Below are 71,399 nucleotides of genomic sequence, written 5' to 3'. Positions count from 1 at the left end.
CCTACTTGGCAAAATGTTTAGAAAGTGGGTATACAAAACAGTATTAATTCACTTCAAACTCATGTTGAACCCACCCTTTAGTGGCAGTAGCTACTTAAGAGATTAAAATCCGTAAGGAGGGATATAAATTTGTATTTCTTACACATCACAAAAATTGCTCTTCTAATACAGCTTTTCTGAGGCTACTTTTTCATTTATTTACTTGAGCCCTCATTAAAAAAAATAAAAATCCATTCCTCACCATTCCTACCTCATCATCTTTTGAAATAAGGGGTGAGTGTCCTCTGTTTCCAGGATATTAATAATTCTGCACCTTAAGATTATTTTTCATGTCTCTGAATTTTCTCTTTTCTGTCTCAGTGCATATTCCTGAGAAACATTGTTTTAAAAGACAAGAACTGGTTCCTAAGCAATCAGAGGACAGGATTTGATGATACACTGATCTTGCACATTTTCTGAGAATATTATGCTTTGAATAGTTTTTTCTGAAAGATAAGAAAAGTAGCATGGAAAGCTAAGGGAAAGTAACAGAAAAAACAAAACACCTTCCAGTTTTGTACCTACAGCATCTTGGTCAGCAATCCCCAAACTTACCTCAGTAATGTTCTTCTAATGCTGCTGCACTGACCTCAGTACCTGGAGCAGGGGCTGCCTGGAAATCCACTTTCCTGCCATAAAGCAGCAGGGAGGAGGGGTGTGAATGGATCCTGTCTGCATTATTTATAGTATTAATTTGATAAATAATTCCCTTCTCTGTGTCTCATTGTAGTAGATTTATTTCCCACTGTTTGACATATCTTTCTGCAGGTGGTGTTAGCTAGTAAATCCTCAGAAGAGAGCATGAAACATATTGGTTTTCATAAAACTGAAGGGTGAAGCAATGGACATAGAATAATGAGATGTTATCATAAATTTACTTTTTCTATTATTACCCAGTAAGACTCTTGCCAAACAGAGGAGTTTGGTAGGTGCCAATACTGTGTTAAACCTACAGGCTGGTAGATGGCGGAGCTGGGATAAAATGTTAGGAATGAGGCTTCTACCACAGTTTCCTTCAAAACGGTAGTACTAAGTGAGCAAGCGGAGTGCAGTTTTCACAATGTAATGACACTGCAATAAACCCTGAGTTTTATTTGTATGAGGAGGAAGAATACAATGGGGATTATTATATTTTGTTACTGCCTGGTTCTACTGCAGAATAACTGCTATTGTGAAATGGGAGAGTGGAAATAGGTGAGAACATTTACAAAAGCAGTTGTCAGCAGGAATGGCAATGAAGAAATATGGTCATACCTGAGAACCTCTGAGCAACAGTTACTGATTAGACTCCAGTCAATTAACTCAATGGGAAGAAACTGAGATGGGAGTGTGCACAGTGGGCAGGGAAAGCTGCAAACCAGCCAAACAAACTCTTCACGAAAGCATTGTCTCAAATTCTACTCCAAGGGTATTGCGTATACTGAGGAGAGTTGTTCAGCCTAAGTCTGTTCATCTAAAGCCCTTACTGTAAGCTGCTTTGTGTCCTCTTTAAGATTACACAAATTATGCATCTGGGCAGGGTAAGACTAGAAGGATGCAAGGAGCTTCCTGGTGAAATACAACCTGTACATTGGCTGCTATTACTTGCATGAGGTATGCTATGGAAAGACCATTTCAAGTAAAGGAGGTCCATCCAGTACCCCTCACCTGGGATCCATGTACATCCAGTGTTACCTTTATGGGTAAATTATAGATAGGGTATTGTTAATACCATATAATGAGCTGTGTAAGGGGAGGGGAAGCAGCTTCTAGAGCTTTGCTCTTTGGCTTTTATTTTGGCCACAGCTGATGTTTATCTTAGATAAAATGTGCTAGTGGTACTGACAACGTGGGCTCAGGGAAGGATCTCTGGCATAGTTGTGACTAAAACTCCTTTTAGTGAGCTGCCTCACACAATGGCTGCTCTCAAGGCCCTTTGCATGCCCTTTAGAGGTGAACAAAGAATCATGTAAAGTAAAGAAAGTCTGACCAGTATCTCCCTGTGTTGATATCTAAATAATTCTGGCAGCAACTGAAGATCTCAGGCTGCAGGTGAAGACTGTGACTGAGTGGCTGCTTGTGCTGTCTGAAGAGGTGATCTGGATGCTGTCAGCAGTTGCATAGCTGCTTCCTGATTTCCTCAGCCCCTAGCACAGACTGTGGCAATCACTCTGAAATTACTGCCTGAGCATTTCACAGTATCACCTTGTTTTTCCCCGTGCTTAGGCAAGGGGTAGCTGAGTGATCATACCCTGAGCCAGTATAGCCAGCTACACTTCTGCAGAAACACCAACCAGAAAGCGAAAAAAAGCCTAAAGGTGCTTTGTGGTGTCTCCTTCCCTCCCTGAATAAGGAGAGGTAAATTCCCACTTGAGAGCTATAGAGGAAGCAAAAAGGCTAAACAGCTTCATGAGATCCTGGAAAGCAAATACGAGTCCAATATGTGCATGAACTAAGCACAGATGTTTCAGAAACTTGTCAATCTAGTAAGGCAATTGATCCCAATTTCAGAACTACTGGCTGCTAGTATTATGGCCATACAGCAGTATGACTGAGCTTTCTAACTGGAAATACTGCATATGAGTACTGTAGCTAATAAAAAATGCTGCATTGAGTTTCCTCAGACAAAAAATCCAGCTGGGGCAAGGCCAGTTCTGCACTACAGTTAATGGGCAATAATACTGTTCTCTAGGATAGCTTTTTTCCAGCCTTATTGGTTAGCTAGACTGAGCTGCACTGTGCACCTAAGGACCTATTCCAGCCTTTCCTGTCAAACACTTGAACATTACACAAAATGACAGCTACCTTCATAGAAAGCCTGAGATTATCCAGTATTTCAAGTCTTTCACACTCTGTAGTTACCATGGGACTTCTCACATCTCACACTGTGATGAGATAGCTGAAACCTTCCAAACCTCTCAGGGGTGGGGTATAGAGTTAGCTGTCACCGCCATCCACATCACCCTCTGACTATGCTCTATGGATTTAGATAACTGTTTCTTAAAAAAAAAAAAAAAAAAAAAAATTGCTTGTATTTAATTGTTTTTACATCTCAACAGATCTTACCTAAGGTCAAGATTCCCTTCATGCTGCTATCATTTTTTACAACACCAGGCTTTTATTAAATCCAGAGCAGTGCTGACCTGCAGAGCCCAGCTTCCCTTTAAGCAATAAGGTAGTGACAGTCTTTTCAGCGGAACTGCACAAGCATATTTTAGAAAGTTTTGCATCTTTAGCTTCAAAATCTTGGATATGTACCCTTGTTGCCTCTACATTTTTTGCATGTTTTCCCAAAAGTAACTATCCAATCACAAGTCTGAAATTTAGAACTGCTTCTGCATCTTGCTTCTGATGCCACATTTCTTTTTCTCTGTCCTTGTTCAGTTAGTGCTATGCTGGCCTCCCTATGATCTGGGTTATTCTGGGAGGGTTTTTTTTAACTCTTTTTTTTTCACAACCCCATCTATGTGATTCACCCCCTTTCATTTCTCCTAGAAACCTCTGAAAAGACACACAGACCAAGAGAGCAATTTTTTCTACGGTTTGGTATTAGCACGTACCAGACTGCATATATGATGATGTTCACTTCTCATTCACACATTCACGTTATCTGTTGGCAGATGAGTAGTGAATAATCTAATTTAAGGAGAAAAAAAAAACCCAAACAAACAACCTACTGCTGCAGTTAGGTATTTTTCTGCAGTTTTATTTATTTATCTTTAAAAACAAAAGTCCTGTTCTTGAACCTCAGCAGTTATTTCCTTGTGCTTCTTATCTAAGCCTCTTTCAGTTAGAATTCTGTCTGAAAGCTTTCTCCTCTTCTCAACCCTGTGTTACCCCTGTGCTTGAATAATGGGGCATTCTTCTAATATCAACTTCTTCACTTTTTCTTTCAAATACAGCTCCATTTAACAAAAGCTTCCCTTTGCCACACAGCTCTGGTTTTGGTTTAGCTGCATGAAGAAACTGGGTTGTTTGTTTCTTCTTCTTTTCTTTCCCAACACATGCAGAGATGAAAGGTGACTCTTTATCTCCAAATACTTCAAGGATTGACACACAGCCTGTAACAACTCTTGCTCTTTCCTGGGTTCTCATTACCTGAAACAGATGGTAGAGGAGAGCTGGAGAGCTGAAGGATGCTTTCCCTAGGGAAAGCAATTGCCTTTAGTGACAGCTGGGTAAATGCTGATTTCTGACTCATAAGACATTTATTTCATTTAAAATAAAAAAAAATATTTGGAGGAAACACAACTTCTCACTTTCCTGCAGAATAAAAAAGGCTGAAACTTCTGGCCAGAATTCTAAATTCAGCTTCAGAGTTTCACAAGTCCACTTGGAATCTTCACAGAAACATTTATTTGTATATTCTCCTATATATCCTGACATAGGGGAAAAAAATAAATTACAGAAGGCCTGTGAAAATTTCTTTTATGTAAGGAACTCAAAAAATGCCACTCTGATAGCATTAGAAACATATCAAATATAGAAAGTATGCTTGAGTTAAGATGAGTTCTGCTCTCTACTTCAGAACTTGCAGGTATTCTGGACCACAATTGCTGCTCATCCTACTGTGCATAGTACTTTTGGAATATTTAAAAGAAACTGGACAGTTCCAAAACAATGTGAAACTTCCTCAGACAACTTTTTGAAAGCTGGGATATGGTCTATCTCTTACTATTACAAAACTGTGATCCTTCTCTAAAAATGAGGCCAAATGTACTTCCTACTGTATGTATCCTAGTGTACAAATACATTTAAAATGGCTTAAGTCTTTTCCAGTACACATAGCTCAGCACATCAAGTGTTTGCAATGATGTCTGTATGATTTGAACACGGAGTCTGGCTGAACTTCTCACTCCTTAGTTGAAAGAAACATTACTAAACTCATTTAAGTAATTTTGGCTTTATACTTGAGAAGGTGGGGGCAGAAGTTATCCTGAAGTGTGATTTGCTGCTGAGGCAATCTGATAATGAACATGACTCTTCATCAGTGTCCTTATACCTGAAAAAGTAGATTGAGTTCTGAAACATACGTCATTCACTTCATTCACCTGTGCTTTGTCTGGAACATGGTGTGCAGTGCAAACTTGGTCCAGGAAAAGCATCTTGTTCTTATGAGCTGTTTTATTATTATTTGAGGTTGCTACAGTAATCTATTACATAATCAGTGCATTTTATATAAATGCATTACTAGTAATATATTAATAGAATTAATGCACTTACTGTTATTAAATTTAAAGTATAAATATTGTTATAATATTTGACCCTGCTCCACTGAGGGAAGAGCTTTGTTACCAAAGTCAGAAGTAGAATCAAATACTTCAATGAGCTGCAGTGGTGGGGGAAACAACTTGAATTAGAAAGAGTAAATTATTTTGATTCTTACATAAGTCAAGGTTTTAAACAATCTTAAACCAAAGTGATGACCAAAATCAGTTTATAAGCTCAGATTTCTCCGACTGTCATAAAGTCTTAAGTTTATTTTTTCCTTACTGACTTCAGAAAGGAAAGAAATCCCAAGAAGCTAGAAGAGCTTTCAAATAGACAATAAATTAACTACTGAAGTGGAACAAGGACTAGCTGTATATCAACAGAAATGACCTCAGCATGGATAGAGTCTCCATCTGGATTAGAGAAGAGCTCAACTGATAAAGCCAAGAGAATAAAAGAAAGAAAAGATGAGCAAAGATCAATCAGCTCCTGAAATAAACCTTAATCAGGCACATTTGTTATGTTATGTTAGAAATATAGGACAGATCTTTATGTGGTATAATTGGCATAGCAACACTGCACCTAATTGTGCTGCATGACTGCATGCAGCAGTAGATGTTGGTCCGTGTGAACTTACTCATACTCTTATATTCACATTGGAAGTGTAACATTCTTTCAGTGCCATAGTTGCTGAGCAAAGGCAACATTAAATTTCACAAAGTACTTTATTTTCAGACAATCCAGTAAATTAACATTTAATGGACATATGTTCTTTTATAATGAAGAGTATTTCTAAGCAATAGATGTTCTTTGATCCAGCTTCTTATGAAATGGTTTATTTTTATAATAACAAAGTGGAAAGCAATGAATTATACTGAACTTTTCACCATTCTCAGGTCTTTATTACAACAAAAAATCTCTAGGATACAAAATGCATCCAATATTCAGACCTTCTAAATTTGTCTGGGGCTAAGGGCCAAACAAATGATTTAAACAAACTTTGTTCTTTCCTCACTAGCAACTCAAACATCCTGCACCCTCCCCTTTCTGGTATTCCTCTTACACCCAAATTCTTGTTTCTCCAGGCTTGCTAGGACTGGCAGGCTGTACAAGAACTAACCTTGCTGCCTTCCAGTTTCTTGATGACTGCCTTAAAGTGCTCAATAAGCCTGGTTCTTCCCACAACTCTTCTTTCAAATCTGTGGGGAAAAGCTAATGTGATAAAACAATAAATTATCATAATAAAGGATGAATGACCTTACAGAACAAATTCTGGCTTTTCTGCAAGCTTCAGAGCCTCATGCATCCCTGCAGCTGATAGCTTCCGGTTGATATTCCTGTATCTGCATTGCAGGAGATTGCGATAAGTTGTTCTCAGGTCCCGATTGAAGAAGGCATATATAAAAGGGTTAATGAGAGAGTTTGCATAACCCAACCATAGAAATGTTCTCTCAACCCACAGTGGGATACAGCTGCATGTTGTACCACAGATGAAGGGCCTGGCGGTTGAGAGGAGGAAGAAGGGCAGCCAGCAGACAGTGAAAGCCCCAACAATAATTCCAAGCGTAGTGGCAGCTTTCTGTTCTCTTTTAAAGATGGAAATGTTTTTCTTGTCAGGCTTTAGGAGTCGTGAAAAATTAGCACATTCTTCAGATTCCTTGTGCAGTTTTACAACTCCATTCATAGAAATCCCTTCTATTTTTTCCAGACGGGGAAAACCAGCAAACTTGTGTTTAGCAGCACTCCTCTTGGCAGCTTTGTAAATCTGATAGTACATGAAAAGCATCACTGACATTGGAATATAAAATGCAACTGCTGTGGAGTAAATGGTGTAGCCAAAGTCTTGACTGATCAAACAAACCTTTTCATCATTCACATTTTGAGCCCAACCGAAGAGTGGTGGTATAGTGATAGAGGCCGATAAGAGCCATACACACAGGATCATTTTTGCCATACACTTCCCATTCTGCCTTACAGGATACGTAAGAGGTCTTGTTATTCCCAAGTACCTAGAATGATAATGTAGAGTTACTACATAGTGCAGTGGTTAACTGATAAGTTATTTCACGTAGACTGCCCTAAAATAAAACATCTTTGGCTAAGGTTTCTATTTTACATTTTTCAATCCTCTGTTTGCATGCATTTCAAACTAGTAAAATCATGTGGCTTTCATATTAAGATTTATAATGCTATTTTGTATAGTGATATCCTGCATATAAGGTCTTTTATTCTAGGAGGAAATCTCCCGTTGGCCATAACATACTGTGATTTTAATGAATTTGTACAATCTTCATGCACATAACTCATTTTTTTTTGGCTTTTAAAGAAATTCTGAAACCTAAATTTTATTTGGCTAACCTATGAAATCTTGGTAGTATAGACAAATGCTTCCTCCACAAAGCCTACTGCTTTTTTGTATTGAATACATGGTTAAGTTAAAACAAGCATGCATTCATCTTCATTTTTCTTCCTATTCTACAGTTATGAAGATCCCTGCCACTAAACTGAGATGATGAGTTGTCTTTCTTACCTTTATGTTTCAGATGGGAACATCAAACGGCAAACTTGTGAAAAGAGTAGATTATTTCAATACTACAATAATTCTTTTTATCATATTATTAGAAAGGAATTATATTTATTCAGTGTTCAAACTTTTACTGAAAAAATAGTAATCTACTACACTGTCTGTTCAAGAAGTCCTTGGACATGGGGAAAATACATCATTTTCCCAGGAGCTAACTTTCGGGTGGTAAATTGTAAAAAGCCAAGAAATATGTTTATAAGGTGTCAAGTTTTAATAGGGGAAAAAATAAATCAGTTCAGAACTTCTACTTTTCCCAAGCTGTGATAGCTTAAACTATGTGGGGTTTCTAATTAAAAACTAAAAAGTGCTATGGCCCTATACAGCTGGACAGCAATATCCTAAGTTTGTGCTTACTCTCGACTATAGATAATGTATTTAATGCTTCCCTAGCTATGGGAGGTTTCTCTTATATTGAATTAGAGATGCTTTTTTTTCTTACACCTAACATTTTTACTTTGAAATTTGGTGTCTGCTCAGCTGGAACTTACGTACCAATTAGTGTTAACTTCTCAAATTGTTCCTTCTTTCCTCTCCCCAAAAGAAAGAATTCTGAGAAAAATCAGGGCAATTCCCTCTGTTACTTGTAAAAGAAATGGTTTCAAATTATGTTTCAGGACAAAATTTTGCTTTCAAGAGCTACCAGTGTTTAGTTACGCAGTGAAGGTTTAGGAGGGTTACAAACAAGATATATAGTAACATGTTTAAATTTTTTTTTTGACTATTTTTTCCCTATTCACCCAGCAAATCAAATCAGAGTATTTGCCTGGCTCTGCAGAATGCTGCATTGTTGATTTTACTGCAATGCAGTAAATTATGGCCAGTGCTGCTGCTTTATACAAGCCTCCAGGTATGCTACAGTTCTGGAAGTAGGAAGAAGCATCGTTTCATGATCTCTTCTGATGGGTAACAGCAATCTGTCTCAAAAACATCATTGATTTTATATTAGTGCTGTGGCAAGTGTTACACAAAGGACAGAACTGGTTTATTATAGAATCATAGAATAGTTACGGTCGGAAAGAACCTTAAGATCATCAAGTTCCAACCCCCCTGCCATGGGCAGGGACACCTCACACTAAACCATGCCACCCAAGGCTCTGTCCAACCTGGCCTTGTACACAGTCAGGGATGGAGCATTCACAAGTTCCCTGGGCAACCCATTCTAGTGCCTCACCACCCTTACAGTAAAGAACATCTTCCTTATAGACAGGGTGCCCTATTCTCGACAGCATGCACAAGCACATTACAGCAGGCCAGAATTTTACCAGTGAAGCTGTGCCTAGTGGGGCCATAAACTAAAAACAACTATTAAAATCATTTCACTTTAGAGCAGTGCAATACATGGACCACTCTATTATAAAAGGCTGCTTCTTGTGCCCCTCACCATCAGCATTAGAATATAGTCACTGGAACAGCTCTGCAGACTGTGGGCACCCTGTAGGGTCCATGGAAATTTCTGGTTTACAGCATCGCAGCTGAAACCATTTGTGCTCCTAAGGAGCTGAGTTTTCCAAGGCACTCCAATATGTAGAAGAGCAGTTTCAGAGTCTGACTACCTAAGGGCTACATTGTACTGCTTTAAGCAATGTAACTATAGCAAGGGTAAGTTATTAGCTGCAGTCCTTCTGGGACAAGAGTTGCACGCATTTGTCTGAGAACACCACAATTTAGGTATAAAACAATTGAACATCCTTTGTGCAGGAAGATTACTTGTAACTTACAATGTGTTATTTTCAAAAAAATCTTTAAAAAGTTGCCTGCCTTCCTGAAGTATGTATTTTTCTAGCAATTACCCAATTAGTCATTAAAAATAACATGAGTTAAGCTTTATTGTGTAGCTAAAAAAAGTTAAACTGGATTTCTGTGGAAATCAGATCTGTGCACACTCTGAATATCTGCTGATGCATTCTAATGCATCAGAATATAACAAAAAATTCATGAAATCAGAAGTATACTGAAAAGAATTGAAATTCATTAGTTTTGCCCTGGCACCACTTTTTTGGAAGCTATCTGAGCTTCAAAAATGCTATTTGAAATTAAAATACATTAATTAACATAAAAATACACCAGCATCCTTTCTGCTTTATCCACTTTGCTAAATGTAGTATGGTAGAGCAAAGAAGTCAGCAGACATAAAAGAAGGAGCGGTATATTTTTATCTCTACACACAAAACCCATTACCCTTGAAAACTTACTTGCAACTTCAAAATAATGTAAATCACTACTGTTGTCTAATACACTAGAGTGTCCAAGATTTAATAGATTAATGAACTTCAAAAGTATTATGTCAAATTCATTGCAAAAAGTATGCTTTGTAATGCTTAATCTGTAATTACTGCCTTCTGAAAAAATTACTAAAGGTAAATCTGTCTCAGCTTCAGATATCATTCAAAACTATGTAACACCTTAAGACCTTACTGCTGCGAACAAATGAGGTCAAATTCCCTAAAAAGACTTCCTGATGTATCTCAGCTATCCCCCGCAAGAAAGAAGTGTCTCAGACTTGTTATTCTGAGATTTGTTTCTTTTATATGCCACAGATGTTCATTTTCATCTTGGTGGGAAAGAAACTGTGCCTCAGTTCTCACTTGCAAAAGAAGGGCAATGCTATTTCCTATTCCTCCTCCTCCGAGTTTCTTGAGTATATGGCTCTGCTAGACAAGCCATCTATCCATATTACACCCACCACAGCAAGGACCACATCTAGGTTACTCCCCGAAAGCACAATATTGTATATGCATAGGCCTATTTTCTTATAAACTGGTAATGACATTCCTCATTCAGCATTGCCTAACGGTGTAGGCCAAACACCAAAGTGCAGGATCCTACAGCATGTCAGGCAACACTATGGGAAGCAAAACGCATACTCCAGTCATGGTCCTGATGCCATTCCAAGACAAAAGGCTGTGGGGTGACTGGAGCAAAATGAGAAGGGAGAACCTGGCACAGGTATCTAGTGGTACTACAACAACAAAAAGGTGATGGGAAATTTTTTGTACTACGTCACTGAAATCTGGAAAACAGCCCCCTGCTCAAAGAGCTCAAAACGAGAGCCAACAACACAAATCAAAAGAGCTAGCAAATGGCAAGGGACAGACTAAATTTCTTTTTAAACACGTGTTTATACACACAAGTATGCCCCCATTCTGCACTGGTTTCTTATGATTTTTTCACTGTCTCCTCTGCTGGGGGATCAGAAACTCCCCCTTTGCCTCAGTCCCATTCAGGTGTGAGGTGCATAAAGGACGTTCAGCTCGAGGAAGGAAAAATTATCTCTTGCCATCCTCTTTCTGGAGCTCTCTTCACATGTAGGTGGTAGGTAAAGAGCTCCCTCCTTGGCAGGGTGCTATAATCAGCTATTGTACACAATTGCCATTTGCCACATTCACCCAGCAAACCCCAACAATGGAAAAGATAAAAGAACAAGTCCTTTTTTTCTTTTTGCTTGATAAAAATCTGGCTCTCCTGTGATCCAGTATTCTTTCCCAGTACCTCTAAATTCTCACCATTTAATGACAAGCAATTGTACATGCAATTTAATATAAACCCATTATAGCTGTATAGGACTGCTCCTGAGATCATTCAGTTTGTAGGTTTTTTTCATTCTGACTTTTTTTATACTGATGCTTTGGCTTTAGAGCAACCACACAGAATAGATTTTATTCAAAAGGGCTAAAAAAAGTCTCTGTTGTCACTTGAACTGTAGATCACAGAGGCATTTCTTAATACAGTGTGCTTAATACATTAAATGATACAGCAAGTGTTAAGATGTAATGTATATGGAAAGTAGAATGGTGTATGGCAGAATGAACCAGCATCCACTGACCCTGGTATCTGTTTCTGGCACAGCATTTTATCTTTGTGACTCTTTGTATTCCCTGTCCCCATTTATGTTTGTCTTAACTATCTGCTTGTTGTGATAGCTGTTACTGCTTGCACAGTGATTATCAAAGTAGAAACTGGACCACCACTGTGTCCCCCTAGATGTTACTGTATTTAAAGAATATGAAAGGTTCAATACTGTTTCTTTTCTTCTAAATATATTCACTTGATTCTCTAAGCTAGGAAATTGTGAACAGTTTATTTTGTCTGCACTAGAGTGAAGAGTGTTCAGATGATAGCCAGTTATTTAACATCTACTAGAGGAATTTTTCAGGAAGATTTTCCATGTTGCTGAATTGATTAGTGATTCTATAGATGTAGAAGAAGATACCAAAAAGGAAAAAAAAAAATATCGGCAGTGCCAGGCATGGTTGCGTTTCAGGCTAGCTAGGCATGACTTTTCTCTGTGCGTGTGCCATGAACCTGACTTTTTTTCAGCAGTAGAACAGTTTGTTTCTTTTTCTTTGTGGTTTGTTTTTTGTTTTTTTTTTTCCTGAAGAAGCTAAACATAGCTGCAATATTTAAGCTGTAAAAATGATGAATTGCTCATAGCTACATTGGAAACTTTGACACAGGTCTAGTCCTTGCACCTTTTGAAATATCCAGAAAGTTAACTGAGACTTAACAGGAGAAACTTCAACAATAGAAAGCAAATAGCAATAGGATGGTCAAATTTGGGATCCTCTGTCCAAAATCTTTCTTTATAATCTCTGTTATATGGCTGAAAGATAAAGAAGTGAAAGGCCTTGCAGCTCACTGTGATCAAAGTCACAAATAGAAAACCTAACAGCTAAAAGCATTAAAACTGTTTTGAGGCCTCTTGCCCCACCCAGTAACAAATTGAAGGCACCATGACATCAGCATTACTCGTGCCACTTTTGAAGCACACACATGTAATTCCTTTGTCTCTGGTCTCCATGTGCTTAATAGGCAGATAGAATTCAGTTCTAATTAGTCCACTTTGGTTTCTCAGAATTCACTGACCTGATTTAACAATTATTTCAGAATCAGATTAGAATCTTTCACTGTCTGCTTTTATGAAACAGATTATGGAACAGAACCAGAAACATTGTACTGGAAATGATACGGATGTGTATTATAGCTAATTCTACCAGGAACTTCAACATGCTGTCGTTACCACTTACCGTCTGTTTAGAAGTTGCTCTTAACCTCAGGTTCTTTCAGTTCTATTTTTTGTATTTTAAAATAGTCATAAAGCTGTTTTATTTCAAAGATACAAAAATGTTTACTTCTTTGCTTTTGTGCTCTTTTTTCTAATAGAGCAGCTTTCTGGATTCAATATGTATCGCCTTGTATTAGTTTCTTTGCCGACCCACATATATAGAATCCTATCTAATGATTCACCTACAATAATAACTTACTCTGAAGAAAAAGATATTCCTTCTGTGGCTATGATTCTCTCATGATCTTTCAGAATTTTTCTGTTTAACTCAGTGCAACATTAAGAGACACTCCACAAGAATAGGAGCACAATGACATTCCTAAAAGCTATCCAGCATTCAGGAATATGCTCCCTAGTACAGTGATTGACCCGAGCTGATTTTATTTCTTATACTCTGATATATTAAACAATAGATTTAATGTAACTGTAACAAGTTGAAACAGTGATTACATCTGTTATTTCTGTTACAACTACATGAAACCACCTAACAGAAATTTAGAGAACAGAATTGTTCCCTTCTTTACAAAGATACTGTGTTTACACTAAGCAAAAGATGCTGTGTCCTACAGACGTGCTTTTAAATAGAATAAGGTATACAAGCTGATCAGAGAAATACTATTCCCATTACATATATAAGTAATTGACATGGAAGTAAAGGGATAGAAACATTAAAAAAAAACCCCAAAGATTTAAGTGCTGAGACATGAGCATTACAGCATACGACTGTGGTGCTGTGATGCGAAAAGTAATCTTGTTAATCATTGTGTGACAGTACTGACACTTGCCTTTCTACAATACAGACTGGCCTCATAATTACATTGTGATAACTGCCAGTTTATCATCTGGGAAGAGGAGGATATTTGAGAAGCAGTAAAATACTTTTTCTACTTTCCAGAAATGAACAAAGTTACTGATTTCATTGCATATATGACATCTTTCAGAATACAAGTTAGGTCACTTCAAAACCTAACCATTAAATATTGTGCAATGTTTGAATGAGAAAGCAAAACAGACAAAATCAAACCCCTATTCAGTGGAGAAAAAAATACTTTGTTCAACTAGGTTTGTGCTCCATCTAGTTAAATGTTGCATCTTTTCTATGTGGTGAATCAGTACAAAGTTTATAAAAAGTCCTAGCACAGTGGCTGGCTTCCACATCTTAACTGCATTTGCTAGAAATGGTTAAAGCTCTAGTTCATCCTTCTCAGTTGATGGTGAATGCAGTATCATGGAAGATCTTAAATGTGTGGTTTGGTATCTATTATTTAACGTGCTTATGCTTCACATTTCATTCAATTTCCACATTATTATTGAAGCAGCCATAATTTAATTTTAATACTTGGAAGAATTAGAATGAAGTATTTGTTTTGCTTTCAGTAAGGTTAACACTTTCCATTATCCCCATTCTTGCTCTCAATTAAACATATTTCCTTAACTTCTTTTTACAAGTGGAAGACATTCATTCCCACTGTTCTAGTGGGTACATATTGAATACAGTACTATACTTTTATTGCACATAGTAAAAGTTCTGACTTGATTTTTCTTTTTCTCAAAAATCATTGTAGGGGGTTATTTTTGATAGAGCTCAAGAAGTGTAGGCTTTCCTGGCAGTGGGGGAGGATTGAGTCAATCAAAATTAAATATCTGTTCATCTAAAAGAATGTAATTTGCATAGTAGAATTTTATGTTCTCCTCTCTTACGTTTCTTTTGGTTTCTCCGTACCTTTTCTTCTCAGATTGCAGAACTTCACAACTTCATTTTTTTCTATTTTATTTTAGCTCACTTTTCATTCTTTTAGTTCACTCATTCTATTTTTATTTCACTTTCTTGTCCTGTCTTATTTCTATTTCTCTCTTAGCTCTTTATTTTCCCTCTTAATTTTTGCTTACTTATCTAAAACATCCATCCCATAGATGGGGGGATGTATTCTACTTTCATTCTAAGAAACACGTAAGAAATGTATTACCAGACAGAGATGTGCAATGCCTTTCCACTCGACTTCCATTATCTTAGTTGTCATTCCTGAAACCGTATTCCTCTTTCCTTTCAGACCTTAGCAAATTTATTTTACCTGTCCTCATGCTTTGCCTTTTATTTTTCCATTGCATGACTGCTGAAATATTTGTCACCAGTCACTACCTTGTTCTTAGCTTTCTGACAAAACTGTTCAGTAGCCTTTGGTTTTCCACTACAAATAATACGCTGTTTGGAAGAAAAGATCCTAAAATGTAATTGCTGATGTGTATCTTGCAACACTGCCTCAATGTTAGCCAATATTCTGCAATTACCCAAATAAATACTTCGAGTTATAAACTAAAAGCTCTGATTAACTGTCTTTGAAGAAAAAACAGAGCCTTTATATTTCCCATCTTCTATCTTCACCATAAATGATGTAAAGGTAGGCAATATTAGAAGGGAAATAGATTTCAGTCCATTGCATCCTTCACCAGCTTCCTAGAATATAGATGTATCTGAAAATTGAAAAGGTTTGTCAGTGAAGTACTTAGAATTAAATTGCACACTGTAATGGAAAACTTTCTATTTTAAAAATCTTCCAAAATGTCTGAGATCCATCTTTGTGGATTTCTTCATCTCTGGTTTCCTGTATATAAGTGTGGTTTGTTTACTGAGTACAATAGGATTAATTATATACCGAACTCAAAGTGGTTCTCACCCCACTTCTTGATAGATAATCTGTATCACTTCAAAAGCCCTCTAAATCTCAGTAAGCCACACATAGGAAGAATCCATTTTCTTTACATTGTTCAACAATGTGCAAGGTCAAGGGAAAATGAAAAACAATTTCATGCTTTCTAAAATAAAATTTATTACTGTGCCAGGGGACACACTACCCACTTCTGACCTTTCACACCCCCTTCCCTAGATTATTTGCAAGCTCCCTTTATCTAACATTGATATAACTGGGGGGGCAGGGGAGGGAGGAGTAAGAAGAGAGCCAAAAGGCTCTTCATAAATTCTTCTTTCTTTTCAAAAGCAAAAACTATATTAATCAAACCATAAGATAAAGTACAATTCACAATACATATTACTACATTTCAGGAATATTCCCTAGAGAAGGGCTTCTCGTGTTTTTTTTTAAGCAAGATGTCAATTTTTCACTGAAAAATTCTTCATGGAATTCATCATAGTATACACACAAACTTCTTTACAAGTGCAGGCCAGACCCTCGTAAACTATTACAGCTTCATACCCTTTGGTGTAACTTACACTCATATACCATACAGCTGTTAATTCATTTCATCAGTCAAGGAGAAAAAGGAGAAGCAAAAAATAGTTTTTTGTTTCTATATTCAATATAGCGATTTTTATCAGAAAACACTATTTTGTTTAAAACTCACATTTCAGTTTATTCCATATTGAGCATCTTTTTATTATTCTAAAATACTTTAGACTCAGAGAAACAAATTTGCATCATGTCAACTGTTGTACCCATCTGAATATCTAGTTACATGTCATATGCAATTAGATATTCAGGTGTCTGTCTTATGTGACTTTTTCATCTTTATGTGTATGATGCAGTATCTCATTTTATTGTTACTACAAGATGCTTTGTCCCTTTTTGAGGGCACAAAGAAGACAGTTTAACCTTCTGATACTATTTGAGAAGACTAAGATAGGAGAAGACTAAGATAGGAAAAGCTTTATTTTAGGACAGAATTAAAGAGAAAACAGTCTCATTTATTTCTGTCTAGTTGTGATTCAATTTTCATTTGAGATTGGGTGTACAGTAAAAAAGTTCATGTTGGTAAGGCCCTGGTGGAAAATGCCATACCTCTATCCTTTCTTCTTTTTAATAACTGGGGAGGAGTGCCTTAGTACAGGAAGTCATTTTTATGGTGACTTTAGTTCCTGAAGCGTTAATCTCATGTTCTGGTCCTTACTCACAAGCATTTCTACCTCCTGCACAATAAACCTCACAGTCCTTCTGGCAATTACAGTCTGTCAGAAGACAGGTATTGACTATGGTCTTCTGCTGAATGCTTACATTTTTAAAGGTTATAAAGCTTTAGATGATTCATTTGCTCACTGGCCTGAGCCACCTATACAGCTGAAGATAAGTCCCTGAACTTTATTTGAGCCTATGGGCTAACCAGTACAGAAAAATATGGGAGTTGGATGTCATAAGGATAACCCAAATTGCCCAGCAGCAGAAGCACTCCAGAGTTGATATTTGCTGAAAGAAAGAGCTTTGCCATTCCTGTGGGGGAGAGTAACTTAAAGCAAAGATATGTTTTCTTGAAGCACCAGCTGAGATGAAATTTCTACTCTGTTAGGCAGTTCCTGAGCAAAAGAAAATAGAGGAATGGAGAATAATAAATTTTGCAGGTTAAGAACTGGAAAATTCATGTTTTCCTCTTTTGGTTTCTCCCATCTTACCGCTCTTGTCCTTCATTCCAGGGGTATTGTCAAGGCCAGTGCAGATTTCAGGGTTTTGTCAGTCTACAGCACTTCTACCATATCCCTCCCCCAGCTCTTTACTGCCTTCAGAAGGGGGTTTAGTTCTCAAACTCACAACTTAACTGCAGATCTCAGATCTCTTGCCCTCCCATGTCCTGACTGGTGCTCTCCTGTGGCAAAGACAAGTGTTTGTGATTCCAGGCCAGCCTGCTGACTTCAGCCAGGCCAAAGCAGACATGCCAGGAGACAACCACCAGACATACCTCAGTCTTGGGACCATCCTGTGCTGTGCAAGTATTCAAACAGGCTGTAATAAAAATTGCAGTGTGTTTTCTCTCAGTACTGTACTCTGCCAGACACCAGCACAAGCACCCCTTACGTGAACAATGAGGCAGGCTGGTAACCCACAGGATCTGCGCCCATATTTTGGCCAGTGTATCAGCCTACAACCTTCTCCCACGCGTGTGGAGGCACATACACACACACAACATGACCCTTTGTAACTGGCAGCAAGGTGGATCCAGGATGTATATCCTACAAAGAAGCTGAAGCATGAGCAGATGCTAGGAGGACCTTCAGAGAGGGCACTGCAATGCTGGCAGACACCTGGCAGACACCCATGGGAGGATGTCTGCATGGATGCAGCTGAGGCAGCCTGGAGAGTTTCTCAGAATGACTGGTGGAGACTCGAGTTGGGGATGAGACACCAGGCTTTTAGATGGTTCTCAGGAGGAGGATGATGACAAAGCACTGCAAGGATGTCCAGTTCAACAACACAAAAATGCAGAACTCCCAAGTCTCTGCACCCAGCTGAGCACTCTGCCTGTTCCCTGGCTGCATCCTGGCATAAGACCCAGGCCTCCTGTGACCCTTGCTTTTTGCAGAAGAAACCCTAAACACACTAGGAGCTGCAGAGAGCTCTGCAGCTCCCTCTGTGATCAGGGAACCTGAATATCTGTGTTTGCCGTGAGCATACCAGGCTGTCATTTTAGATACAGCTTAAGTGGCCTGCCCAGAAGCACAAAATAAGCCTATAGACCCTGACCACTGGGCCATCACAAGCCAAGGTTGGTGCTTTAGCTGCATCATGAGGCTTCTTTTTTTGTGCTGCTTAAGCTATGCTAACAGATACCTTCAGCTAAAATGTGTGGGGGCTTGATTTCAGAGCTATGAAAAGCTGCCTTTTTTAAAATGAAAACTCTCGTCAGACTCCAATAACGTAGAAATGGCTAAGGTGATTTTCTCCAACTTTACTACGTGAGTCACACTTGGATTGACACTAAACATCAGCCTAAAAGGAATTATTTTGAAAGTTATAATGGTGTTTCAAAATGAAAGCCTCCTACAACTTTAACTAGAAAATTATGACTGATGTCTTTAGTACAATTAAATGAAGCATTTCAGAAACTTCCACAGTATAAGCGATGAATGAAATGAAAACGCACAGCTCATTGAACTGATAATACCACTGTATTAAAACAAAGTATCTTCAGGGAGTAGCTATTTAAATGTGGTGATATTTATGTCCCCTTACTTCCTCCCTTGAATACAAACAATTTAGACAGAAAAAACACCTAAGGAACAAGCCCCTCTAGAATACTTCTTCCCTCCTCCCCATTCTTTCACTTCTCTGAAGCGACAGGAAAGATACTGGAAGGACCTGGTCCAAACTCTTCTCTGCTGTTCCATGACAGCAATTTTGCAAGAGCCCTAAGGAACACCTGTATCATCATTATGGGTGAATCTCAATACAGAGCTAATCTACCTGGACGTTTTTGGCTTTGTCCATAACTGTACTGGCCTGAAGGCAGATCTGAATTTGTCAAAAATCACACAAACATTTTGCTATGTTCTGCTGCATTGGGAATCGGTATAGAGTCTGGGTTTTCTCTATATTACCTGCGGATACATCAGCCAGACATACTTACTGTTCCTGCAAAATGAGCACTGTGGGGTTTACTTTGACTTCTTTCCTGAAAAATGTTTTTAAAACATTGTCGGTGTAGTTCAGAATAAAATACCGCTTTCACTAGCATGATCCTTTCACAAAGGAACTCTCGATGCAAATAGGTATGAAAGCAAGAAGAAAACCCACAAACAGAATAAAAGTGAGAAATGACAACTTAGGGTTGTAACTGAGGTACTAAAGCAGTCAAAGCATGTGAGTAATTCTGTTTCATAAAGAAGTCTGGGGTGAAAAAGGACCCTGTATCTCCTCAAACACCAATACATTCTGACTAACTTAGACCAGTGATGTTTTACTTGAGAATAGCAGCAAACAAAGAAAAGAATTTTTGTAAGGCTAAGTCAATTGGAAAAAAAACCCAAACAACCAAATAACAAACAACCGAACTGTCTAAAACATGACGCAGGGAGTTCATGATAAATTTGCAGGGTATGAGTAACTAAGTATAACCCTAGTCAAAGCATGACAAGAATAAGCTACCTCTGCTCAAAGTCACATACTGACAGGTATGTGGCAGTGCTGTGTTTCAGGAAAGTTTTCAAACTGGCCTTCATTCTGAAATTTATGAAGAAAAACTCTGAAGGTTGTTTTTTATCATGAATTGACTGGTTAGAAACAAAGGTACACTGAACCCTGCTTTTCACATACAAGCAAATGAACTGAACCAGCTTGTTCTGAAGTATCAGAAGATGACATCACCAGAAAATAACTGTGTTACTTTAAAAAAAATAAAACCTAGCAAAATCATCTTAATTTCATAAAATATTTTAATAACAGGACATCCCATTCTGATCCCCTGGAATACCAGCAGTTTTTTTTAAGTTGCAGACTCTGGAGTGGCCTGTTGTCTATGGAAGTAAAAGCTTATCTTGCTTTCTAATAGGAATAGGTCCTATCATAGGAAGAAATCACAACCTGGTTTGGAAGGAGAGGCAGCATGAGGGAAAGTGATCAAGGAAGGAAGCCCGGAGGTTAGATCAGACCACGTATCTGCAATCCACAAACCTTTTAGAAAAATGTTATTCACAGCCCTCTCCAACAAAGACTTCAACAACAGGGATGCATCAAAAGCTGTTAAGGTGATTCCTTCCCTGTAACTTATAAAAACAGCTATTTGTTTGCTTTATCTTGATATTTTAGCAATATATTGTTTATCATGTCTCATCGTCTTTCATGTCAGTGACTGTCAGGTCTACTGTAGCCACCACATCTCTCAATCATATATATTTCCTTAGTACTCACTTTAACTAACGTGTATTTAGAGCATACTTATACTCCAGGTTCCAAGTTATCCTTTCCCATGTAATCCTTCTGTCTGTTGTCATTTTCTAAAGAAAATGTCTTATTCAGTGATATTTTGGAACTTAATTTCAATAAATAAATTGGTCAGATCAAGCTCTCCTCTATAAACTGGAAATAGAAAATTGGTAGGAATTTAATATTACTGTACAAATATTTCTTCCCCTTGCAGTCCCTCAGAACACATAAATACACAGCCCAAGGTGCCCTTTAACTGAAGGAGAAGGTTGAAGGGGAGAAATGCCCACTTCAGGATGAAAAATAACTGCAGAAAACCCCAAACTGCAGTGGGTAAAACCTGTATGTTCAGCCATTCACAAACAGTATTTAATAGTTCATTTGTCATAATATTTATTGATTTTCACCAGCAGGTTTGGGAATGAAGAAGTAATGGGCAAATGGTCACTACTTCTTTCTAGCTAACCAGTCCTGTAGTCAAATGAACTTTGAACCTCCTGGGGTTTGCTCAGACCTGCCAGGCTGAAATTCCATGTAGCTGGATTTTTCCAGCTCACTGCTTCAGTAAGATTTAATCCACATCCAGAAGTCCATACACCCCATTTCAGGTATCAGCAGGTCTACTTTTGCAAAGCCAGCTCTAAGTAAGCTTAGAGATCCCTAGCCCAGGAAACCTGAAAAAAAGATTAGCCAGGATAATGTGTCCTCTTTGTCTTGTTCAACGAGGGCCTGTCTGCAATAAGTTTCCACTACAGTAAATAGTTTCCCTTCAGCAATATCTTTCATAATTTTTCTCCTTTATAAAATCTTACAAAATCTGCAACAATAAATATTTTTTAAATATAGAACAAATTTCAACACAACACAAACTGCTACCTCCAAGTTCACGGGCACAAAACCAGCACATCCAATCTACAGAAACAATCTTGCTTTTCTCCGGCCAGGAAAGGAGTCTCTGGCCCTCTTTCACTGGGCTTTCTGTACAGAATGACAAAATTTGAGCCCAGGTTCAACTACTGATTATCCACAAATGGCCATTTGTGCAGCTCAGTGTGTGTGTAAGGGGGGATTCTTTTACAATGCCTTTTCATGTTCCCCAGAATTTAGAGTTATATCTTTGTGCTAAAACAGAAATAGATACAGCTGATGATAGACTGTCTCCTCCTTCAAAGTCTTTAAAGATAGCAGGATATGGGGATTATCAAGAATCCCAAACCTCTTTTCTCTGTTCATTTACACATTTACACCACAAATGAAATTTCACCACAAGTGAAATAAGTGGCATTTGTGGAAGGAAGCTCTTCTTCTTGTCTCTCAGTGAGTATGTCTTTCCTTTGCTTTTCTCATCAGCAAATTAGCAACTCCAAGGATGTTCTAAGATGTGGTGGCATCAACTTTATGTAGATAAAGACTGAAATACTTAAGGTTTGTTGCTGTGCCTACAGCTTCCAATAATATCAGTTCTTATTGCCAGGCTGACAGCTTCAAACGTGCATTTGAATTTAGGAGCAGAACTTTGGCATCAGTGTGGGATGAATCACCAGAGCTAGCTCATGGACAGCTCAGGGAGCTTACTGCAAACTGCAGGTGTTTCAGATATTTGATAAGATGCCCCCTTCATTTCAATACTAAGGCAGAAGTGCAGAAGCTTTCTGTTAAGTAACAGCCTTTGGAAATGTTAAAATCCAATTCACAAGCAAACATCCACTATGCTATTTTAATTCCAGTTACTTTTGAAAAAATTAAGATCATGTTCTGCCAAACTCATGTAGTAAAAATAGCTTTCTAATATGACACAATACACTCTTGAGAGATTACAATTGGTATTGTTGCTAAAACTGCTTGTGCTGAGAAGTGGGTCTCCAAATGCAGACTTTTAAAGGAAAACTGCAGTACATAAAAATGCAAAAATTAAGTCTTTAAAGCCAAAGCTGTACTATTTTTAGCATCAAAACATCTTACTAGACTATTAAAGAAAAGCTTTGCATCTTGTCAGCAGCTGTTTTGGGTCATGGATGTAAATATTTCCAAGTAACTTGTGGCCAGACAACACTCTTTGTTAATTGATTTAGAATTTTGACTATTTGTTAAATGTCAACTTACAGCAAATAAACAAAATTTAACAACCCACATGGAGAAATGTTACAAAAAAATATTCTGGCAAATGGTGCTGTGTATCTGAAATATTTCATGACAATCATAACATGTTCTAATGGGTTTTATTCTTGACGACATTTATGTCGCACCCTATAGAACAAATAGCTCCCAGTGTGAAAAAAAGCGTTACCTTACATATGGGTCTACCTCCACTTTCCACAATCTCCTCAATGGAACATAAAAAACTGTAAAAAAAAAAAATTAATAACCAAATTTCCTTGTGGTTATATAACTTCCACTTCCACAAGCTAAAAAAACTTGATTTCAAGTTTTTGACCGTACCAGAAAACCACCCATTTCCTCAATATATCTCAGGAAAAAACTCTGCTGCCAGCTTTTTTCATCAAGACACAATGTACCTCTAAGAATAGACTTCACCCTAGTTTTTCCTTACTTTAAAAAGGTTATTTTTGTAATTTTCCTCCTTGTTTTTATGGTTTGGGTTGTTTTTTTAAAGCATTCGTGACCCTTTTGTGGTGAAATAGCTGCCCACGATGATGTTAACCCCTTCAGTGGTCTCTTGTGCTAGCTCACAATTTGATAGTAAAGAGCATATAGTCTGACTTGATTTCCCTGCACATCTCAGTTCTGCGTGTTATTAGAACAACTGGCACTATTGGAAAATGTCTGTACATTACCCAGAAAACTTATTTACTGTTAGAGGTGAATCACTACTTAATCAGCATACATGCTGATACGCACAGAACCACACATATGTATCAGATAATCTGCATGTGCTATATAAAGCCTCCTAAGTAAACAGCAAGGTGCAAGAAGAAATTCAAAGCTGCCACACTTTAGTTTTGTTATGTTAGTTCAAACAGAATAGAGATAAATTTTCCCTATGACATACTTAATTACTGGAGACTTTTGGAAAGGAAAACTTAATCTTTGTAATAAGAGTTCACTTAAAAACTTTCATCTGTTTTTCTATCTTCAGTATACATTGGAATAGCTATATTATGAATCAATCCTTTAGAAATAGTTGGCTATTTAGTACAACATGAAAAACTAAAACTTTTTAGCTTTCCAGCTGAAAGAAACTACCCTTACCTTACAAACAGCAGTGACTGAGGACAAAACCACACTGAGCATTGCTTTATGATGCTCATGCTTAATACAACCAGATATCAGAATTTGTGATTTTGATCCCCAGTCTTTCTTGTCTGAGTCTGCACCTTGGCAGACTCAATAATTTTTCATGTTCATCCAAGACCTTCAGTGGCCAGCTCTTTCTTTAGATTTCCTAGTCCACAGGGGAAGGACCAGATCTTTGTGTGATATACTGAGAAAAAAAGAGAGGTGTTTGTAGCTGAAAGGCAGAGCTAAATGTACAACATCAACTGCAGATGAAATGGGATGTTTTGTTTCAAAAGTTGCCACAAACACGTCTGATAAAATGTTTAAAACTCTACCACAATGTTAAAAAGAATACTGGATTTATTTCAAAGAAATAAGATATTTTCGTTATACAGTTTACAAGAATTTTTATAAATAAGTTTCAGAGAAAATTATTCCAGAAAAGTCAAAGAGCATTCCTTGTTTCATTTCTGTTCCTCTAGAAGGTTGTAAGAGCATGCTACCAGTGATACAGTAATGTTGTTTCAAACACGGTATAATGACTACAGATTCTTTCTTGTTTTGTTCTATGGTGCTCATTCAGCTCAAGAAGAACACTCTAGGAAAATACAGTTTGATGCCAGTGTACACAGGTTACACTAAACCATCGTGCCAGTATGATATGTATTTGTCTGTTTGTGATTTATCTTAGGATATATGTCTGAAAGCTCCATTCTAAAACTAAGAGGAGTGCTTCTAGAATTGTGTTTTTCCCATGAATCTTAAAACAGATCCCACCTCACTTACAGAAATTTTTTTTGTGATCTTGACAGGAAAAAAAAAAAATCACTTTTAATATGTCTGCAGAATGCCCTGCTTGGCAAAAATGTGAATTAATGTTCCCTTACCTCTGACTTATCAGGCTCCTTTGAAATGTCTGGATGAACCCCCAAGAATTAGAGACCCCAAAATCACTTCTGAAAACTCATCCAGTGTTAAACCCTGGTAGGAGCAAATAGAAGATAGTTTCAAATGTGGGGGGAAAGTGCAACATACAATTTCAAGAAAAGGCATTCATGTAAATGTGGTGTTAACTGCAAATCTCCTGGTACTGACTGAACTGTAATTCCCCCTTCATGCATATCTTGGAACATTACCAATCACAATCACCTTTTCACTGCCACCTCTAGATTATCTTGCATCTCCTGTGACTCCCTTTCAGTAACACTACTAGAAAGCATCCAGTATGTAACAGCAATAGAATAATCAATCTACAGATTTTTTCTAGAACATCTTCTAGCTTCCCAATTTTGTCAGCCTCCACTACAGCAGCCACGAGACACACCAAACTTCAGATCTTATGTCTGTTCCTGCTCCAGAAGGACAAAACTGCTTGTTTTGATGGTAAAGGAGCCCCCTTAACTCATGAGTTGTTAAGGCCTCACAAAATAGTCCATCTGTTTGATAAAAAAATCTATTTGCTACCTCCCATCTTATTTACTGCGCATTTGGCAGCCTAGTCACGAAGCATTGTTTTGCTATGTCTGTACCAAGTTACAGTGTAAGTAACTGCACATCCTGCAGGCTGCCCGTGTGACATGGAGAAGATGCCTGCGGATGCCCCAGAAAGGTACCTAAAGAAGTGTGATCATTTTAGTACAGCAAAATACCCCAGTGTTTCTGGGTGTTCAACTTCCAATTCAATTTCTTCCTCTCAGGATTTGGGAGCAAAAATCTATGTAGTATCTCTTAACTGTAAATAATAAAATGGAGATTGCAAAAGTGTTTGGCAGGAAATTCTCTGCAAAAAGAATCTACAACAACTTGAGGAATATTCTTTAGATGGACTAAATTAGAAAAACTGCATGGAAAGGAATAAAGCCAAATCTTTTTTTCCACTGTAGTGTATCGGTGCTGTCTGTATCTTTCATAGTTAGACAAGTTATTTATAGACTCCGAAAAAGTACATTTGCTTATTGGGAGGAACAATGGAAAGAATGGCTCTTGTGATGTTGGTGGTGATCAGGAACTAGCTGCCACATTGACCCCAAAACTTTCTTCTGCAATATAGCCCTGAATTGCAGTAACTCCATCACACATTTTCCCTATGGTTCGTTTTAGATTTTTCCCGATTCCTCAGTTATTTCTGTGTAACTATATATGGAATAAAATCTCATGGGGGGCATTGCTGGTGGGTGTCCATTTTATTTATAGATCCAAAATGCATTACATACATGATTTTTTCATGTGTGTCTCAACATATGCATCCTACCTGTATCTCCTGAGGTAACTTGAGCAGGGCTGGATGAACAGACTGCAGGCTTTTCCACCCATGGCCTGAAGGCAGAAGAGTTTCACAGCTAATGGGAAGCCATGCAGGGCTCTTAGGTGTCATTAGGCTTAGGAAATCATTAGCAGGGTTTTGAGGTCACATTATCAGTTTTAGACGTAGGCAGAATTTAGACTCGTGTGTTCTACTGAAAGTGCTTAAGTCTTTATTTAAATTTAGCCCCAAGTTCTTCCTGTTAAGCACTCTGAGGCCTCCTTAGTTCCCAGGCATGCACCTAGGACACTGGAAATGAGTGAGCGAACTTTTAGGGACTAACATATTCTAAGGTGAAGCGTAAGTAAGTACTCATACTTACTTAGAGTACAGCAAAAGATACCAAACCGGGAGGGAAAGAGAACTGATCCTTGTGTATAAAAATCTCAGGATCAACAAGGATACTTTGGTATCATTTGCATACAAATTCTAAACCCTCATCAATTTAATGAAAGTCTGGAATACTTGTGAATTGTTGGCTAAGGTAGAGACTGGAAAGGTTCCCCAAAAAGTGTTTCATTACTTGTGTGGGTGTGGAGAAGTGTTATAATTCGTCAACTGTATCTGAGTAGTTATGTTACTTTATCACTTTCTAAGCCAAAGAGCTATTTTTAAATTGAATTAAAAATTGTTACTTATGCAGTTATCCAATGGATACTCTCCAAAAAGGATTTCTGTAGCTATCTTGGGTCAGAAGAACATGATGAATCAGCATGCAAACACCACCAGTTTAAATTCAATTAATTCCCTTTATATGTTCACTCACCCACTAAGATGTGGTTTGCCTTCATCCCTCATAATTAATTCCCAGTTATTCACTCACTCTTAAATGTAAAGAAATCTAAATGTGGTATAATTTATGTAATTTAGAACCAGAAAAGTGGAGCCTTGAGAGAAAAAAACCCAAACACACTAATAAGAAATGCTTAAAGAAGGCTACTATTCACTGGTGCACAATTATCCTGCCAAATTCTCTGTTAACTCCTACTTTTTTCCAGAGCTACACACCTCATACCATAGGTGGTGAGTACAGCAAGGGTGATATTGATTGTCTGACTAGCGAACTGTCTTGCCTGTTACATCCTTACAAAATTTGAAAAGGGTGAAATACTCTGTTTCTCCATCACATCTGTTTTAGCTCTGACAGACCTGCTTGTAAGCAGATAGCCTTTTTCCAAAGAAGAGGCTTACATAAGATAAAGATACCTCAGAAATAACATGCTCATCTCAGGTCACCCTGATTTATGGGGGTTTTCATGTTGTGAAATAAAAGAAAAGATATGATCTGAAGAAGAGCATAATAGACCAAATCCTGGTATTGTTACGGACATTATCTCCTGATCTTCATAAATTTAGTTCTTTGTGGATAATAAAAAGATCTTTTCAAATAAGCTTCTTTCTTCTGTACCCTCTACAAAGTTAGAGATCCCCACAATAGCATACTAACATCTACTTTGCAGCCTTAATGTTTATGCAGGCTGAGAGTAGAAATGACTTTAAAAGTATGAGAAGTGCTTGATGAGTCTGGCTAGGAAAAAAAGGTCTTTATTTTATATTTTTTTCAACAGAATGAAACCAGCCTGTTGTAGATTCCATGCTAGTCTGCATCTTTCAGAGCTTTCTAACTGATAAATTCAGCTGGAAAACACATCTACAACCAAGGGCTGTATAGCAAAATACCTCTACATGCAATAGGCCGGTCAGCTGCTGGCATTTCAGGGCTGTCTGTGGCATGAGCTGAGTAGCACATGTTTGTGCAAAAGAAACAAATTAAAAAGCCTCTTCAATTTACCCATTTTACCCTTTTTGAAAAGGCCTCAAAGCCTTTTTTTTTTTTACCAACTATATTTGCTTGTTTAATAAAAAATAGCAGTATTCATATTAATAAAAATACTAATATTATATTGTATATTCATAAAATATATTAACTTTCTGTAAAAACTTTGCCTAAGAGTTAACGAACTCTTTAAAAAAATAGATTAATTCAATAGCAATATTCTTTCAGCTGTTTACCTTCAACTGATTCTTATATTTGTTTCATGAAGAACTTACATGTTAACAATGAAAATTCTTAAATATCCAACTTGATTGCTGTCTCTGCATTGCCTGCAACAGCCTCAGCCTCTTTCGCTTCAGGAGAAACTTTACTGGATCATAACAAAGGTTTCCTAAACTGTCCTAAAGAGTCAGGTGTCAGTGCAATCCCTAATTCTTCAAAAATGTTCCTTTTTGCCCCATATTAACCCTTCTCCCTAAACAAATGTCTTGTGCTAACTGTATCCAAAAGGCACCAAGAATAGCTGCCAGGTTGAAGGATGGTGAATTTCATTCACTCCTTCCCTGCTTTCCTGGTTCCTGATTCACTTTGGTTTTGTACTCCTTGGACTGAGATAATAAGGGCTGTATTATCAGAGATCTCCTCCTCCCAGATAATATGTATGCATGCATGCAAGTGTTACCATCAAAACTATGGAGAAATGACCCTCTAAAGCACTACACACATTGTGATTTGCAAGCTCCTGTACTACACACACCACTTCCCCCAGAGATAAATCATCCTCACTGATCATTGAAGACTTTCATATTGCATCAGTGTAAGAACCACTGCCAGTAAGTTAGCACCATTAAAATCAGTGCTACACTGGCAACATTTCACCATTCACATTTAATTTTCATCACTGCTCCCTGGTTTACATATCTGATATGCATTGACTATTCAGTTACATCCCAATCTAATCTTTGTCCTGACTAAGCAGTGTTACAGCAGTGTAAGATTATTTATTTTTAAATGGGATTACAAATCATGGAGATCTGTAAATTTTTTTTATTGCCATGTGGTAGAGACATTTTGCTAATGAATTGCTGGCTGGTCTCCTTTATTTATGACATTACCTATCTTAACTATATAATGGATTTGGGTAACAGAGGTTAAAGCATCGTGATTCACAGAATTTTGATTTCAAGTAGGGAGTAGACAGCAGTATAATGAGTTATGAAGAGATCATGTTCAATAAACATTCATGATAGAAGTAGGAATGTAAAGACAAGAGGAAAATAATTCAGTTTTAAACTAGCACTTGTTGACAAAAATAGGCTATATTTTTATCTAAATACGTAACTATACGTAAATACATAACTATATCTTTTGTTAGTATTTTGGGGGGAGAGGAAAGTGAAGAGAGAATGGAAAGATTACAGCAAGAAATGCAATTATCATTGTGACCAGTTCAGTCAAAGCCCCTGTTCAACACACAGCAGTGACCTTTAATGCTAAGCTAAGAAACGAAAAAAGAGTAAAACTAAATTACCCCAGTGCTACAGTGTGAATCAGACACATTCTTTCTTGGGTAAGGAAGCTTAACTATGTTAACCTGTCTTCAAAAGGCTATTAGAGATGGAGGTAGAGAGCTCAGAGATGGACAGCAAGATCAAAGAACTTTCCACTCTCCCACTTTATGTTGAGAGAGTGGAAAAATGAAATCACCTATCATAAAAATAAGTAGGATAGAAAATGAGAGAATAACATTGGGAAGGTAGATAAGCTAGGTAAGTTAAAAACCAGCAAATTTCAAGGCAGCAACAACAATAAAAACCCACCACCCTTTGATATTCAAAGTCTGCATGTGGATTTCACTGCTATGAGATGCTTTGCAGCATTCAGATAACTTCTAGCCATTAAACAAGTGATGAAATAGCACTGCAGCAGGAGATGCTTATATAAAAGTTTAAGTTTGGAATTTAATATAGACCATGATCTTCCTTGGCATGAAACAATCTCCAGTTACTGTGGGAAGTTCTTTTGAAAGACTTTCTTTGCAGAAATCTAATACAGAGTTCTTTCAAAAAACTTTCTGAAGTAGACAAGGGCAGTGTTGGATATCAGACTTGAACTACTTCTACAGTTTAGGAAGAACTGGGAAGTTCTTTGATTCTGCAGTGTGTTGTGTTGTAAAGAAAACAGTCTCTCTCTAGACACTAAAATTCTTGGCATGGGATTTACGCTGTGGAATAGGGAAATTAGAGGTTGCAACTTACTTTAGAATGGGACATGCAGGAATAAAGCAATCTGTTAGCCATGGACAATTGTGAGATTTTAAGTATGACCTTAACATCAGAAGTACATGTCTAAGATCCTCTTCTCCAGTCTGTATACATCTCCTTATTGCTTCACTGCTTTTATCTTTCAGGAGAAGACAGATTTCAATGAGTATCACTTGGGTTTTAAGAGGGCAGAATTATTTTTTTTTTTTTTTTAAAGAAAACATTTGAAAGCAATTTTTCCTTCAAACAAAACGTTATTTGTCGAAAATGGTTTTGTTAGTTGAAATGGAGCTATTGTGGGATTGTCCTAGAATAATGATATAATCCTAACAGGTATAATTTCTGCATCTTCTCTGATCTGATAATAAAACTCCACTGAGCTCAATGATGTTACCAGCTTCGAGAGAACCAGCTCAAATCTAGCTGGGATATAAAGCAGCTTAAAGACATGTTGCAGATTTTAAAGCAACTACAAATGCCCCGTTATTTGTACAGAGACACAGTAAACCTATAAAGTTAGCTCCAGGTTTGTTCTGACGCGTTGACCCTAATCCTGGCAGGGAAGTTGCCCAGCGGGATAACCAGTTAACCTGGGCTCGCGGGAGTACGCATCGCTCCGGCGGGCTCCTTCGAACAGGAGAGTCCGCAAGGCTTGCTCTCGCTTCCCTCCGTGCTTTTAACGTGTCTGCAACTAATTTCCAAGGGACCTGGGAGAGGCAAACGAGAGCCCTGTCGGAACCGCTCCTGGCAGGTCCCATCCTCGCTGCCCGGGGGCCGGCGGGTGCCGATCCCTCTGGGCGCGGGGCAGGGCGGGCTGCGATCCGCCGGGTGTCTCACCTGTCGATGCTTATCACGCAGAGAGTCATGATAGAGGCCGTGCAGCACATGACATCCATGGCGATGAAAACGTTGCAGAAGAGGCGCCCGAAGATCCACTCGCCGCCGATGAGGTCGGTCACGCTTACGAAGGGCATGACAGCCAGGGCCACCGAGAGGTCGGCTAAGGCCAGCGAGACGATGAGATAGTTGGAGGGCTGCCTCAGCTTCTTCACGAAGCAGACGGAGATGACCACCAGGCAGTTGCCGGCGATGGTCAGCAAGGTGATGAGAGAGAGGACGGCCCCGATGACAACTTTCTCAACGTTGCCATAGCTGAGGATCTGCTCCCCGCACTGAGAGTCATTGGCGGGGAGGGGGCTCGCAGTGGGCAGCGCCGAAGGGGGGGGGGACGGGCCGAGCTTCGCCAGGCTGCGCGGGGGCCAGGATCCGGCGGCGATCATCCTGCCGCCGCCCAGCGCCCTTGGGTCCCACAGGACCAAGGGCCGGAGGTTACCGTAGAGGTGGCTGCCGTTGAGGGCGAGTACCATGCTGGCGGGAGCTGCCCATGAAGCCCCGCCGCCCGCTCGCCGGTTCTCCCCGCCGCCCGGAATGCTCGGGCTCCTCCTCGGGCACCAGGCGCTGCCCGCCCCCTCGCAGCCGACTGCCCGGCCCGCGGGGGGGGGGGGGGGGGGGGGGCAGCCTTCAACTTCTCCAGGAGAGGCCGAGCTTGCCCGCGACGTTCCCCTGGCGGCCGGGGGGTGGGCACGAAGCCATCGCCCCCAGCCCGCGGGGGCAGAGGCGGACCGGGGCGGGGGGGGGAGGTTGAGGCCGCTCCCCGCCCACCCGCTCCCACCCGCTGCTGCTTCCCTCCGACGGCGGCAGGGACCAGGGTGGGAGCCGCTCCGCCTTCCACTCCCTCCTCCCGCTCTGAGCGGGGGAAAGGGGGTGCGCTTCTTCACCACAGCACCGCCGAGCTGCGGCCGCGGGCGGCGGTTTCTCCTCCGGCTTCTCCTCCGCGGCAGCCGCGCAAACGGGGGACGCTTCGAGAACCCCTCAATATGTGTGTGTGTATATAAATATGTATGTATGTGTGTATAAATAGAAGTATACACACACACAGGTACATATATGTGGCACCCGAGAAGCTGCGGGCGGGGAGAAGCTACCGCAGGATGAGCCCCTTGCCGTGTTTGTCCCGTGCAGCTTCAGCAGAGCCTCTCTCCCCGATACTGGAATGTGTGCGCTGGGAGACAGTCGGGTCCGGCAGGAGCCTGGCTGCTGCCTGGAGAGTTAACAGTGGCTGCTGTTGTAAGATCTAAACCCAGTAACATGTCCTCTCTGAAGTACTTTGTATCTTCAAGCTTACAGATTCTCCTTCCTACTAAATCAATGTGAATCCCATTACCTATATTTTCTCTTTTATTAATATTTTTATAGCATTATCTTAAATTTATTCACTGTTGCATGTCTAATCCTTTCAGTAAAGTTAAAAACAACAACAAAATCCTATTGCTTTGAATTACCTGGTTTTCCTGCGGGTTCCTAGAACTCCTGGATACTAGCCCTTTTCTGGCACTCATTGACTTTCTCTGTTCTTTCAGTCATATTCTTGCTTCCAGGTGGGGTAAAAACTGTTTGAATTGGCAGTTACTCACAGGGTGCCATCAGATCACACCTCTTGGTGTAGTAACATGCTAGACAGTAAGGATTTAAAACAGGAAACACCTGCCTCTGAGAGTGCTCTTGTATTTCCAGCAAGAGACAAAAGCCAGATGAGCTAAAGAAAGAGGAAATGACAGTTGAGCCCAGATAGATCAGTATCCATTGACCAATGTCACTGATGTCTGAATGAGAGGAGGTCTTGCAGGCAACATCATGATGGCAAGTTTTGTTCAAGTGTGCGCCAGACAGAGGGAAGCACTGTGTTCGTGGCCCAGCAGTAAGAGAGGCTGCAGTATGAGCTCACATCACACAGACTTAAAAATCTGCTTTGAAAAAAGACCTAACAAGTACCCAGATATCTGGGAAAAAAATCATCTAACACTCATAGGCACTACTGAAACATAAATCCATAGCAACTGGGGCTTCCATACCTTGGCTCATGGAATGTCTTGGTTTTAATGAAATCTTCCATTTTGTTGGCATCACTTGTTCTTGAAAGCAGGCTCTTACGTGACTCTGCATTGGCTCAGCTCACCCATCAGCACACACGGGACTTGAGGGGTTGGGGCAGGTGTGACATAAAATCTGAGCACAGGCAGAGTCTCTGGTGGTCAGAAACACAGCAGGCAGTGAGCAGAGTTTGGGAGTTCAGTTGCTTGCTTTCCCTTTTCCTTTTTTGATTCAGCTGAGAAAATAAAATAGGCAAGTCTCACATGGTAAGGATGAAATCTAGTTGGGCAGTTCTTTGACCATTATCAAGCTGAAAGTGTTTTCCTATTCAGTCACATATTTTCCTACACTTCGTTAGCTGCCTCACTATGTCTATTCCCTATAGCAATAGGACAAGGGGGAATGAGATCAAACTTAAGCAGAGGAAGTTCAGGTTAGATATAAGGAAGAAGTTCTTTACTGTGAGGGTGGTGAGGCACTGGAACAGGTTGCCTAAAGAAGTGGTGAATGCTCCATCCCTGGCAGCATTCAAGGTGAGGTTGGACAGAGCCTTGGGTGAGATGGCCTAGTGTGAGGTGTCCCTGCCCATGGCAGGGGGGTTGGAACTAGATGATATTAAGGTCCTTTCCAACCCTAACTATTCTATGATTTTATTTAACCACCCAGAATATGTTCATGAGCCTTGAGCTTCAAGTGACTTACCCCTCCAAAGTGATAAAGCAAGTCCTTTGTCCCTCCTCCTCAGACAAGCAAATATTTGAAAGAAAATGATCTTTAGAAGTTAAAGGGTACATCAAAACAAGTTAAAGGATTCAGGCAAAATGTGGAGAAAGGAGAATATTTCCTTGTGTGAATAAGTTTTTAAAAATAGTGTCTGAAGTACAGCTAAGGAGATAGGGATCGGGTAAATTTTGTTCAAAATAGCTTTGTATCATAAAAGCTGATAACATTGTACAGTTTAATACTCACTGTAAAAGCAATTTTTCAGTTACTTAAAATGTCACTAAGGCAGAGCAAATTATAAGCCAGTGCTTCCTGCAAATGTGTTGACACAATTCATTAAGTCAGTCATTCTTCTTGACAGCTTTTCAATATACTCCTGGAACGTGATTCTCTAAGTGTACTCAGTGGATGATGTACAGGATCATTTGCATGTTACTCTTACCCATTCCAACTTGAAAGGACTATTTTAGCCTCATATTTTGTTCTGTGCTTTAAATTCCCATGCAGTTCATTGTACGTAGCTGATTTCTTTCCTTCTCAAAGGTCATATGTTCCTATTTTTTGTATTTACTCTCATAATTTTATCTTTGAAGAGACAAGCCAATTTAAGTCAATTTGCTTGCTGTTATAGGAAGGGGTTTGCTTATTATTGCAGAGAAAACATGGAGCCTTGGCAAGATGAAGTAGCTGATACCTCTTTAATTTTTTTTCCTTGAAAGCTTTTCAGTAGGACACATCTAGAATAATATGCCAGTTTCCGGGACTGGGCTGCATCTGGTGAGGTGATTTCCTTGAGGGTTTTAGAGGCTTCCACATCCCCAGTGTCTGGGAAAGCAGAGAGCGTCCATCACTCCATGATGCTACATCTATTCTATGTATTTAAAATAATGCTACATGAAGGTAGGAGTTGATTCTTCCAAGTTTAGATCCTGCTTTTGTCCTCAGTGACCCTATTTACAAATTCTAATATGCTGTTCCAGACAGCATACAAAAATGAAACACAAGAATGACTGGGTGGCAAGAATAACAAGCTGACACTTGTTCTCCCTTAATTCCCCAAGATACTACTTTTTGACCTTCCATTAGGCTTCAATAAATATCAAATCAGTTTTCTCTCTGGGCTTAGTAACATCCTGTCCTTTGAGTAATTTAGGCTCTCTTCATATTTCTGTATACCTCTGACTCCGTGCTAAAGCCCTTGTTCATCCTTCTTCATGCACTTGTTGAAGTTAAGCTATTTTTTTCACACCTGATAATGTACTTTATTTGCAAATCTCTTCTTTGATATATCATTTTTGTTATAAAAAGTGTTCGGGATTTAAAAAAGAAAAAAAAAGCAAGGGAAGGGAAACATTTTCTTCTAATTTTCCTCTCAAAAAACAATTAACTTTCAAAAATTTTTTCCCCTCCTCCAGAAATAATGTTAGTCACGTATCTTATGCATTTGTGATTCATACTTAGAGTAGATTATAACAGAGGGTACTGGTATCAATTCTTTGTTCCTGTGTTAGTGATGTAAGGTAAGATAGACATCATCAGAGCTAGCTAAGAAATAAGGCCCCAGCATATGTTGACTTACTGAGGCCAGAGTGTATCTATTAAAGTGTCTGTGTTGAAAGAACTTGCACTCAACCCTAAATCCTTCCTCCCTCTCCAGAGGACTTAATGCTTGCAGAGTCTGTTGACACAGCAGGTCTTCACTAACTTGGAACACTCTGACTGAAATGGGTCAAGGAGTGCAGCACAGGAACTTCACCAGTGAAGGAGAAAGCATTGACAGTCCGGCATGGTAACTCTTTCCCCCACACAGCCACCTCTAGAAAACATCTTAGCATAAGAGCTTAAAGGCACTGCTACACTCCACTTCTTAAACAATTCTGCTTTGGATGCATGGCAGGAAAGTGACACAACAGGAGTATACAAGGTAATAAATAAATAGATATTTTTTCTTGCTCTTTTTCCTTTTTTATCATACCCATTTTTGTTCTTTCTTGCGTGTACCAATCTGTCTTCATAAACTGTTGTTTTCATTTGCCTGATGTAATTTTTTTTTTTCCTTCTGTTTTCTTTTCCTGGAAACAAATATAAGACTGGTGAGGACCTGCTGTTGGGGACAATAAATAAAGTATAGGTATATGCTTCTTTTGCCTTGGGGAAATATGTTGTCAAAATGTTTAGAATATTTATCAGAGGCTGGTTAGAATTCCGTGGACAAATATTACTGAAACCTCGATTTTTATTCCCAGCATGTACTGTTCAGCAAATAACACACTTGTCCAACTTCTAGCAAAGATGTTGCAGCTGCAGTTTTCTTTTCTGTCTTTTCTAATCTTTGTGAAAATAAATCATCACCAGTGTGTAGCAGTAAAGCTGAGAGGTAACCGTTCTCATCTTTGGCATTTCTTATCATCGTCAAAATAAATACTTGCATCTGTGCAACTTAAATGTGAAATCATGTCTTCTCTTTTTGGAACTAGCAAATACTAACAACAGCAAGCTGTCATATGAAAAGAAAACAAACAAAGTGAAATTTATGCTAAAAAATATGTATTGCTCAGAAAAACAGAGCCCTGAAAATTCAGTCTGCACCTTTACAAGGGAGGTTATGATAAAAGTGACCGTGACATTTACGTTACTGAGACAGACAGTATCAAATAAGACATTAGCTCCCTAAAAGTGTTAAATGCAATACTAAAGCAAAACAAAATCTAAGAGTTGCTACCAGGGGCTGCCCTATTGGTAGGATTCCTGCATGCAAATTTCTGAAAGAATTGACTTGAGGTCTATGTATATTGAGAAAGAAAACACCTGGACAGAGGAGATCTGGCTCCATCATGAGATCTTCAGCATACTGATAAAACAAATCACAGTAGAAGCTTGTGGCTTAACAGTGAGGACCACAGATATTTTAAGTAGGTCAGTGGGGCTGGCCTGAACAAAAGTAGTAAGATTTGAATTATTCATGCAGGATATAAGATTGTACACTGGTCTGAATACATGATTCATGATACCTGATGGTGAAAGTGCTTCATACTCAGATTCTTACACCATTACAGCAAACAGGGTTGTGCAGATGTTCTGCATGAAGATCTGTTTAAATGTTCTCCATTTTAAGTGCCTTGAGGAAAGGTTTGTTTTGTTTGTATATTGCCAGACATAAAAGCTGCTTAATCCTGTTCGATGACTCTGACCGCTGCTGCAGCACGGCCATTCAAAAATAACTGATGCATGTTTATGGTCTGCTTCTTACATTCATTAAGACAAATTATGTTCCATCATATGCTCAGCCAAAGAAAACCTGGAATTGTATCTTGAGCTCTTCCATTTTCACCCACATCAAAGAAAAGCTTGACAATACCAGTCAGGATATGCTGATTGTTTGAAGCAGAGAAGCAGTGCTGACTGATCTGCCCCTTCCAGATGCAGATAGGCCAAACCAGAGCTCCTTTCCTGAAATATCTTGACCCAATATTGTCAAGAACAAAATGCTGCCATAGATGTGGCAAGAACAAAGGACCCTGAGCTCCTAGTCCAGCCTCTGCAGCCCAGAAGTAGCTTCTCTGTTACCACCATCCCAGGTCTTTGTAACTCATCAGACAGCAAGGCTAGAAACACGCCCAGAAGGCACTATTGTTCCTTGGTCATCCATTGCAAACCACAGGATCTCTGGTAGAAATGAACCATAAGTCCCCAGGCACAGCTGGCAGAAGCTGCAAGGACAGATCCTGTAAGCAGGGACGTACCAACAACAGAGAGTTGGCAGCATTGATGCCTTGGCCTTGGTTAGAAGCAGTTTTGCCTCAGTAAGAGTTTGGAGCTCCAGATGGCACAGATTTCCCTTCGTGAACATTTAGACCATTTTGAAGAAAGAGAAATCTGAGGATCCCCAGCCCAGCTGAGGCCCTGGAGTTGGATAGGAATTGGCAGACCTGCTGTCTGCAACTGCTGCTGAACAGAAAACCCCTAGTGGTAATTACCACCTGTATTTTACATATTCTGTGCTATTAATTAATGGTAGAAAGAGATATTTGTACTTTTTGTAACAGTGCTACACAGTGAATTTGGTTACTAGCATACTACAATTCCTCAATACTACAATTCCTCAATCCTTTTGCCGTTTAGGGGGTATCTCTTGACATGGGAGCTTGGGGCTTTAATTCAATTTTTTTTTTAGCTAACACAGGAAAGAGAAGACCATTCAATAACTAGAGATGATTCGGATTTTATTACTGGCAGTGTTGAGATAGAGCTCAACGAGTTTAACCAGTAACACGTCAGTCGAGCGAGGTAACTGCTCCACCTGGTGGGGACGAGGAGAGCGGTGTGCCTCGGCCTGCTCTGCTTGGCTGTGTGGAGGGACAAGAGCCAGGTCCCATCTCCTTCAGAGCCAAGCGTGGTGTTCCTCAGAGCCAGGTTTGATTTTCAGCACACCGCCTGAGATCTGACACATTCCCCACACGGGCTTTCCCCTGCGTTATGGCGGCCCTTTGGTAGAGCACCTCCGATCGAAGAGTACAGCGAAGACGTGAAACATCCTCTCCCTTTGCTGCTCCGGTTTTGGGACCACAGCCAGCGAACACCGCCGGACAAACTGCGGCTCTGCCGCCGGGAGCGGGGAGCTTCCTGCCCGCGCAGGGCAGGGCCGGGCCTACAAGCCCCAGGCTGCCGCGGGCCGCTGGGGGCGGTGCCGAGAGTCGCGGCCCATCTCAGCACGGCGCTCAGCATGGCTGGCTTCGCCGATTTGAACCTCCCGCAGGGGTCGGAGAAGAAGTCCCTGCAGGGTCTGCTGGAGACCGCAGCACACTGTAAGTCCCTGCCCCGGCACGGCAGGAGCGGGGAGGGCGGCGGCGGGACTCTGGCTCGCGCTGCGGTTCAGAGCCGGGTGGGCCTGAGCTGGGCCCAGTCAGGAGGGCGGCGGGACAAGAGCGCCAGCTCCGGCACGCTAGTGTGAGTCTCCGGTGGGAGTTCTCCCTCCCCGTGGGCTAAATCTGGTCTCCTGCTTCCCCGGCGGGCGGCGTTTCCCCTCGCTCCTCTCCGCTCTCCCCCTCAGCTTGTGGTTTTCTGCAAGTGAAGTGACCAGGACTGAGGTCTTCCCAATGCCGAGTAGCGAGAAAAGCCGTGTAGTTTCCGTGTAGCGAGGAGAGCCTTGCAGGGTCTGTCTCTGCCTTTATCCCAGTGTAACTTGGTTTTCTTACCCGCGTGGACACATCCTTCCCCCTGCAGTTTATTATCGCCCAAGTCTTCTTTCTCTGCAAACTGCTGTACAGCCACATTCCGCCTGCCAAGCGTCTGTGGGGCAGTTTGACTTTCTCCCCTGATCCCTGCCGAATGAGATCTATTCAGTCAGTTTTGTTCAGCAGCACTTTGAATGCTCACCTTGCCTTCCTTCTGCTGTAGCTGTATTTCTCCCAGCTCTGCATTGTCTGTAGCTTTAACAACTGCCTTGAATGTCCTTAACCATTTTCCCTAAAGAAAGATATCAACAGGACCAAACTAGCGCAGAGTCTTTGGGAACCTTATTCCTAAGTATTCATGTTCATAAAGCTCTGCCATTCAGTGTCAGGACTGGAATGTATTAAAAGGCAAATAAATTTTTAAGGCACTTTTGGGGAGAATTAATCTTCAGAGAGAAATAATGTGAAAGGCAAATATGCATGTGATTATTAATTCTGAGACATTTAAGTAATGAGTGTTTAACACAGGTTGGTTTGTTTCCATTAGTTTACTGTGTTTACTTTTTCAGTGGGATATTCTGCGGTTGCTCTCAATCATGTCATTGATTTTAAAGAAAAGAAACAGGTAATTTTTGTTGGGATTGTTTTAAGTGTGTTTTCTCTTGTAAACCTACATGCCTCACTGCATGTTCCCAGGTAGCCTTATCTGCAGAATGCACATCTAGATGCAAGTACAAATGTCTGAATTTATGACAGAACTCCTATTTTAGTATAGTGGCCCTGGAGTTAACTTTTAATATGGTCCATGTATTGTCCCTGGGATACAGTTTTGTTAGCACTGCAAATTTCTTTTTAGGATTGGAACACAGCTTTTGTTTATACTGTAAACTTAACTCCTGACATTTTGAGTAACTTTTTGTTCTCTTTTAAGGAAATTGTCAAGCCAGTATCTCCTTCAGAGTTGTTTCCATCTTTGCCTGTTGTGCAAGTATGTCTAGTTACATTCTATCTATGTATTGTCATTCTGGGTTACGTTTTTTACTTTGGTATGTTTGTATATGTGATTTTGTGTATTGCATGTTAAGCAAAAAAGATAAATTTGTCCATTGGTTGATTGTTAAAACTCCCAGCATTAGAAGAACAATACACTAGTGTTAGAGTAGGCGCTATTCATTATATTTAACATTATTTTAACAATTGCTTTGTGTGAATTTTGAACCTTCTTGTAGCTGAATAATTACACTGTAATTCTTGAAAATTGAGTTTTGACAATCACTTCCTGGCTTTGGTGGAGCATCATTTGGATATAATAAACCGAGTCTCTATTTCAGATCGCTTATGTATGTTAATTCAGGAATTTGCACACAGTTGTGGCCTGCCTGTGGAACCATAGCAGTATTAAAACATACTCAGGTTTTCTGCACGATTTTATACCTTCTGTCCTTCCACCTTTCTTCAGAAAAACAGAGTAAGCCCTTCTTTATGGAGGGCATGTATAATATCAAACAGATCAATTTAAAATTGGAAAGTGTAACTTCAGACTTTCAGAAAATTAACATAGAAAAGAATATGAGCAAGGCACCATTTTCTTTTATAGTGGTCAAAGTCATCACATATTTTTGCTTTGAAACTTTTTAAAGTCTTTTGTATTATTTCTATTTTATAGGGGACATCTAAAAGAATTAAAGTTTTAACCCGGCTAACGCTTGTTATTTCTGATCCTTCCCACTGTAATCTCTTGGTAAGTATGTTTAGTACATCAATTTTCCAATTTTTATTTCCTTTTATCAATGAATGAATGAAACTTTTGAAATTGTATGGGGAAAACTTTGTGGTTTTTGTAGGGCACTCAGCATTGGTTTCTTATATGACATTTTCAGCAAATAACATGATCATGAAGAGATGCAGGCTTACAAGACTGGATATGGCTTCTATTGATCATTTGTCAGTGTGGGACAACAGTTCTGTTACTCTTTTTTTCTTTGATTTCTGGACTTCTGTATGTAAACCAGAAGGCTGTGAGCAAGCCCTGTGTCTTTTTTTGTTTTAGTGCTACATGATCAAAGCAAAAAGCGTAAGTGCCTTACCAGGTGGGTGGGATAAGCCTCAAAATGAGAATGAATGACTTCACAGTATGTCATGTCTCACATCAGAGATTTACTATGTAACTGGATGATTATTTGCTTTGTTTTAGTAGTGAAAGTGAAAAGGGGATTTTTTTTTTCTCATTATTTTGGTAATAATCATTGTGCATAGCTTTGGCATCTGCCAGAATTCAAGATAGTAATTGTTCTGACCTTTTGTAGAGATCAACATCTCCAAATATAAGGTTATATGACATCATAGCAGTATTTCCGAAGACTGAGAAACTGTTCCATGTAAGTAAAGTCATCTGATTGGCAATGCTCACTGGGTAACTCTTAGGGCTAGTTCGGGTACATACTTTGTTTTGATTTTATTTGCCATTTTATACAGGTCTGCATGTCATAGAGCTAATTAAGCAACATGGGCTGCCTGGTCAGTTGATAAACTGAGAAGGTTGGGAGGGATTGCAGGAGACTGCAAAGCTTTGAGGTGACTGGTTACAGTCTGAAATATTTACCTAATGAATGGACTTGTATGCCCCTGCACTGTGGTTTCGTCTGTGTGCCTTGTACTCTACTGAGTACTTTTCTCTAGTGAGGAGGAAAAATGTCTTTTTTGTCTTATATATATCCGCACACACGCATACTATCAGCATGTAGAAAACTTCAGTTTTGAACTTTAACTTTTAAAACTGTATGTGTTTGCTGTCTTCTGGTCTCTGAAATGCCAGGGAAAGTGGAAGGATTTTAAAGTGGAATTAGTGTGGTTCTGAGAGTTGGCTTCTTTCTTTTAGCCTTAGGACTTGGCTTGGAAGTTTGTCCAAATGAATAGCTGATCTTTTTTCTTTAGATTTTCCTTTTTTTTTGTTATTTTAAATCAAAAGAGGAGCAAGAGCTTATGAGACGGAGTTAGTTCCAGCTGTCACAGCATCTTAAGAACAGATAAAATTTCCAAATGTAAACATGCCCAGTTGAACATAATGGCCCTTACTCCATTGCTAGACTGAGATTTCTGGTTTTATTTTGAGTGTTTTGGATTATCAGGTTGAAGCTTCACCACTGTCACTTCATGATGTGTTTGTTACTTTGCCTACTGGGAAAACCATTGAGGCTGTATGAAAGTAGAGCAGCCTCAGGGGAAATGCTTGAAGGGCAGATGGTCATTTTCTCACTCAGATTTATCCTGGCTGTTCAGCACAGACTTGCAACTGAAAACTGCTTCCACAAAATTTCTGAGCTGTTGAAGGTGTTGCTGTATCAACAGTATATAAAACTCCAATATATAAATTCCAATATAAAATTCCACTATCTAGGGCAGAATGACCTCAGTTTGGCTTGTTGGATGATAGGTGTGCATTATCTCCATGTGTCTTATATTTTAAACTAAATTTCTCTCAGATACTTGCTAACAGCTGATGTGAGTGGTCTGATCAACTCAAGCATCTGGAAGCAAGTTACCTTTTTGTCAGAATGCTTTTCTTACAAGACCCCAAACTCTGACATCTGACCTATTGCAAGCTCAGCAATAATAACGTTAACTTTGAACTGGAAGAGTAAGTGGAAACATCCTGTCTCTGCTAGCCTTGGCACGCAGCAAGCAGGCATACAGTTTAAAGCAGCATGATGAAGACACAGGAACACCAAAAGAAACATGAATCTCTTTGCAAAATTTACCTTCAAAGAGATCTTGTCAGTATAAAACTGAGTCTGTTGGTAGTGTTTTCAAAGTAAGTTAAAGTTACTTTCTAGTACTGCTGAGTACCTGCTTTGACACATTAAAATTCCATTCTTCTGTTTCCCCTACTTTTTAAAAAATAAAGTTCAAAGCAAGAGGCTGTAGAATAAAGTGAACTTTAAATCATCTTTCAGTAGGAGAATTTGAGCATTAATTATAATAGTTAACAGCTTAATGAAACTAATTTCTGACTGCTTTTATTTCCCTTGTAAGATTTTAGGACTCTTGGGGATGTGAGGGAGGTGAATAGTTGTAAAATACTCTTGAAGGCCACTCTTCACCTCTTTCTTGTCATCTCTGGCAACAGTGTGATTGGTATGTACTGAAAGATGTGCTCGAATTCTCCAAATAATTTGTATCCTCAGGGGTATGAGTAAGCTATGTTTGCCAAGATAATTGTAGAACATGTTCCTTTAAGTCTCCCATGAGGATTGTTTTGAGCTGCAACAGGAATGCCCCCTCCTTGCTAGTAATGAGGTCTGTGCCTGTTGCTTTTCAAAAATTCTGCTTTTTAAGATTTCTGACTGTTTTAATATTAGTTCTGCCTGCTGTTTGTAAGCAATTAGCAAGTCACCCGTATCTAAAAAGCCTGCACATACAACTCTGAGGATGTAGTGCAAAGCCAAATTTCAGTGTTTATTCCTAAAACATTTGCCCAAACTTTCTTCAGGCCATCCAAGCAGTGGCGAATTTGTTTATTTTGGATGTCTGGAGTCTCCCAGCAGATGGGGCTCTTGCCTACGGTGTGGCCAGGCAGGCGCTGGGCTGTGCGACTGCTTCGAATCATTTTCTGTGAAGTTTTCTATGAGGTTTTGCATTTCAGATCCTTTCAGCAGGCAGTGTAGCCTTAACGTGCCTGTGTGTGTGACTTGTCCAGGATCCAAAGCTAGGCTGAACATTGGAGTGTTTGGAGAAATCTCCTCTCAAATTTTCCATGCAATGAAGGAATTCCTCCTTATGGGAAATATGACTCTTAATTTTGTTTTTTCTTGGTGGTGGTTTCTGAAATGTTCCTGTCACTGGAGTCGTGTAGATATCCTGGCATTTGGGTTCCTCCCTTTCCCACTGTGCTTAATTTGCAAAATGGAAATGAGTTTTCCAGTGTTTCTGGAGCTGATTAGGAGCACTTGTTTTCTCATCACATAGGGCAACTTGTATATTTTGATGTGTATTCTTGCTTTCCTTCATTTTCAGCTTTCTCTCTTTGTAAATTTCCTATGGCCTTACCGACATGTTTTGTAAGACGTGATTCAGAGCTGTTTCCTCTGTGCATTTTCCCATGAATTACCCCTGTCTAGATAGTAGTTTGTATTCCACATAAGAAAAGGAGTAAAACTGGCTGTAGTAGTGCTAAACTTACGCATGCAAGTCTAATTCAATGGAATAGATTCCAACTGTGTTCTGTCTAACAGAGTTGGTAAAGGTAGGGCATGAAGATAAATTTTAGTCTGAAGGGTAGAGACACTTTAACATAAAAAACCTTGTGGTTTTCTGGATCTTTGAATTGCCTGCACATATGCTGCGGCCCTTCTGTCTAAGAGGAGTGGTATCAGCTAAGAAGCATTCCTAAAGCTGGGCATTTGCTCTCATCCCCATCCAAAGTTCATGTGAACAAACCGGTAGAAGACTAGTCTGCAAAGCAACAGCTTGCCTTGCGTTAGAGCAGCCCATCCCTGGAACTCTCCACAACCCCTATTGCTTTTGTGCTGGTGCAAGGAGGGATGAATGGCTGGCACCTGGCTCAGGTGTATTTGGAACAGTTGCTGGCAGGTTTCTGGATGCACAGCTCCCCTGTGCATTAAAATTCCTTTTCAACTTCAGCCTTTTTTATCTTCTTTGTTACAATGCTGCTTGCAGACATTAATCTGGCCTTGTGTAATTGTCTTGATGGTGTAGGCATATGTCTACATATCCTACTTATCTTCTGTGCATGGGGTTATATGTAAATCACGCGCTCACTTTTATGTGTATTTAATTTTCTCTATAAGTCAGTGTGGAGATTCTCTTCTCCACGTTTCTCTTTGCTCCTTCTGTCTTTTAATACAGTGGTGAGTTCAAAGCTAAGCTTTGAAACTATAACACTTGATGCCATCTTCAGACTCCTCCAGCGTCAGGAAGAGCTGTATGTTACCCACCCAGCCAGGAAAGTGGGGCCCAGAACTGGGCATGGAGCACACCAATTCTGCTTTTCTTTCAGTCTTTTCTTGGTTGCTTGTGGTAAAAACAGTCCCGAAAACAAACAGTTACTGCCCTGGATTTAGAGAGTGATGGGGTAAGAGGCAGTGCCTGGGCTGTTCCCTTTGCAAATAGGGGTTTTCCTTCATTAGCTATGAGTTCTTTTGCCAAAAACCAACATTGCATGTCCTAGTCAAAGAAAAAGCATTAAGTCTTGCCTTTGGGTTGGTCATTATATTACTGGAAAAGTAGTTCTGTGAAAGAAGGCTTGGGTTTTAAGCCCAAAATGCTCAAGCTTTGCACCTGTAGCCTTGCTGTTTTATTGGCAAACGTGCTAGACAGAGTACCTCTTCACTTTAAAACTGAACTCATCCTGGAGAGACATTTATTGCATTAAGAGATGAAGGAGAATACTAGTGCATCTAAAGTTGGTTATGTGTTTTTTTGGCATATCTAAAAATATGTTCCTATTTCTTTGCTGTAGATCGCTTGCACAACTCTAGACGTGGATCTGGTATGCATAAATGTAACAGAAAAACTGCCATTCTACTTCCGAAGGCCCCCTGTGAATATGGTAAATTTATATCTAAATTGTTTTCTTGCTGTTAAATTCTGTATTTAATGTCGGTCTGAGTTTAATTCCCTACCATTTTCCTCCCACCATTCCCATCCACATGGTTCTTTTATTTTCTTCCATAATGTATAGTGTTGTTTCAGATGTCCTTCACTTCAAGGCCTCCGCTGCAGCATTTAATACACACTGATATATGTTATTTCTTTTTCTCCTCCCTGTTCCCCACTTGAGAAGGCAGAAGTGGTCTTCCCAAGGAGTGGAAACAGAGCCTTAAGGCCACTAGTATGCTAAGCAGTGAGATGTGGTGTGATTGCTGACTGAGCTGCTTCCCATACCAGGAGTGGTACAGTTGTGTCAGAATAGATAAATAGCCCTGTGATTTAAAAGATAGGAGAATGTGAATGACAGTATTAATTTGGGACAGGGATCTTGTGCAGTTATTTGGAAGAAAACTGTATTGCATCCATATTTAGACAAAAAAACACGTCTTGGCAGATGAGCCAAATGTGGAATTGGTAAATATCTGCTGTGGGACACTAGAAGACTATCAGCATGGATCAAATGTTTTGGTAATACAGTTTTGCCTACTGTTGGTGGTTTGCCAGAAAGCTTAATCCAAACATGCTCTTCAGTGAACTAGTTTTTGCCTCTGAGTATATGTCAGGGTTCATTCCACGTGGGCATTCTTGGCTGGTGTAGTCCTTTGTGCTGAAAAAAGTACAAATCTGGAATTGGCTAGAAACCCTACTTCCTTTTCTACAGAAAGTTTGTTCAAGAATTAAAATCAAAAATTAACTAGAAATTATTCTGAAACAGCAAAAGTATACTTTGGAATTTACTACAGGCTGGGAATTTTAACATTCCACTTGAAATAACAATTTTATATGAAATGTTGTTTGAAAGTAGCCTAGCTGGCTAAAACTCCAGCAGCTGACCTGGCTCCAGCAAGACCAAGGGTAGCTCTTGGAGCCCTGTGTTAGGGGACATTTTACTTACAAGCTAGTTCTCATCTTCCACATTCCCAGCTTCAAGGCAGTCTGTCTGTCAGACTGGTTTTGTGCATCCTGGGGCAGTCAGTTTTGGTTGTTGTGGTGCCAGACAGACAGATTGGCAGGCAGCTGAAGCAGTGGGGATGAGGTTAAAAATCTGCTTGACTGGAAATTGGTGTATTGCCATCACCTGTTTTGGTTTTGATAAATTCAGGCTTCTCTTGTTTGCAGATGTTGGACTAGTTCTGTTTAAAACATTTCACGTGTACATAGCTTCTGTTGTGCTTGCATGCAGAGGTCATGCATGGGTAGGAGCTGGATTAATTCCATCTGTATTCAGTTGCTGGATTCTTTTATACTAGCATTGCAGCATTTCTTGATAACATGAGTATAATGCATAGAGTAAAATTTCAGGCAAATGTAGTTTAGGCCATGGAACAAAGAACTAGCTTTAAATTGTGTCTTTATTGCTAACTCACTATGTCCTATAACAAGTTGATAAACCTTTCCCTGTGTGTTTGCAAAAACAGGAATACTAGGTTTTTGGTGGGGTACTTTAACAGATAGCAAAACATTTTAAAGCAGTTGAAAATATAATCAGTATTACTGTTTGAAACTTCTCCTGTGACTCACTGTTATTTAACATTGTCACAAATAATCAGTATTGCTGCTTTTATGCAAGGACAAGTTCCTCACCTGCAAGTCATGGGTACTGTTGGAACCAGTGGTTTTCCTAACAGCAGGCTGTGTGGCTAGAGGAGAGTCATCAAAATTTCAAGACTTGTTTCTGACCAGAAGTAGCTAACTTTCTCCTCAACTCTATGATAGTGGAAAGCCAGTTACAACTGATAAATGGCTAGTATTTCTTTGTTTGTTAAACCTCATTTATCTGGCTTCCCAAGATTCAAGTACACGTATCTGGTGTACAGTGAAACCTTGCTGCCTGCTCCTTGCATGCTATGCTGAGCTCTTGCTGGAACAATTCCATCTTAACTTTTTTCGTATGGAGTACAGTTAAAGTGAGAATAAGCAATATCAATAATAGACAGCAGTTGTTAAGATTGTTATGCTTCTCTGCTTTTGATTTTTGATCACTTGCTTTCATGTGAAGGCAATAGATCGAGGCATTTACTTTGAACTTCTCTATACGCCTGCCATCAAAGACTCCACAATGAGAAGATACACAATTTCAAATGCGATCAGCCTGATGCAGATCTGCAAAGGAAAGGTAAGCTCTCAATGTGAAAGCGAGCTAATTAATTCACTTCAAATTCTTCTGGAGTTGGATAGACGGAGCCATTTTAAATGAGTTTGATGCTGAGGTTTCTGAAGCTGTGACTGAATCTTTGCCTGCTAATACAAGGACACAATTATTCTAGCTCCAGATACTTCCAGCCATGCACCACTGCATGATTTCTTCTTAAGTTGTCAAACTGTTAGATTCTTTTTTCAGAACAGTCTATCTGTTGTTGTACAATGTGTGCATTATTCAAAACAAAAGGGGAAAAAAATGTCAAGAGACCTAAGGTTTTGCACTGGAACTGAAACCCATGCATCTCTTTAAAATACATTTCTTATTTCTAATTGACCAAAATTGCTTATTTAATAGTGTACCTTCAATATGGGGGAGTAGAAAATAATAATAAAAAAAGTAGAAATCTCATTTTGTTAAACAGTTAGTAAATTTAATAGTAAAGGTATTTTACTATTAAATAGTATTTTTAATAGTAAAAATAACTGCATTCTTCCCTGCAACTGAAATCCAAGGAAGAACTAATGCTTGCAGCTGAGATGCCTATAATGAATTGCTTTCATGCCTTACCTCCTCCCAGCTACCAGCCTGATCTGCCTGTCATGCTGGGTCCTTTCAGGCCATGTTTTGGGTTTTTTTAACAGGGAAGCATATCGTAATACATATCCAAGTTAAAAGAGATTATAGCTCCCACCACCTTTATTGGAAGTAATGGCCTTTGCTGCAGCTAGGTAGTCCAGAAAAGCCAAAATTGGCATTCCTGTGCAAATCTAGTCTTAAGTGGGGTATACAGCTAGGAAGGCAAATGAAAAGCAGATCTGTTGTTACCTTCAGGTTCCCTTCAGGCGTAGCGGCCTCTTTTATAGACAGAGAATGGGTCAGACAAACTCCCTTGGTGCTACAGAAGGTATTTTCATGGCCTTTCCAGAGCTAATTGCACAAATACTGACTTGGAGATGAGGTACCCACACACAAGCCCCCTTTTCTCTGGGATTCATTTTTTGCTAGTTTCCTTTTTCCTGTGCACAGCTGAAAATATGCGTCTCGTGATTACTGAAAAGCATCAGTTGAGTTGCCATCGTGAACACAGCAAGAGAGACATTTGGGTGCTCAGTCTGCACAGTGCTCTTTCTTTCTGTATCTGACAATCTAGTGCATCATCTGTGCCTGCAAGGTAAATTAGCTGGACATGACAAGTTGCTGTTAGGCACTGGTAGTGCTGGCTTGGAACTGCTGGAACTGGACTGGAACTGCTAGCTTGTCTTTACTTTTCACCATTATTCTTGCCTTCAGGCTCAGTACCTGGTGGGCCTGCAGAGGTGGATATTAGCTCTCACTGGCAGGTTGTCTCCATCAGTTATAGAAAGGCTTTTTTTTAATGAGACAAGAGATGGCTGACCCATAGTCTGCACTGGCATCTGCCATGCAGCCCTTGCCTTCTGTAACCTGTAGCTGCTGAACTTTTAGCAGTTTTTGGATCCTTTTGTTCCTCCTCTGTTGTAGCAGGGCAGAGAAATTTCCAGAAATTTACTCGTATCCTTGGAGCTGGCATTGAGCAGAATCCTTCAAACATGCTGAAATGTGCAGGCAATGAGGGAAGAACTCGCCTGCATTGACAGACAGAAGGTGTGCGTAGCCACAGTCCATCACCTCACATGTTTTGGTAACTGAGTGTAGGTACTATGCCTGAAGCAGTGTACTGAAAGTTGCTGTCTCCTTTACCTGGGGAGATAATGTTTTGCCTTTGAGTTCTTCCCTTCAGCCGTTCACTTGGATTTGCCTTTGCTTGCCTCTCCTTCACTTGCTAGCAGTGCTTTTCTTGTTTGCTCTTGCCTCCTCCCATCTTACCCATCCCGTAATGGAGGCCTTTGAACCAGGCGGAGTATATCTCCAATGTGCAGCAGTGAACTACAATCCTGTGTTGGTTGAAGATGGCTTGCACAGCTGTTCTGGGAGCTTCTCTGAGCCTGGGAGGCAGGCATCGGTTGCTACACCTCAGAGCAGGAGACTTGAATTTTCACAGCAAAATCTAGCAGTCAGCACCGCTGAAGCACAAAAGCACCCTGGGGATCCGTAGTGCAGTCATTTTAAAGGTGAACTATGCAGAAAGAAATGTCTTAGGCTCCATCATGATGTGTGCTTTTAAGTCACTCTGTGGGTATTGCTTCTGCTTCTGGCTTTCCTCATGCTAAGGCAGAGTGGTCTGTCCCATACTTTCCTCCTTAGCACATGAAACCCTGGGCACAATATGAGCATGCCGTCATTTCCATGCAAATAGCTGTTTTATGTGTTGAGTTCCAGCTGCGTACAGTGTTTTCTTCCAGTGTCTGCCCTGCTGTCTGTGCTGGGGAGGTGGCAGGACAAGCAAAGCAGTTCAAGGAAGGGATCAAAATCCCCACCTTGTAACTGGGGGCGGTGTGATGTGTTGGTGGTACTGACGTCAGAGAGGTAAAGTCTTTCGCTGCCTCGGTACAATTGCTCATTCCCACCCACTCAAGCAGGAATTCCCAAAGCCTTTCGTTCAGTATAATAAAAGGTGCAAGGGTTTTTTTTTGCTGCTTCAAGGTTTCCACCTGTGCAAAACAGCCACCCACTGAGTGAGCATCCTTGGAGGTTTAATAACAGGAGAGCACTGGCAGCTAAGCTGTGGTATCTGCCAGCCCCCAAGCAGTCGGTTTCTGCAGAAACCCTATGGGGGAGAAGGATGTGTCTCTACCTGATGATTTTCCTGGGGGTGCCAGTGTTGATGGAAGTGAGTGTATGGCATGAACTGGCAGCCTCTAGCTTCAGACACCAGTGTGAGTTCAGTTAAAGCCAGCATGAATGCTGAGGTTAGGATTGAGTTGTACTGCAGCACGGAGTAGGCTGAAAATTTGGGAGCACCAAGCTGTCAAAAGGCAGTTATCTGTAAGCTGGTGCTGGGAGATCCTGAACTCCACTTCTAAGTCTTCTTCTGTTACAGCTCAGGCTGAGTTGTCATTTGTGTGAGGCCTTTTTCAGCTAGTGTAGATAAAGGGAGCACTTAACACAGTGTGTACAGCTCTGCGTTTCTTCTTTACCCTTTAAAGTATACCATGAGAGATACTGGCTTAATGCCATCACTCTGACATTTATATTGCTTAATCTATTACCTCTGAAAGGTGCGGTACTTGTTCATCTCACATTTGTCTGTGAAAGTGTAACTGCAAAGGGGTCTTGTCCCTGTACCTCTCTCTCTCTGTAGGGGCCAAGGGGATGACCGGGGTTTATTCATGTCCCCAGATTAAGATCCACACCTTGCTCGAATTCACTAACTCTGAAGGCATCAGATGCTCTGATGTTTAATTGGGCTCTGAGCCTGAACTTAGGTGATGCTCATAAAGTCTTTGCAGCTTGCTGATTTTTTTGTTGTTTTTTTTTTCATTTCTTGATGCTGTCTGACAGATGAATGTTTGTTCTCTTTTGTTTTCTAGAATATTGTCATATCTAGTGCAGCTGAAAGGGTAAGTCCCAGATTATTTTTTTGTAAGTCAGAACAAGTTGAGGATTTATCAGTGCCTGAAAATAGAGCTCTAATTGCATATTAAACATGAAAATGAATTGTAATTTTAAATATTATTTTCATCTTGTGGATGGTTTTTTAATCAATGTTTTGCCAAAGAATTGTATTGTGGGTTTGGGTTTTTTTCGTTTGATTGGGTGGGGTTTTCTTTGCTGCTGTGGTATTTTCCATGACAGTTTTCTCCCAGATGAGGACTGTGTTTTCCAAAATAGTAGTACTTGCTTGATTTCCTAGTGCATCTTCAGCAGCTTGCTATTATGTAGTATTTAATCTTGCCTTCCTTATATCCCTGTCCTGCTGGTCACACTGTGTCAGCCTGAGAGAGAGTGGATGTACATCTAGAATGATAGAATAGGTAGGGTTGGAAAGGACCTTGAGATCATCTAATTCCAGTCCCCTGCCATGTCCAACCTTCTTTGTTTCGTTTTAGCCTCTAGAACTACGAGGTCCTTATGACGTGGCTAATCTGTATCCTTTTTTCAAGTAAAAGACAGCAATTACTATTAACATGATGAAAGTTCAAAGCAGTGTTGAAATACTTCTATCTTTTGCACTCCTTGAACTTCACACAGTAATGATTGCTGATGACCAGTTCAATGAATTGAGACTGAGTGGGTGTGGGAACAGCAACATCTTGGTCTTGAGGTGGCATGAGCAGTCACTAAATAGTAATGTCTCTGTTCAGCTACAGGTATGTTTGATTGTGATATGTATTGATACTGTGTGGGTTTAAGTGGGGAAATGAATAAAAACCACCAAAATCTATGGATGGACACTGTGAACCAAACCAGAAATTATTACTATGATCTCCAAGATGCCACATCTTTAGTAGAAGCTATAAAATTGAATTTATATTAAGAAAGATAAAGTTCCTATCAGAATGCTGGTTACTTCTGAATTTTCCAGTCCTTGTTTACCCACACATATGTAACTAAGTGGTTATGTTCTAGAAACCAAGGAGAGTGTCTTTTCTCCCCTCTTTTAGGAATTCAGCTTTATTTTTACTATTCCCCCCTCCTTGGCTGACAAGCATGTATCTAGACTGCCCCTCAAAGGGAAGGAGCATGCTCTGAGTCATGAGAACCGTGTGGGAGGTTGTGTGGCCTGGAAAGATTTTATGCACAACATTTCCTTCCCTCTTAAAAAGAGCAGTCAGGCTCAACCCAAATTAGCATACCTAATCTGGTGTCATCCTTGCTGAAGGTGGATGGGAACTTTTCAGCATAATGCTTTTGTATCAGACAGTGCCCTTCCCCCAAACCTGAGCTTTTTAATGGGGTAACTTTTTTGCTTATTATTCACATAAAAATGTTCCCGTGATGGCAGACCTTTATTTTCAAAAGTATGGCTCCTTGTCTGGAAAAAAGCAACATTGCCAGGAGCATTCCAGGAGGGCTGCTGGGGAACTACAGCTGGGAGAATTGGGTGCCTCAGTTCCCTGCCTCTGGGTAGCCTTATGCAAAATGTCACTTTGAGTTACAGCTTCGCTAATTCCCAGTTATTTGTGGAGTAAGCAAACCTACCATGCAGACGGACTTCCCTGTTTTGTTTGTTCCTTTCTGTGCATTTTGACCCTGAGCAAAGGTGACAGAGGTTTGCTGTTTGGCCTGTCAGAAGGCGAAGCCAAGGCAGCTGTATCTACCAACTGCAGAGCCACCATGCTTCATGGAGGTAAGTGAAAAGCACATGCGAGCTTGTTTAAGTAATGTGCATTTGTTAAACTAAGTTCATGTTAATGCATATTTTCCAAAAGGCCTGAGACCTTATAGAGTAAGTCAGTTTGGGGTTTTAGCTCCCTTGTCCAATGCGTGAAGAGGAGCTTGTGTGGCAAGGGTGTTTTATTTTCCCTAGTTGCTGTGTTAGCAAACCAGTGGCTGAACTGAGTGGGCTGTCTGTACTGGAGTACTTGCTTAACCACATTAACGATTCATAAACTGTTTAGCCAAAACACAGATCTGCCTGTTGTGTTTCCTAGTGAAACTATCCCATCCCTTGTTTCAGAAAGGCCTTGTTTCAGAAAGGGTTGAATGCTGATCTTGGTAGCACCAGCAGAAAATGTGTCACAAACTTTGAGGAAATCAGGATGCATTTTGTTTTAACCCTCTTGCAGCATGAGTGTGGAAACAACCTTTGCCATCTCTCTTTCTGATGCTTCATTATGTGGTCTGTTTTTCACTTGCTTTTCAGTCTGGACCATTTCAAACGATGCAAAATCAAATACCCTGAGTGCTTGCTGCTTAGGAAAAAAAAAAGTTTTATATAGTATACAGTGGCCTGAAGTGTTGTGCTGAAACAAACCTTGCTTCTTTACGCTTTCAGCAGAGGCAGCTAGTAGTAGCTGTCTTCTGGTTGCCCATTGTTAATATTAAGAAAGTGGAAATTTAGCTTGTGGCCCCCTTCACTGGAAATCAAAAGGTTCCCAGTTGTATTTTGTGCCCTGGTATCAGTGCAGCAGAGATGTGAAAGTTGATGTTCCAGCAATCAGTTTAGACCTTTACTTTCCACCATAGCACCAACTTCTTCATCCATACCCTCCCTTTCACATGCTTAGTTATTGGTTCTCAGTCTTTCTTGATTTTGTTGTTTATTCTGACGGCAGTTCAACTTTGTGGCTGAGTAGTTACATGTAGCTCTTTATGCCTGCCTCTGTCAAGGTTTGTTGGGTATGTGTGATTTCTGGTCACCTTCCTAACAAGTTGCTCTAAGTTGCAAAGGCACAGTAGGATTTGGTTTACATCACTTGTTTCAGTAGAGGTGGAGCTTGAACCTGCTGTAATTCACAGCAGGTAGCTTTGACGTCTTGGTGTTCCTGAGAATGGGGTTCTTCTCTAGCTGCTATTCCCCAGCACAGAGACAGCGTATGGGAAGAATTTTTGTCAAGTTTATGTGGAATTTCTCAAGACCATCATCTGTTGATTAAATAGCAAGTGCTGGTTCCCTGTCCCCAGAGAATACTAGCCCAGAATAAGTCAGTACATTTTGGCAGGGTTCTTGGAGAGCCTCTTTGCTAACAGAGTATTTGTAGAGAATCTATTCTACCTCAAATTTTGTGGAGAAGCCTCCCACCACTAGTTATGAAATTGGATTGGGCTCACTAGGTTGTTTGGCAAACTTGTGAGGAGTTTGGTAACATCACACAGTAGTATTTTATGGTAATGCTGAGGGTTCTGTAAATAAAATATTCTTGAATACCATAAAGCTACTTACTTGGTATGTATAGGGGAGCCTCTGCCAACATTGCTGTGCCAGCATAGTCTGTTTAAGAATCCTGGCCTATGTGAATTTATTTTTTTTTTGAAGAACAGTATGTTTTGCTCAGAAATGCTTTTGACAGTGCTTCAAGAATGTGTCCTGAGCCTATTGAACTGATTAAGCCTGGTTTCTTACGTTCTTGTGTGTCTGCAGCCCCTCAGCCACCACAGACCTCAGTTTTCACTTATGTTTGCTGTAATTCTACACCCACTGTCGGGTTTCCCCACTCCATAGTGCAGCGTATCCCCAGCTCCTGCCTATGCAGGTTGCTTACCTGCTGTATGTGCTGACCGGCTGGCTGTTAAACATGTTGAACTGTGCTTTGGGGCATGGGCACCTGAAATAACATTAAATGCATGTGTCATTTTATTTGAGGTACTACAGCTTCTGCTTATATTATTCCAGAAACTCGGAAGACTGCCTGTGGGATAGTGTACACAGTGAAGAAGCCTCGCAAGGTTGAGGAGGATGAAACACTGCCAGCCTGCAAAAAACCTAAGACTCAAGCTTGAGGACTGAACCAGTTATCAACAAGAACCTCCATCCCATCTTTACCCGGTGTTGAGACATTTTTCTCCCTCCAGCTACTCCCATTCCTCCCTTACTACTTTATTTAGCCTGGAGAAGAATTCTTCTGCTGCTCAAGTGAGGAAAGCTGTGGGAATGAGACTGCTGTATGGTAGTTCACCACACCTAAAAGGTCATGCTGGGCTTCTGGCCAAGGTCAGGAGACTCTCTCTCCACCCTGTCTTAAGTCTTCTGAAGATAGTGCAAACTGAACATGATGTTTCTAACAAATTTTCAGTTGTACAAGTGCATTCCTTTTTAATTAAAAAACATTCTAAGAATGTATGCTTTGAAAGTATAGCTCATGGTTTCTCAAGTTTTAAACATCTCTGTACTAAACCTTACAGCTGCAAACAGCAGGTGAAGTTTACCTTCAGGGGCATGTGGAGAATAATTGTGCAGTAAAGAAAAAACAAAACAAAACGCTGCTTCCCATTCTGTTTTGTGACCAGTGGCTATAAAGAAGATCCTAGATTCTGTCACTTGCTAGGAGATACCTTGGATTTGTGTTACAGTAGGACTGAGTAACCTGACTGCGAGAGACACATCCCAAGGGCCATCCCTGTCCTGCAGCTCTTAAAACCACAGTCACATGAGATGGTTACTGCAGATGGGAAGGAAGAGCCCAAGGTTACACTGAGTATGTGTTCAGCATGCTGTGTTGCAGTCGCAGCATAACAGCTGTCTCACCTAGGCCTGAGCAGTCTCCATGTCACATCATTTTTACTGCATCATTTCCTTCTTTATGTCCTGGTCTGGCAGTGTTGTCTAGGAGAGTGTTCATTTTGCTGCCTCCTGCCTTTCTGTTTTCCTTCCTGTTAATGCCTCAGTAAACTTAATCTGGCTGCCAAAAAAGCAATCATAACAGATTTATAATCAGCAGAGCATTGTCAGAGCTCTTCCAAATGTTGACTGAAGTTTTTCTTTTGATGAAACCAATATAAAAAGTTATGTAAACTACTGTACTCAAGATACTCTTGAGCCAGCTTTACAGTGAATATTCCAGTTCTGTATTTGCATCTGACAAGTTGAGAAGTGGAAGTTACAGCATGTAAAATATTGCAGAAATCTTGCAGTGGATCATCTCGGAGTTCTTGGTAACTGGACTGAGCAGAATAGGTGAAGATCTCAGTAGAGTAACAGTTCTATATAATGCTGGTATATAAGTCACAACACCTTTTGCTTCAACAAATTTTGAGTTATTGTTGATTTGATGATTTCAGTCTGTTTTAGTCTAGTTGTTGGGATGTTATATGTATGTATCACACACACATAGACACACATAGTTTGCTATTTATGGACTTACCTCCAAAATGATCATGCTCTAATCAGAGAAAAAGCAAAATGTTTTTGTCTAGTGCAATTTTCTGAGTGACATACCCTGAGCATGGCAGGAGTTGTTTGGAAACTAGCATATGGGAGGAGGCTTTGAATGCTAAAAGTCCTTGCTACTCGTTTGACTTGATACAAAAAATTTACAGTCTTGTATCTTTATCCTTTAAGATACAGTGCTTCAGGAACTGAGTGAAAAGTTTCTTCTCCACCAGTTTCCTGAAGCATGTTATTCTGGCCACTTTGCTGCCTGAACAATTGAACTCCTCAGTTAGGATGATAAACAGAGTTAGCCAGCACTGATGTCATTTCTATTTCCTGCAAGGAATGCTCCCAGTGTCTGGGTAATTGTGCACAAACAAGTAGTGAAGTAGTGGCTTGCAGAGAAGGGCAGCGAGCAGAGGTGTGCCATCATTTTCAGGGAGAAGAGTGTGTTCACAAATAAGGCATGTGGCTGGCAAGGTGACACTCGTGAGTTATGGTGCTTGTGTGAGAAAAGTCTCATCTGTCTAAAACTGTTGGCCTCAGTCTAGGATAGCTGGCTGCAGACAGAACTGGCGTTTCCTCTGCTTGCTCTTGTGCAGGGTTTCTGTAAATTCACTTAGTCTCCAAAATTGGCACTCCTATAACAACTGTTTATCACTGTCTGCTCCTGACCCCACCTCATTGCCGAGGACATTGCTTTGGCGAGACAGTAAAGCCTCATGGCTGGAAGCCAAGTGACAGAGCTTGCTGAAGGTGTGCAGGAGCCTGTCATGAATTTCTCGGGGAGGCCATGCCATGGGGCATCAGGATTTTCAGTGAATGCATCATGTAATGTCCCAGTGAAATGGGATGTTGATGCCCCTGCCGGCAGCACCGTTAAGATTGTTTTGCGTCTGCAAAAGCAAAGGGAGAGGTGTCTGCCTTTCCTAGCAGAACTCGCATTGCCCTTGACTTGGATAACTGAAGCTGTCTCATGTGCTCCACATAGTAAGTACTGATTTGCTGGGAAACAGATTTTAAATCAAACTCAGTAATAAAACTGTAGCGTTGTTTTACTAGCTACTCAAGTACTGTCTTTCTGCTTTTGTATATGTGTTTCCATTTAACAAAATAAGTAAGAGATGGCATTTGTCTTGCAGTAACAGGGAGGTAGCTCAAGGGTGGGCTGCTCTAGGGAGCTGAGACTTTTTCTGAGCTTTCTGGCCAAGACATGAGCTTTCTTTACGGAGAGACAGAATCACCCTGTGCATGCATATCACTCCAGCAAATAAAAAGAACTACTCTTTATTTAATCTGAAATAGATCAGTACAAAATGTACAGAAAAAGCAGTACAAATTTACAAATATACATAATCTGCTTTTGCATTCTTAAATCATCAGACTTCTTAGTAGTCTAACTTAAAAAATATTCACATTCCTGATACTGTCTCCTCTCACCTTCATAACATTTCATCTGAATCCCACAGCCCAAATGGTTACGTGATGGGTAGAGCTCTGTCCTAGAGCCCTTTATCATCTACAATTGCCAAACCCTGTCTAAACTCCATTACTCAACTGCTTCTTTAAATCCACTTGACACCTTAGTACACCTTCCATTGTTCTTCCACATATCACCACTCATTTAGCATACTATTTTAATAGTGAGAATTTGACAAAGTCAAGGCAACAGTTGCAAGTATCTGCTATTTAGAGCTATTGGAAGGTTTGAGGGAAGTTGCTAATATAGTTGGAAATTCTGCCTGTCTAAGACAAAAAGATTTATGTTCCTGGCAAAGATTGCATTATGATGTAAAGCTCTATTAAAAGGAAAGCTACAATATTGAGAATCATTAAAAATGACCTTTTAAATAAATAAATAATAAATAGTAATAAATAAAGCCATTTTAGAACCAGTGGAATTTTAACACTCAACCTGCCTGTTAGCAGAATTTGCATGTTTGTTTTGCAGTTTTCAGTGACGGTACCTCAAATAACACAGTATCATAAATATTTTCAGTAAAAATACTATGTTCAGGGCTATTTTCTTCCAGGTTCACATGAAGCATGTAAAAGCAGCAAAAAGAGCAGTCTGGTTTCTATCTTCAGAACTTGCCTGGGTGGCCGCTCTTATAGGATTTGTCTTTAAGGCTGTTGAATATCTCTTTGGTGCCGTTCTGCCATTGAAGAACAAGATCCATAGGGGTTTTCCCTTGCTGGTTAGAAGAGCAGCAGAAGCAAGATTTAGTTTCAGTCAGTGACTACTGAATCCATCTTTCTTTCCTAAATATTTTTACAGTGCATCTGCCTGATGTCTGCATTCACAGGTTCAGACTTACTATCCTAAGCCCAGAGTCCTTTTGCTCCACAGACCTACTCCCAGTCCTTGTTGTGACTCATGATGAAATTTCCCTGGGTTTCAGAGGGTCTAAGCTGTATTAGCAAATACCATGACTAGCAGAGCATGCAGGTGTTTCTTTTGATATATTAAACTAATTAGAAATACATGGAGATGAAACCTCAGTGAGACACTCTCAGGTTTAATTGAGAATTCAGATAAGAGTTTGTTCTGGTTTAATTAAGTTGTGGACTAAACAGGAGCAACTTCTTTTGTGTGCAGATGAAGCCTAAGAGCTAGTCTTTGGCCCTCACTGCTGTACCTGTCATTGTTTTCATACCTTGATGAGGGATAATGCTGGGAGTGGCACTGCTTCAGAGAGCATGGGCAGAGAGCAGGGACTGCAAAGTGCTGCAGTGACTTTTTTATCTTGCTCTCTTAAATTTTGATTGATTGCCAATCAAACATTAACTGGCATTGGTAAAACACACCATCCATCCCACTGCTGCTTGCTTTGGGAGAAAGGGTTTGTGACGTGCTGTATTTTTAACAAGTGGTCTCAGCTCCAGCAACGTGTCTGCTGCTGCTGTGGAAGCTATGAGCAGTCAGGTGTGAGGCTTCTTAAATTGAAGCTCTGCTAAGGCTTGGGGATTTGTTGCCCAACAGTCAGGTTAATGGCCAGTCATACAGGTGTAGTGCTTGGGCTTGCCATCAGCTGTGGGAAAACAGAGCAGATTTCTATGACAAGCTAAGATCTTCATTGTCTCATTGGTGTTTGAAACCCAGGAATTGTGCAGAGAGCAAGTGTCTGTATGTTAAAGTTTCTCAATGTATTGTGTGTGTAATTAGAAAAAATCCTAGAAATCTGTGATGTTCTTTTAAACTGTAGCTGATGGGATCTGGCTTTAGAAGAGGTTTTTCTTCTTCTCGCCAGTCTTCCCAAGTGATACTTTTCCTTTGTCATCTCTGCTTTCATTAGCTTGAAGTGATCTAATTAAGACTGTTCAAAATAGTCTCTCCCAGCCTTGAAACCTATGAAACTGCTCTGAAGGGAAGTTTCTTCCAAAGCATTTGAATCACTGGGTTTTTTTTGGGTATTACTTACGCAGTTCTTTATGGTTAGATCTGCTCCATACAGAATCAGAAGCCTGATCATTTTGTAGCGGTTCAGCCTCACAGCATCATGCATCGGTGTGTCTCCTTCCTAGAGGCAAAAGACATGGACCAAGGCATCAATCCCACTGAGCCGGCACTGGGGACCAGCCCCAGCCATGAAGTCAGGGATTTTTACAAAGGCAAATGGGAACTATCAAGGCAGACAGCAGCTTGATGCTACCTGATAGCTGACAGGTAAGAAGTTATTGGTACTTACTCTGTCTCTGGCATTGAGATCCGCCTCACAAGCAATGAGGTGCTCCCCACAGTCGTACCGACCCGTTCGCACAGCCACATGCAAAGGGGTGCTGAGCAGCTGAGAGGTGAGAGGAGGAAGCAGTCCATAACATGAAACAGGTAATGACCGCTCCAAGAACAGCTGCCAAACATGATCTACTTGGAGTAAGGGTCAGCTTTTCATCTCCAATTTAAAAAGCTGCAGAGCCCCAGAAGCACATACCTTGTCTCTTGCATTTCTGTTTATCCCTTTGTCCAGTAAAAATTTGAGAACATCCAGGTTTCCCCCACGGCATGCCCAGTGCAGGGCTGTAGATTCAAGCTGCAGAAGGAAAACAAATGGAAAGTAATTTAACTCATCATTATATTTAAAGAAAGCATTTCACTGTGATCACCGAGTTGTTTCTAGTAACACCTTCTTTTATTTTGCCCTAAATTCTTTGGTACTGTGAGTTTCTCACTCTTCACACTTCCTGTATTTTGCTCTTAAGAGATCTTGGCAACACTGCTGTGAGAGTGGATGTGTTTTGTCTATTCTGTGAACCTAGAAGTTACCTTTAGCCAGGTATGTGGCTGGTATGTACTAGTTAATATTTTTCATTCGATGCCTTTTGGGTTCTAAATGCATAGAAAATGAAGATCAAGGGGAAGACTAGTGGTCTTTAAAACAAACAAGCAACTTATGCAGGACCACAAAGTGAATTAGAACCCTTTTCTTCTGCAAGATTAAGTTTCTCTGCCCTAGAGCTCTTCTGGGAGGAGTGGAATGTCCCTATACAGTCTCATTTGGCCTGTCTTTCCTCCTGGTTCTTACTCTCTTCATGAGCACTCCTGGGTTAACCAAGGGGGAGCAAGGCTGACCAGTTCCGACTCTTGAGCAGCCTGTGAGTGGAGAAGCAAAAAAAAACAGCTGCAGAAGCTGTTGATACTCAGCTACCCTTGTGGCTGGTATTCCGGAGGAGCAGGGGTCTCTCCCAAGCACAGTTTGAAATCCCAGTGGAGAATGTACACGTTGCACTGAGCCCTGGATACATGTGTGAAACAGTGCGATCTCCACCAGCTGCCAGCAGGCTGACACTGTAGCCTGACCTCAGCTCTCTACCCTACGTTGGGCTTTGTTGCCTGTGGCAGCCTACTGGCCAATGTGTTCCTCTGCTTTCTGTGTTTTCCAGCAACCATTTTGGCAAAGGGAGACAGACACCCCCTTCTGAAACCTCTTCTCAACAGTATTATTTTAAGGTCAAACATAAAAGCCATTGCAAACCCTTTTAATGCTCCTTTTCTACAAGAAGCACTTCTATCAGTGCTCCTCTTAGCACTTATGAAACAATGAGCGTTTTGTTGAAAGGAGTATGAGGTGATGAGCATACCATGTCTTTCTGTTCAAGCTGAGCTCCGGCTTCCACCAGTTTTTTCACCACCTCTAGATGTCCTTCAGAGCATGCCCTGTGCAAGGCAGTGCGTTTGTACTGGCAATTAAAACAGTGCAAAGTCAGACATTGAATATGGCACAAAAAGATATCTAAATCTTTCCTCCCCTCCTCCCTAGGATGGTAGCAAATGCATACTTTATGCTGATTCATTTTCAAGAGCTAATACATTTGAGACCTGAAATCTGCTAATTTTAATAGCAACCTGATAGCTGAGAACATCCTACCCAGCCTTTTAGAGGGTGTGAGAAATATTTGCAGTATGCCATTCAGATTTAAAATCCAACATGCTATGATGCATTTTGCAAGTGCAGATTATACATTATGGAGCATGAGGGCAGGCAGCATCACTTTTTTTGTTGTTCAGCTGACAAATTTCTTGTCTCTGTACCATTGGAAGATCATCTGTTACAGAAAATCAGGGTTTCCTGGGCGCCAACAGCTTTCTTTTAAACATATTCTTTTGAGTTAATATCACTAGATAACTTTACTTCCTTCCCCCACCCCCTTCTTTTCTCCTTATAAATGTGGAAGCTGCAAAACCTAGTGATAAAGTTATTTTTGCTCTGTAATAACCTTTCTTCCATAGAAGGCTTTGCAGTAAGAAGGAAGATTGTACCTCATCACAGACGTTGGGATCCCCTTTGTCTGACAGATATTTTTCAATTACTGGCAGCTTATTCTCCACTGCAGCTCTGAAGAACGTGGGGATATCCACTGGTCCTGTCTGATGGTAAGAAATATACAGGGCATAAGTGTGTGTGGCACAAAACCCCGTCAGTGCTTTCCCAGAAGAAGGTACTTTGAAATAACTTACTATAACTTCTGGTTCAGGTTCCTTTAAAACGGGCACTTTCACTTTCCTGCATCTTTTCTTCTTCTTCAGCTGAACAAGTTTTTCAAGATCCTCCAAGTTTTCAAGTTTTGACCGCTCCTGTAACTTCTTCTTCTTCAGCTGAAACAAGTCAGGGAAGTCAGCAGGATGAGCTGAGTGTGACCCCCTCTCCCTTTCAGAGTGGCAGGACAGTGTGTGGTACTATTCAGCTGAATTCAGTTAAGACTTTTTTTATACAGCCTAATTGAATGTTACAATAATTTACTAAGTGTGTGAGAAATGCTACATCATCTATAGCTTCTCATACAACACCGGACCTCTTCCTGCTTGTGGGCTAAATGTGTTGTGGGCTAAATAGCATGAAATTTTGGTCTGTGTGAGGCCAGGACTCAGAGCAGAACTGCAGTCCCTTCTGGACCAACAACTTAAGAAGTCTCATGTGCAGCTTACAAGAGCTGGGAAGTCCCTGCAGTTTGAGCTGACTCCCACCACATGCTTTTATTTCTTTTATGATACAGCCCCTGATTTGTTCTAACTTAATCCTCTTTGATGAAAAATACACCCGCAAGTGATCTTGGCATTTCAGCCAGCACGTGTTACATTTTGGTAAGCTACAGAGAATGTCCTCAGCATTCTTGGAGGGACAGTTCAATAAAAGTTTAAGACTTCTTCAAGCCTGCTTGTAAAATGCATCCCTGCACAAAGTCAGTATGGGGCACTGCTAAGATTAAGGAGAAGTGTGTTGCCTGAACTGAGATCCCAGGTACCATGAGGTGTCCTTGTCTTCAGAAGGGGGATTCATAAACAAGATACCGTCCCATGGAATCATTAAGGGTAAATACACTGATGAGACCCTGTCATACGGTTTTGTTGTTTGTTTTTTTTTAACCGAATTCTGATTCAAGCGATTTCCACCTCTTCTTTGTATTGTTCTCTGCATTTAGGGTTTGACCTATGCATTTAGGGTAGATCACTGACTTAATCAAAAATCATTATGTTGGAAGAGTGAACCAATTGGAAACCCCAAATGTTCTTAGGACACTGTTTTGAAGGAACTCATAAAACCTCTGTAGTAAGTATTGATCTCTCTGTTGAAGGTGAAGTTCAGTAGTGTCTATTTTAATATTTCTTAGGCTCACTTTCCCCCTTCTTTTTTCAGAACAGTCTTATACCCTGCGCTAGTTAAGCTTTTTCATTCCCAAATAACTTTAATTTTTTAGGCCAGTTGGTTGCTTATTCACTGAAGAATTTATGATGTTGCAGCTACTGTGGTTGGGTTTGTTGTTTTTTGGGGGGGGGAGCAGAAGGGGAGAGAAAAGCATGTGTTCTTATGGATATAGGGAGAATTGTCATGCTCCAGGAATACAAAATGGTACTTTTCTGTAGACCTGTATAATTTTCATTTATATTTTTTTTCCTAAATGCATAATGCAGTGTTTTCATAAAAAGAACATTTTCATGGTAGATAATGATGAAATGCACTCTTAACGTCTTTCTTGGGTTAGCAGTTATCAGTGGCAGTCTTTAGGTGCACAAGCTGAAGGTATCTTACTGGCCATGATTGCTGCCCCCCTTACTGACAGCTAGCAGAGGGATCTCTGTGCAGGAGGGAGGCTGTAGGGTTTCATTCAGACGTTATGGGGCGACTTTTGGGTTCTGCTTCACAGCATTACTGCCTGCCTGCACCCATAGCCTACAGGAGTCAGCAGATCTCCATTGCCTTCAACGGACTTTGGTGGTGATCTCCCAAAGGTTTATCTAGCTTACCATGCATATATTTCTAACTTAGAAAGAAGCAAAACTTCAAGGGCAGCAGCAGAAACATGCACACAGGATGATAAAAAGCCAAGCGCAAAACCCAAGAGCCTACCTCTGCTTCTAGTTTTTTCTCCTTCTCATAAGCCAGATCACCTTGGGTCAATGAGTGGTCAGAGACTGTCTTTAGGTCCTCCTGCTTCTCTAATCTTACAGCAGCTTCATACTCTCCATTTTTGAAGTCCTCAGGGAGGAAGCTGACAGTCTCTTTATCGTCCGCTCTCTTCCCAGTCACCTGTAAAAGCAAACGTGATATGATATAAGCAAGTTTCGTGACTGCAGTAGCCACCCCCTGGGAACATGGATTACCTCGGGGCTAATTGCATGTCACTCTTGTCCTACTCTAGGAGAGTGTGACAGACAGAGTGCAGACCTCATTCCGCCTGTGCCTGGATTAACTGCGCATGTGAATGGCTAGAGCAATCTCACTTGCAGGCAGATCTTCCACATCCACGCAGCAACCCCCTCCCTTGGCATCTTAACAGCTTGGACTGAGATCTGTGAGGCAAACTCACAGTCCAGCTCCCTGCCTGGCTGGGGCTGAGGTGCAGCTGTGCAGACAAAAGCCAGGGATTTGGGAAGAGCATCCTTTTTGTTTGGGGTTTTCTTGTTTGTTAACTCGCCAGCATGGGTCAGACTCATCAGAAGCCTGTGAAAGGCTGTGGTGGAAAGAGCCACCCTGACCAGTCATCAGCACCCACTGAGTGTTGAGCAGGGGAACTGAGCAGGTAGGTAGAGTGGGAGGCGAGGCTCTCTCCCTTGGGACTTTGCAGTTTTATTGAAACACATCCAGTGCAGTTAACTCAAGTTGATGAGTAATTTCAGTGCTGGTTTTACCCATTGCTGTCAGTACCAAAGTCCCCATTTACAGAAAAATAGCAGAAGGTAGTTCCTGTGCAAATCTATGTGATGCTGTGCAGCAGCACAGCTTTCAATAGCTTTCAGAAATATTTCTGATGCTCAATTAAGTATGTACAAAGAGATAACTTGTTAAACTTAGTAGAGGCTGTTGTTCGTTTTGAGAGTGGCTCAGTAATTCATATAGCCTAGACTGCCTTTCCATTCATCACGTAGTAAAATTGTGTTTGTTACAGAGTTTAACGCTAGAGAAACTTGCCAAAGAATTTAAGACAGCATTAAATAGGCTGCATGGCAGTTGCATCTTAACATACCCATCTGGGGGAAAAAAAAAAATCAAGCAGTTTCTGCTTGATGTTGCAGTGTTTTACTAGATCTTTCCTGTGTTCCTAGTTTATTGATTAAGTCAGGTATTCTTAGTGTGAACCCTGCAGTGGAATGTCCCATTACTTGTGGACTGGTTTAGACAATATTTTTCAAAGACTTGTTAGACCATGAGCAGCAGTGAGTGTATTAACTTTTAGGTTATTATTAGAAAACAATACTATTGCTAAACTGTTCATTTAGTATTAGAAAATACTTTCGTTTCTCTGCATTGATAGCTTCTCCCAGCCCCTTACTAAACTCGATTACTCGGTGTGATCATACACTTAATAGCTTCTAAAAGCATAAAAATGAAAATCAAGGTCAAAGGAAAATAAATAGATAAATTTTGCTTAGTCTCTTCTTTCTGGTCAACTGTATTTTGTGCAAAATCCAGACTGCTATGTGCTTACATCAGTGGTGTTTCCCTTCACAAGGAAAAATTAAAGAGAGAATATAATAGGATAGCATGCAGGATATACAGGGTTTGCACCTGGAGTACAGCAGTGCTGGTAACCCTCTAATCACCTTAGTGATCCACAAAGGTAGCTTCTCTGCCTGGTATAATGACAGTCTAGAAAGAAAAGTAATTATGAATAAGTGAAAGAAGGTTGTACCTACCAGCTCTTCTACTTTCATCATCATCATATTTGCTGGTGTTGTATTCCTGTATAGCTGAAACTCCCAAAGGCTCAGGCCAGCTCTGCAGGGACCACCACGCTAGCTTTGCTTATATAGCTTTGGGACAACTGTGCTTGAATGAGATAATCTTCCAACCTGGGAATCCAAGTATGCCCCTTGGGCTTGCCAGCTGAGAGGTAGGCTCACGCTCATTCCAGACATGTTAATGAGCTAGATCTGGTGTCGAGGCAGGGAGGGGGGCGTCAGTTGGGCGAGGAAGGATGAGTCTCACAGTCTAACCACACCGAATATGTGAATCGGAATGAAATGTGAGCTCATCATTCCTTTGGCAATGACTGCATGGCTCAGCAATGCAAGTCATTCTGCGTTCCCAGTGCCCACTAGGACAGCTGTCTGTTGATATAGCATTATAACTTCATCATCTCTTTTTTTAATGTTTTCTGTGAACTGACATTCAAATGACTGTAAGACACTGGAAAGGGTAAGTGGGTTATGTACAATACTTGTAGTAATATCTTCCTGATAAACAGATTATGACCCCTTAAGTCTTGGAAAGCCATTCTTTTCATTGATATTTATTCTTGGATGATAAACAGTTTTAGGGGAAAGGATTTTTCTCATCATGATGGCAGTCTCCTATATTTGTTGGAAGGAATTCTCTGAAGGGTTTACTAAGCCGGAATGATGTCTGTAGTGCTAAAAGGGCCTATGACACAATAAGTTACAATCAATGTAAGATCTCGAAACAGTAAGCTTTTCTTTCTGGGCCTTTGTCAGTGATCATAAGCAGAATAATGAATTATGTCCAAAAAAAGAAGATAAAAATAATAGTGTTTCTTCAGGCAGTATTTTCTTTTTGGATATGAGAGAATAGGGGTGCAGATGTAATTAGTTCATTTTTGGAGATAAGGTGGAGTACAGACAAATATATACAGATGATGTGTGTGTCTGGGGGAAAAGGAGTTGTTGAGTCCTTTGGAAAGGCTCTTCTTGTGCCATGTCATTCTGCAATGTTTGGATCTCCTGTCTGGTGAGGTAGAAGACTGGCTGTAGGCATCCAAGTCACCTGGGTGAAATGAATACAACTGCTCAGGTGCCTCAAGTACAACATGTACATAAGTGCTTCACCAAATCAAGATCTAAGTATCTCGGGTGTTGTTTATATCATTAGCATCATTAGCATTCTGCATTCCTGACATTGACCTTTCAAGGTGTCTCCCTGAACTATCTCCCAGTAATCCGAGTACATCCAAACTTGTCTTCTAGTGCCCATTATACCTATGCCCTCCCTTTCCCTGAAATGAAGCTGGACATCAGGTGGTTTCTTTACTACTCAAAATATATACGGCATTAGAGGATGAGCCCCAGAACTAAAATAGAGTATGTGGCAGCAGGAGAACCTTTCAAAACATTTTTTTCCAAACCCAAGTACAGCCAGGCCATCATTCCCCCCAAGTGATATGTCCTTAATCACATTGCCAGGCTTTTTTTCACAGCTGTTTTGTACTCCTGCTATATGTCTCTATGATAAGAGGCAGCTTGGTTTGGCTTTTTCTTGTTTATGAATGTTCTGTAATGGCTTCCCTCCCTCTGTTTTGTTTTGTGATGCTTATCTGGGAGATTGTATTGAAATCCAGAGCCCTAACAGGGTGGCTGCAAAGACCACTTCTAATTTAGTTGAAACAGATCACAGCAAAGACCTGATGTGAGAAGAGAAATGTAGAGGTTTGCTTTAAGAACAAAAACTATTTCAGAAGCTGTCTCTGGTCCCACTGCTTGAAGCTTACTTCAAACTGATATAAAAAACTGACTCATCAAAACCTGAACTGGAAGGTTTAAGCAGATAGATCTTCCTCTGCAAATGGTTCGTAAATCCAGAGTAGCTTTACAGGAAACCTGTGCTCTGAGAGGAAACACAAACCCATTCTCACACCATGAATACTACAAAAAAAGCCTAGCTTATATAGAGATAATTCTGTAATTATCTCTAAAACATCCTATCCCTGGTGACTAAAAGAATAATAAAGACTAGAAAAAAATCTTCCTTGATTATCCTGAGTTTCTATGTGAAAATGGTGGCACACAGAAACTCACTTTAACCAAAGGCTGGGATATAAATTAACCTAAATGCTTTTAAGCTAAATGTCATGTAAACCAAGGTAACCTTACTGAAATAGTAGAAATGCACTGATTCGTAACAGCTAAGACTCTTGGCTTATCGCTGCTGCTTAATAGTGGAGGGGGAAGTATTATAATGAGCTTGGACCCTTGTCCTGGACTGTAACCACTTAATCACCTTTCAACAAGTGATTTCTCGTTAAGGTGGTTATAGCAGATGGTCAGTGGGAGACTTGTAACGGGAATCTGAAAAACTCTTGCCACTCTGCTGAAGGATAAGGGCATAGCCATGATCTGCAAGGTGTAAGGCAATTGGATATTGCCACAAAAAAGCTTCACAGAGAAAAACACCAAAGGGCCATAGGCTCAGCCTGACAGAGAGAAAAACATGGCATGCCCTGTTCCCTGCTATCCATAGAGAAATTGTCTGAATAGTGTAAAGAGCTTTTGCAATTAATTTTTAAAGAGGTTAATGGTAGAATGAAAGCATTATGTGTGATACAGATGATATTGCCACCTCCTGTCATGTGTATTACCATCATGCTCCCAATGTCGTCACTGCTGTACTCGGCTATCTTACGATTTCCAGCACTCTGCCCTTGGCTCTGCCCTTGCATCTGAAGATGTTGCCCTTTGGCATGCCTCTGTGCCTGGCTGTCTCTGTCTTTTTTCCTCCCGCTAAATAAGTAAGAGTATGAAAAAATCTTAACTATTTCAACGTAGTAATGTGTAAGTCTGTGTGTGTTTTTGAAAGTGATGAGGGAATTGATACAACATCTGTTTAAAACGACTTGGAGACTTCTTCTCAATGTATATTTTTGTGTATATAACTGCTAAAGAGAAACTCATTATCTTCTTAGGGGAAAAAAAGCCAAAATTATTTCACCTAGGAAAATAAAGTTACTTTTAAGTACAAAATTAGATTATGAGAAATTATCAAATTAAAGGATGAGGTTATAATTCCATTTCTTCAGATAAGTTGCTATCAAAGAAAGAAAGAAGTCATAGTCTGACGCGTTGCTGGTCTGTCTAGCACAGTCCTCTGGTATCAAAACCCAAACCAACAATGAGTCAATAGTTGCATCACTTACTGTAGGGCCTAAAAACCCCCTCATCAAATGTCGTTAGAGTTGGGGATTTATGTAACAGAAAAATAAACAACAAAACAAAACAAAAACCAACTGTAATTTCTGTTTCGAAAGAAGGGATTTGAATTTATCTGAAGCCATAAGCTTAATCACGGCTTCAGATAAATTCAAATTTGTGGCATTTGTACAAAACATGAATCTGGCTAATTCACCTTAATGGGTCTCAGTTAACAAGCAAGTGCAGCAAAACACAACAGAGGGGTTGTTACCTGTGGTCAAATGGGTTTATCTACTGGTCACTTGGCCTTCATAGTCAGCAACATAGGTCAAGGTCCTGCAGTTCCAGCACACCCATGCTGATGCTCCGTTCAAATTACCTCTGACTACATTTTTGTGTGGTCAAGGAAGTACAATATACTTTCAGCTGCTGCAAAAAGGCTTTTCTCAATGTGGAGTTGTCGAAAAGATTTCTGCCCTTCATAAGTACTCCAGAACAGCTCTGAATCTGTCAGGAAAGGAAAAGTACTTGAAGTAGACAACCGCAGAAAAAGTTACTACCCTTACAGTGAGAGCATGCCTGCAAACCCTGATCACTTGAGTCATGACCCAACAGGTACCTACACTGACAACCTGCTCTGCAGTAAAGCATGGCTTTTAACTGGCAGCAGAGGAGAATTCAGCTTCACTCCAGAGAAGCTGTGACATTTTTTAACTCTATTTTTATTCTGATTTGCACATTCTCTTAACTTAAAGACTGCAGTTATTGAATCTTGTATACCTTTGCTTGACAGCTCCTAAGTGCTCCCTCTCACCCAGTAGTGCAATGCCTTTTTGCTCTGTAAATGTAAGGGGATGCTATAGTTTTGGGTAATACAAAGATCCCTGTGAAATGCTGCCTAGTTTTGGAATTTCACCCTGCAAAGGCGGCAAGTTTTGTGTGGGGATGCTTACCAGTGGCCAAATAATATCCAACCATTGCTTTTCCCTGTAACATTACATTACAGCACGTTACAGTTATCTAATGCAATTCCCAAGTCACTCTCCAGATGGAATCAACCAAATTATAAAGTGTGATAATAGGGAGAACCTTGGGAGGTCATTTAGTCCAAGTTTCTGCTCAAAACAAAGTCAAAATTGAATTCAGGTAAGGTTGCTCAGGGCCTCACCCAGTCAGAACTTGAAAACCTCCAAGGATAGAGACTTCATAATCTCCCTGGCCATCCTCATACAATGCCTGAATATTCCCATAGTTAGCTTTTTTCCCTTATATGAAGTTGAAAATTCCCCTGTTTCGATGTATGTTCATAGTCTCTCATTCTTTTCCCATAAGCCTCTGTATAAATCTCTGTAAAGCCTGGCTCTGCTTTGTTTGTAACCTCCTCATAAGCTGCTCTTACTTTCCCTGAAACCTTATCTTCTCCAGGCTGAACAAGCCCACCTCACCCAGCCATTTCTTACACAGTAAATGATCCAGCCCCCAACTATCTTGGGACTGATTTTACATCATTGTTTGGACACGTGATTAAAATACTAAATGATGTTGTAGCAGGAACTGATCCTTGTGGGAATCTTCTGGAAATAGTTCCACTCGTTACTCTCACCACTTTGTGATCTGTCAGTGAGCCAGCTTTTAGTTCTTCCAAAGTGCATCCTTTTAATTCCATACAATGCATGCTTTTTAATCATACCAACAGATGCCATGAAATGAAATGCTTTGGCAAGACCCAAGTGAACTGTATTAACATGAATGCTCCTCTCACCCAGATTTTTCATCCTGTGGAAAGAGACTTGGTTTAAGAGATTTGCTTTGCATCCAGCCACATGGATTCACATTTGCTGCGCGTAACATGCCTGATTCTTTCTTGGTAAAGCTTTGGTTAACCCTTCCCCCCTTTTTCCCAGAACCATGTTAAAGTCAGCCTGATTGTTGTTCTCTGTCAGCATTTTCAACTAGTCAAAATATCTGGGAGCTAAGGAAAAACAGGAAGGTACTTCTCTGCTTTACTGGCACTGAGAGCTCTCTGGATGCAACCCAAGTGGATGCTGTGCTTCAAGGAGGTTCCTGCATCTTGTGAATGAAAGGGAGCTCAGGAAATCAAGGTGAGAAAGAATTGGATGGATTTTGCTTCAAA

General features: G+C 40.3%; 3 protein-coding genes across 3 annotated transcripts; 1 reads left to right on the top strand and 2 right to left on the bottom strand.

Annotated features, from left to right (window-relative positions):
• Positions 1-5,935: 5,935 nt before the first annotated feature.
• Positions 5,936-31,594, bottom strand: HTR7 (5-hydroxytryptamine receptor 7). Its single transcript, XM_061459184.1, has 2 exons — positions 30,936-31,594; positions 5,936-7,238 (listed from the first exon to the last, which is right to left on the bottom strand). The coding sequence occupies exons 1-2, from the start codon at positions 31,463-31,465 to the stop codon at positions 6,488-6,490; spliced, it is 1,281 nt and encodes a 426-aa protein (XP_061315168.1). The 5' UTR covers positions 31,466-31,594; the 3' UTR covers positions 5,936-6,487.
• Positions 31,595-38,392: 6,798 nt separating this feature from the next.
• RPP30 (ribonuclease P/MRP subunit p30) lies at positions 38,393-56,065 on the top strand. The gene is made up of 11 exons (XM_061459183.1): positions 38,393-38,557; positions 39,496-39,551; positions 39,858-39,914; positions 40,593-40,667; positions 41,233-41,304; positions 45,405-45,494; positions 47,595-47,711; positions 51,188-51,217; positions 51,707-51,744; positions 52,868-52,947; positions 54,934-56,065. The coding sequence occupies exons 1-11, from the start codon at positions 38,476-38,478 to the stop codon at positions 55,038-55,040; spliced, it is 804 nt and encodes a 267-aa protein (XP_061315167.1). The 5' UTR covers positions 38,393-38,475; the 3' UTR covers positions 55,041-56,065.
• A 1,769-nt stretch (positions 56,066-57,834) lies between these two features.
• ANKRD1 (ankyrin repeat domain 1) lies at positions 57,835-66,178 on the bottom strand. The gene is made up of 9 exons (XM_061459182.1): positions 66,041-66,178; positions 64,254-64,433; positions 62,366-62,503; positions 62,168-62,275; positions 61,489-61,587; positions 60,342-60,440; positions 60,099-60,197; positions 59,832-59,930; positions 57,835-58,604 (listed from the first exon to the last, which is right to left on the bottom strand). Exons 1-9 carry the CDS (start codon positions 66,065-66,067, stop codon positions 58,494-58,496), a joined length of 960 nt encoding a protein of 319 aa, XP_061315166.1. The 5' UTR covers positions 66,068-66,178; the 3' UTR covers positions 57,835-58,493.
• Positions 66,179-71,399: the final 5,221 nt, after the last annotated feature.

The sequence above is a fragment of the Pezoporus flaviventris genome, unplaced genomic scaffold (genome assembly GCF_033815535.1).
Source record: "Pezoporus flaviventris isolate CSIRO_AGI_PZ_B2104156 unplaced genomic scaffold, CSIRO_AGI_Pfla_v1 ptg000029l, whole genome shotgun sequence".
In the NCBI taxonomy this organism is placed as follows: Eukaryota; Metazoa; Chordata; class Aves; order Psittaciformes; family Psittacidae; genus Pezoporus; species Pezoporus flaviventris.
This window is presented reverse-complemented; position numbering and strand designations above follow the sequence as displayed.

What these genes read in the sequence shown, in the direction of transcription:
- RPP30 (XM_061459183.1), top strand. Translation starts at nt 38,476, where the DNA reads ATGGCTGGCTTCGCCGATTTGAACCTCCCGCAGGGGTCGGAGAAGAAG. An exon ending in ATTTTAAAGAAAAGAAACAG is followed by an intron (nt 39,552 to 39,857) that starts GTAATTTTTGTT and finishes TTCTCTTTTAAG; the next exon opens with GAAATTGTCAAGCCAGTATC. An exon ending in CTTCCCACTGTAATCTCTTG is followed by an intron (nt 40,668 to 41,232) that starts GTAAGTATGTTT and finishes GACCTTTTGTAG; the next exon opens with AGATCAACATCTCCAAATAT.
- HTR7 (XM_061459184.1), bottom strand. Translation starts at nt 31,465, where the DNA reads ATGGTACTCGCCCTCAACGGCAGCCACCTCTACGGTAACCTCCGGCCC. An exon ending in TGCGTGATAAGCATCGACAG is followed by an intron (nt 7,239 to 30,935) that starts GTGAGACACCCG and finishes TTATCATTCTAG; the next exon opens with GTACTTGGGAATAACAAGAC.
- ANKRD1 (XM_061459182.1), bottom strand. Translation starts at nt 66,067, where the DNA reads ATGATGATGATGAAAGTAGAAGAGCTG. An exon ending in ATCCCAACGTCTGTGATGAG is followed by an intron (nt 61,588 to 62,167) that starts GTACAATCTTCC and finishes TTTAATTGCCAG; the next exon opens with TACAAACGCACTGCCTTGCA. An exon ending in AGCTTGAACAGAAAGACATG is followed by an intron (nt 60,441 to 61,488) that starts GTATGCTCATCA and finishes TTCCTTCTGCAG; the next exon opens with CTTGAATCTACAGCCCTGCA.